General features: G+C 41.7%; 1 pseudogene; it reads left to right on the forward strand.

Moving 5' to 3' along the window:
• The first annotated feature begins 25,009 nt into the window (after window positions 1-25,009).
• On the forward strand, window positions 25,010-25,854 carry LOC737655 (small ribosomal subunit protein eS4, X isoform-like; annotated as a pseudogene).
• Window positions 25,855-72,089: the final 46,235 nt, after the last annotated feature.

A 72,089-nucleotide genomic window follows, 5' to 3' on the forward strand; every position in this document is an offset into this window, starting at 1 on the left:
TCTTCAACAGTCGAAGGAAAAATTAATTAAGTTAATGCTCAAGTCTGTTAAATGCATAATACAGTCCAATGATTTAAATAGACTGTTTAGGGAATGCCAAGTCTCTCGTGGAAAAAAATGCTCAATCTCTGAGAAGCCTCCTCTCTTCTGATTCTTTCTTTCTTTTTTATTTTTATTTTTATTTTTATTTTTTGAGACGGAGTCTCCCTCTGTCTCCCAGGCTGGAGTGCAGTGGCGCGATCTCAACTCATTGCAACCTCCACGTCCCAGGGTCAAGCAATTCTCCCTACCTCAGCCTCCCGAGTAGCTGAGATTACAGGCACCTACCACCATGCCTGGCTAATCTTTAGAATTTTTAGTAGAGACAGGGTTTCGCCATGTTGGCCAGGCTGGTCCCGAACCCGTGACCTCAGGTGATCCACCTGCCTCGGGCTACCAAAGTGTTGGGATTACAGGCGTGAACCACCGTGTCCGGGCCTGATTCTTTCTTGAGAGGCTGTCCAGGTGCACAGGAGGAAGGGTGTGTAATAGAGGTACCTGTGAGGTTTCAGGGAGACACAGGTTCTCAGACCCCAGAGCATGATTCTGGAGTTGCTTGTCATGTGAGCTGTTGGTGCAGCCTGTGAGCTGGGCCTCCCAGCTTGCTCAGGACTCCACCTCACTTTGGCTCTGCTGGCTGTTTTCCCCTGAGCTTGGTGTCCAGCCTCTGAGTAGCCTCTGCCCCAGGCTCACCTCCCCCTGCCTCAGGAGGCCCCGCAACGGACCTGGCTTGTGTTCCACATAGGAATTGAAGTTGAGCCTTAAAAAATATTCACACTGCCATATATTTCTGAGGCTGTGCCCTAGAAAACGTATGGGAATAGCTCCCCTCCTTCCTCTTGGTGTAACCCACTAATTTAATTAACATCCCTGTCCCCCGCCCCCACCCCACTCCACCACCAGAGACTTAAGGACTGGCAGCTTCCCTCTCCTCCCTCTTCTTTCATTTTGCACAAACACTCTTTCTCCCTTCTCCTCCCAAGAATCCTCAGGACCAGAAAACCAGTAGGTTTTCTCTTTTTTTTAAATTTCTTTTTATTTTTTTAGAGACGGTGTCTTACTCTGTCTCCCAAGCTGGACAACAGAGGTGCAATCATAGCTCACTGCAGCCTCGAACTCCTGGCCTCAAGTGATCCTTCTACCTCAGCCACCCAAGTACAGTGGGCTCTTTTTTTTTTTTTTTTTTTTTGAGCCTGAGTCTCGCTCTGTCGCCCAGGCTGGAGTACAGTGGCCCGATCTTGGCTGACTGCAACCTCTGCCTCCCAGATTCAAGCGATTCTTCTGCCTCAGCCTCCCTAGTAGCTGGGACTATAGGCACCCACCACCACGCCCAGCTAACTTCTGTATTTTCAGTAGAGACAGGGTTTCACCATGTTGGCCAGGCTGGTCTTGAACTCCTGACCTCGTGAGCTGCCTGCCTCAGCCTCCCAAAGTGCTGGGATTACAGGCGTGAGCCACCACGCCCGGCCCAGTGGGCTCTTTTACTTTCCCCACATCCTGTTCCCTTTTCTGACTCCATCTATAACTGGGGGCAGGAGTGTCTCCTCTACACTGTGGGAAAATTCTAGAAGCTCACCACTCCAAGCTAAGTTATTGGCAGGCTAAAAAAAAAAGAATTAAAGGAATTCGGAAAATATTTTCTCAAGATAGCCTGTTGAGCCTGATATAAATTAAAGCTGATGAAGTGAACTGAATCTATCAGCCTAAGGAATTTTAATTGATCTTAAAGGCACACGATAGCCACTGACTTTTCCTTTCAAAGATCATTTTGGCTGCAGTGTACAGAGTGGATTAGACACTAGTGCCTCCCAGATTTTGCACCCACAACATGCATGGAAAATGGTAATATTACATGGCACAATGGGGGAACAGGAAGAGGTGGCCCCAGACCCCACCCAGCCGCCATGAGGGTTGAGGGAATGAACACACCTGGAATCCATTCATGGTTACCCGTGGATAAAGTAGGAAGTGCAGTTCTGGAAGGCAGGAAGCTAGTTAAAAGGCAATGTTAGTAATTCATGCAAGGGATAATAATTGTCTAAACATTAGTTCTTCGTAGCAGTAGATATGGGGAGAAATGAATGGATTTGAAGGATACCAATTAGATAGAAAAAGCACGTTGTGTTTGATTAAATGGCTGGATAAAAGGTGGCGCTAATTCACAGACATGGAAGGAGTTTCCAAGGCAGAAAGGAAGAGAGTGCTGTTCTTGTGAGGTCCGAAGCGAGGAAGATATTACGCAGGGGCAAAGGAGTTGCTAATAACATTACCTGGAATTTTTTTCTAAGTTAGAAAATACCCTAGAGAGCATGTTACCCAACCTACCCATTTTACAGATAATAATAATTCTTACTGTTTACTGAGTACTTCCTATTTGTGAAGTGTTATGGGCTAAATATGCCCCTTCAAAATTGGTCTATTGGGCCGGGCGCAGCGGCTCACACCTGTAATCCCGGCACTTTGGGAGGCCAAGGCGAGTGGATCTTCTGAGGTCAGGAGTTTGAGACCAGCCCGGCCAGCATGGTGAAACCCTGTCTCTACTAAAAATACAATAATTAGCCGGGCGTGGTGGTGGGTGCCTATAATCCCAGCTACTCTCAAGGCTGAGGCAGGAGAATCGCTTAAACTGGGGAGGTGGAGGCTGCAGTGAGCTGAGATGGCACCACTGCACTCCAGCCTGGGCAACAGAGCGAGACTCCATCTAAAAGAAAAAAAGTGTATTGACACCCTTATCCCGAATGTGATGGTATTTGGAGGTGGGGCCTTTGGGAGGTAATTAAGTTTAGATTTCGTTATCACAGTGGAGCTCCTTGATGGGATTAGTGCCCTTCTACCAAGAGGAAGACAGAGATCACCTTTCCATGAGCACACACAGAGAAGAGTCCGTGTAAGGACACCGCAAGGAGGGTGGCTGTCTACCGGCCAGGAAGCCGGCCCTCACTAGAAACTGAATTTGCTAGCAGCTTGATCTTAGACTTATGAGCCTCTAGAATTGTGAGAAATAAGTATCTGTTGTTCAAGCCGCCCAGTCTATGATATTTTGTTATAGCAGCACAAGTGGACTAAAATGTTAGGCAGTGATCCAGTTGCACTACAAATATCATCTCATTAATTCAGAGCTAACTCTATGAGGTCGCTGGCATTATTTAAGAGTGAAGAAATGGAAGCCCTAAGAGGTAAGTAACTTGCCTGGGCAATTCAGAAATTCCATCACAGAGCCAAGATTCAGATCCTCATCTCTCCATTCCCAGGAGCAGTTGTTTTCCCATTATCTTAACGTCTCTGGAAAGAGAGTACTGTGCAACTTATTTTTTAAAGGTGCAAATCCGTATGTTTTGAAACTTCCCAAATGGTTCCATTTCATGCCCAATGCCATAGAGCCAGTTAACAGTGAGTCAGGATTAGCCCTGGGGTTCTGCCTCCCCTTCGAGTTTCTTCCCTGCGCCCCGACCTTACTTTACTGAGCAAAGTGCACATGGGAAACAGCAGTACTGCATTTTTGGTGATCCACGGAGGGTCAATGTTTTAACTTCACAGCCACAGGTCCACCTGCAGAGCCCTCCTCACTCCCATGCTATCTCTGCAGAGGCTTTGGGGAGCTAGGCTTCAGCCCCACCCTTTGTCCCACAAGCACCACATTCAGTGGTCTCTACAGTGTCATCCGGAGCTAAAGGTTGGGGGAAATGTGGACAAGCTCAGATCTTCACTGCACTGGTTCAGATAAAGGCTATTTTTTTTTAGTCCAATTCTGTGAGGCACAGTTTTCAGATTTTGAAGATGATTTGTATTTAATTCAATTTAACCCTGACTTCTTGTCTTTCTCATGGTGAAAGACACAGGATGACTTTTCCCATTATTAAAGATGCAGCGTACAGGATATACATGGCCAAATGCCCAGGCAAAGTCAAGATGATGTCATTCCTGTGTTCAACTTAACCATGCCCTAGCCTAAGGGGAGTGACTCCTTTTACTCATAAAACATCACAGCTTGGTGCCCGGGTTAAGGTATGCTACGTGATATGATTTCATATTTGAGCCATGGCATCTCTAATGCATTAGGCTTTTGCTAGCTTAAGCTTCTTAATGGTGTGTGTTGTTGGTATAAACAAATGCCAACCTCACCATGGCAGTGTCAAATTCCTCAGATGCCTCAGCACAATTAAGAAAACAAAGTTGCTGTAAAGTAATTACACAGTATGGATTAATGTGTAATCCTGAAGAGCAATAACACCCATAGCAAGCATGAGCTCTGTTTTATTACTGAGGGAGAGAGAAGGCTGGTGGGTGGGGTGGGGGTGGGGGGGAATTCCAAAGCACAAGCATTCATTCACCTTTCTGCACAGGCCTAGCTGACACAGGACTGTTTTGGTAACTGAGGGTTATTTAACATTCCTGAATTCTTCAGGCACAGCTGGGGCACCCTGGGAAACCCATCCCACCCCTAGGCCTGGCACTACCCAAAAAGTGTTCTCCTGGAACCTGAGAGGGGAGATGGGTGTCCTTATAAAATTTCTTCTAGGGTTTAAACTGGCAGTTCCTATAATTATCATTATTTTCTGGGAAAGAGACAAGATTTTGTTACTTGTCTTTCTTTCATACGAGCAGAAACTGCTCTATAAGTAGTTTGTTTTGTTTTGTTTTTATTGAGAGAGGGGTTTCACCATATTGCCCAGTCTGGCCTCAAACTCCTGAGCTCAAGCAGTCCACCCAATACCCACCTTGGTATTCCAAACGTGCTGGGATTACAGGCGTGCACAACTGTGCCCAGCCTATATAAATATTCTGACCACGTATATAGTCAGCAAATCAGAGTTTTAAAATTTATAATTAATCTTCAGATTTAAATGTTTTCTACTTTTTACTGCTATGTAAGGATTCTATGAGGGACATCAAATAAAAAACATTCTCCACGTTTAAAAGTGGGTTTACAAAGGCATATAAATCATTCTATTATAAAGATACATGCACACGTATGTTTATTGCACCACTATTCACAATAGCAAAGACATGGAATCAACCTAAATGACCATCAATCATAGACTGGAAAAGAAAATGTGGTCCATATACACCATGGAATACTATGCAGACATAAGAAGGAATGATATCCTGTACTTTGCAGGGATATGGATGAAGCTGGAAGCCATCATCCTCAGCAAACTAACACAGGAACAGAAAACCAAACACTGCGCGTTCTCTCTCATAAGTGGGAGCTGAGCAATGAGAACACGTGGACACAGGGAGGGGAACAACACACACCCAGATCTGTGGGGGAGTGGGGGGAGGGAGAGAATCAGAATAAATAGCTAATGCATGTGGAGCTTAATACCTAGTGATGGGTTGATAGGTGCAGCAAACCACCATGGCACATGTTTACCTATGTGACAAGCCTGCACATTCTGTGCATGTATCCAGAACTTAAAATAAAATTTAAAATAATAAAATTAAAAATTAAAAAAAAGGTGGGTTTAATGTGAGGGAGAAAAACAATTATCAACGTGTAAGATCAATGATCAGCCGTCCAAAGTAAATGCCTGAAAATGTGCATCTTTATACCCCATTAGAACTTCAGGCCAGGCGCGGTCACTCACGCCTGTAATCCCAGCACTTTGGGAGGCTGAGGCGGGCGGATCACGAGGTCAGGAGATCAAGACCATCCTGGCTAACATGGTGAAACCCCATCTCTACTAAAAATACAAAAAATCAGCCGGGCGCGGTGGCAGGTGCCTGTAGTCCCAGCTACTCAGGAGGCTGAGGCAGGAGAATGGCGTGAACCCAGGAGGCAGAGCTTGCAATGAACCGAGGTCGCGCCACTGCACTCCAGCCTGGGTGAAAGAGCGAGACTCTGTCTCAAAAAAAAAAAAAAAAAAAAAAAAAAAGAACTTTTAGGACCCCTGGAAGAAAATGTCCATAGGCCAGCATGCTGAATTTGTGGCTGAGATGGGTTTACTATTTCTCTAGTCATTGCAGTTTTCTTCAATGATAAATATTATTAATGAAAACAGGCATTTTAGAAGCTTAAAGGTGAATAAGAAAAGCAAGCTGCAGAAGTCTTCATACAATAAGAAACCTTTTTTGTTAAAGTTTCTAACAGGCAGGTTAGGTACAGTAGCTCACATATGTAATATCAGCACTCTGGGAAGCCAGGGCAGGAAGATCACTTGAGGCCAGGAGTTCAAGACCAGCCTGGACAGTATAGTAGGACCTCCATCTCTACAAAAAAAAAATTTTAAAATTAGCCAGGCATGGTGGCATGTGCCTGTAGTCCCAGCTACTCAAGATGCTGAGGCAGGAGGATCCCTTGGGCCCAGGAGTTAGAGGCTGCAATGAGCTATGATGGCACCACTGCACTCCAGCCTGGGTGACAGTAACATTGTCTCTCAAAAAAAAAAAAATAAAGAAAGAAAGAAAGAAAAGGGATCTGCCATTTGCAATAATCTGGTTGAACCTAGAGTAGAAAGATGGTTACCAGGTGTTAGGAAGGAGTAAGCAATGGGGAAATGTAGGTCAAAGAGTCAAATGGTAGGCCGAGTGCAGGGACTCATGCCTGTAATCTCAGCACTTTGGGAAGCCAAGGTGGGTGGATCACCTGAGGTCAGGAGTTCAAGACCAGCCTGGGCAACATGGTGAAACCCCAACTCTACTAAAAATACAAAAATTAGCCAGGCGTGGTGGTGCACACCTGTAATCCCAGCTACTCAGGAGTCTGAGGCAGGAGAATCACTTGAACCCGGGAGGTGAAGGTTGCAGTGAGCCAAGATCATGCCACTGCACTCCAGCCTGGGCAACAGATCGAGACTCTGTCTAAAAAAAAAAAAAGTACAAAGGGTCAAAGGGTGAATAAATCAGGAAAGCTAATGTACAACATGAGTACTATAGCTAATATACTGGAAACTTGCTAAGAGAATAGATTTTAGGCACTCTTATCACAAGAAAGAGAGAGAGAAAGGAAGGAGGAAGGAAAGGGAGGAAAGAAAGGCAGGTAGCTATGCAAGGTGAGGGATTTACTTGGCTGTAGTAATAACTTCACTATATTCATGAATATCAAAACATCAAGGCCGGGCGCAGTAGTTCACACCTGTAATCCCAGCACTCTGGGAGGCTGAGGCGGGCAGATCACCTGAGGTCAGGAGTTCGAGACCAGCCTGGTCAACATGATAAAACCCCGTCTTTACTAAAAATACAAAAATTAGCTGGGTGTGGTGATGCATGCGCCTGTAATCTCAGCTACTTGGGAGGCTGAGGCAGAAGAATCGCTTGAACCAAGAGGCAGAGGTTGCAGTGAGCCGAGATTGTGCCACTGCATTCCAGGCTAGGCGACAGAGCAAGACTCCATCTCAAAAACAACAACAAAATCATGTTGTACACATTACATATGTAAAATACAATACAATAAAAAGAGTTTTACCAAAAAAAAGAAAGAGAGAGAAAGGAGGTCTGGGTGTTGGGAGGGTGCTTACCAGCGCACAGGCCCATGGCGCCACTGGAGGAGCGTGTCCCAAGACTGACCGTGGTTCATAAGCTTTTCCTTGTCACCCTCTTGCTTCTCTCAGGACAGAACCCTGACTACACCTGGTGTGGCCAGTCGGGCTATCCTAAAAAGCTCCGTCATCCAGCATTCTCCAGTGGGCACCTGGGGAGGCCAAGAGTGTCTTTGAATTCACCCAAGTTCTGTCTGTTTTCCTAGCCTTGGGGTCTAGCTGCTACTGGGTAAGCAACTGCTGAGGAAGAAAAGGCATAAAGAAAAGGCATTTTGAAATATCAGGACATGAATAAAGCCAAAAGTCATGCTCAGTTCAATATTCACCACAGCCAAACTGCCGCCGAGTACTAGGGAAGCATTTAAGAAGAGCAGTTTTGTCCTTTTGTGATCTCCTTAAATGGTAGCTTTACTGCATTGACATTTGTATTTATTTTTTCCTTCATGACCTAACTCCCACTCACTGCCCTCCCCGGGCTTATCTCTTGCCACCAACTCCAGACACACTGAACTGCTGGAATTTTCCAAAGACGCCCTCTCCTCTCCCTGTCCTGACCCCATGGGCAACACCTACTTACTCAGTAAGACTCAGCTCCAAAGAAACATCCCTAGAAAGCTTTTCCTAACCATTAACCACCAAGCCACATTAGACACCCCTGCTATGTCCTCCTTCGGTGCGCTGTGCCCAACATCTCAGCCACATGAAATTGCCTGCTTTTCTGCCTTCACCAGGAGGCTTTTTGACAAGAAGCCCTTTAAAGGCAGAGACTGACCCTCATTCATTCACCAGCACAGTGTCTGCAATGCGCTAAGTGGTCAAGAGCAACTGCTTTCATGAATGATTAAATGAACTTCTTTCCTCTGAGCAGTGGTTTGCAGATGAGGAGTACAGCATGCACGTGTGTGTGCGTGTGTGGGTTTGGGTTTGGCTAGAACAGTGACAAGCACCTGCAGTCTGTGGATTACAGACCACCCATCGCACTCATGTTGAAAACAGTCTCAAAACGTTTTGGCCAAAAGAAAGATGTATTGGTTCCCATCACACCAGAGAAGAAAGTGCTGAAGGGTGAGTCTGGTCTCACAAATGATGAAAACAAGAGATTCCAACACAATGTATTTTCTCTCTCTCTCTCTCTCTTCCTCCCTCTCCATCTCTCTTTCCATCTCTTATTTCTGCTCTGGATGAGACAGATGGGCTTTCCCGAAATGTGGAGAGAAACAGCCAACAGAAACACCGAGCTCATGCCTTCCTGACTTCACATAAAAAGTCATCTTGTCTTGATCCTAATTTTGTCCTTTAGAAGGCTTGGGTCCTTCTGGCTTGGGTCACATGCCCCCTCACCCCCCGGCCCCCACTGCATTCATTGTGCTGAGCACTTAGTAGGCCACTCAGTAGGAAAATTCATATCCTTTAATTCAGCAAAAGTCATATCGTTTGTCTTGGGTTTTTGGGGGTTTTGTTTTGTTTTTGTTTTTGTTTTGAGAGGGAGTCTCCCTCTGTTGCCCAAGCTGGATTGCAATGGCATGATCTTGGCTCACTGCAGCCTCCACCTCCTGGGTTCCACCCATCCTCCGGCCTCAGCCCCCAAGTAGCTGGGACTACAGATGTGCGCCACTGCACCTGGCTAATTTTTGTATTTTTAGTAGAGATTGGGTTTCTCCATGTTGGCCAAGCTGGTCTCAAACTCCTGACTTCGGCCTCCCAAAGTGCTGGGATTACATATGTGAGTCACCCTGCCCAGCCTGTCTTGGTTTTTTGATCGTTAAATAATCTCCCTCTCCTCTTGCTTTCTCTGTTCTCTCACTCTGATATAATTACTGATGGATCTTCAAATCTGCTTATCTTGTTTGCTGCTACTCCTGTCTCAGTGTCCTCTTCTGCTTTGGGGAAGATTTTTTTCAACGTCACCCTTCATATTTAGTTTTACGGTTGTGCCATCTTTGTTCCAATATCCAGGAGGCTCTTTCTTGTTCTCTGAATATTAACTTTTTTATCACCCTCATTCTTACATGCATCTTGACTCTCACCTTTTCTGAGGATATTAACTAATAGCAAGTAGTTTGTTTTCGACATTTTCTTCTGTTTCCTTCAAGTTACTCTTATTTGGGCTCTGCGTTTCATTTTAGAGGCTTGGCCTCTGATGCTTAGTGATCCCTGGCTATTCATATTTAGACATAAAACACTAAATGTTTCTTGTAAGTTCTCAGTGCTGGTGGGCTTCAAAATAGGGTGACCGTGAGCGTTAATTTTATGTGTCAACATGACTGGACTACAGGATACACAGACATTTGATCAAACATTGTTCTTAGTGTTTTTGGATGAGTTTAATGTTTAAATCAATAAACTGAGTAAAGCAAATTGCCCCCTCTGGAATGTGATGGGCCTTATCCAATCTCAGGCCTGAATAGAAAAAAAGAACGACCCTCCTGCAAGTAAGAGAGAACACCTCCTGCCTGAGAAGGGGTTCAGAACAGGGACATTGTTTTAATTTTTTCCTGCCTTCAGACTCAAACTGAAATATTGGCTCTTCCTCGGTCCCCAGCCTGCCAGTTTTGGACTGGAACTATACCATTGGCTCTCCTGGTTCTGAAGCCTTCAGACTCAGACTGGAGTTAAATTGTCGGCTCTGCTGGATCTCCAGCTTGCTAAATGCAGATCTTAGGACTTGTCAGCCTCCATAACTTCATGAGCCAATTCCTTATAGCAAATATCTTTTTATAGATACATCCTTTTTTTTTTTTTTTTTGGTTTTGTTTCTCTGGAGAACCGAGGGTAATACAGATTTTGGTGCCAAGCGTGCTTCTAGAGGAACAATGTTTTAAGGTTGAGTTTTCTAAATGATTTCTGGGATATTTGCAATTTTCTCTAATTAGATGTAAAGATGCTCATGACTCTATTTCCAGCAGTAAAGAGTGCACTGATAGCCCACAGTATGCTCTGGCAATAGAGATATACAAAATATCACCATTGGCTACTTCTAATCAACCACTTACAAGAAGCAAGGCTGTATGTGACTGTATATGTGATACTTTAGAACATTTTTGTCAAAATAATGAATATTGTGAGATTGGCCGATGGCTCTTAATGTGGCTAGACAAACTGGTGGGGGTGGGTAGAATGAGTCCAGGGATTCAAGTTCGCAGCTCATACACCACATAAATGACCTAAGAGCTTCTCTGTATGCTGTGAAAGAGACCCTTATCTCCTATAGCAGAACTGAGATGGCTGAAAATCAAACCCAGAATCTCAACCTGCAACTCGCTGGATTATGACACAAATTGAACTCCCAGCATCACAAGGTGTCCACTGTTAAAGTGAGGGCACTGATGGAGAAGGCATGAATCCTGCAATTTGGAATGGGGACATGAGGGAAGACATTGAATGGGGACATTGAGCCCCTAAATTCTGATGAGTCTTCTCTGAAGTCTTCTTTGAGTGGAAACAGCCTCTCTACCCCCAGTGAAAGCAGCAGCTTCCATACCCCCGTCTGAGAGAATTAATCCTGTGTGGCCTGAGGAAACTGTAATGACGTCCCTGAGGGAGTTGTCATGAAGACAATGCTGATTCTTTTCAGGACCCGTCCCATCACCCCTCTTTGCTTCTAGACCTATAACTAGACTAAAGTGTCAACAGACCCCTAAAGATAAGGCACAAAATGTGATCCATGAGTTGGTATTCTATACTCCAAAAGAACTACTTTAGTTTTCTAATTTATACAGATAGAAATCTGGGAACATATGTTGGAATGATATTAAAGATGTGGGATAATGGTGGAAGGAGTGTAAAGTTGGATCAGGTCAAATTTATTGATATGGACTCACAAAGCAGAGTCTGAATTTAATGTTGTATCTTGGGAAATTAGAAAGGGCTCTAATAGTTTGTTTGGTTGAATGGCTGAAATGTGGACCAGAAGGTGACCCGTAGTGAGCAAGTGGGAAATGCCAGATCTGCCTTGGTTTCACGAAGAGGAAGGGATTGAAAGGTGTAGGGAGACTGGAATGGTATAGTGGATTTGTCATTTAAGACCTGCTCACTCACCAAAACATATACCTTTCACCAGTGTTGTGAGAAATAAATTTGTGAGGGGAGCCCAGCATCCTTGAAGAGCTCTGCGATTGCTCTTCTCTGTGGTCCAGACCTGATGATGGGAGCCACAGCGCTAACTGGAAAACCTAAATGGAATGGGAGTAGATTCCAGCGTGGCAGGAGCCAAGGGGCAGCACTCAACTACCAGAGGCAAGATGGGAATGGTTACCGTACAGGGTCCAGGCAGCAATCAGAATGGTTTGACTTGCACAGACCTATGGCATTGGCTCATTGAAGATGATGCTTCTGGAATTGAATAGATAATAGGCCTATTAAATTCTTACTTTATCCATATAAACATAAAAGTTCTAAGTCAAGTGAACAAAAGCCGAACCTGAATCATAACAAGAGCATGGCCCCTCAAGCAATTTCCAGCCTTGAGCCAGTTTACAGACCCCGAATCCTTGAATGAAGGGGAGGCCAGGTCCCCTTGAGGAAGAATCCAAGTATACTGGAAAAAAAAAAAAAAAAAAAAAAAGGTTTTTGTTTGTTTTTGAGACAGGGTCTCACTCTGTCACCCAGGCTGGAGTGCAGTGACATGATCACAGCTCACTGCAGCCTCGACCTCCTGGGCTCAAGCGATCCTCCCGCCTCAGCCTACTGAGTAGCTGGGACCACAGGCAGATGTCATCACACCTGGTTAATTTTTTTATTTCAGTTTTTGTAGAGACAAGTTCTCCCTATGTTGTCCAGGCTAGTCTTGAAATTCTGGACTCAAGTGATCCTCCTGCCTCAGCCTCCCAGAGTGCTGGGATTACAGGCATGGGCCATCACTCCTGGCCTGCAAAAATTTATAACATTAATCTTTTTTCCAGTCTTACCCAAAGGGACATACAGCTTTTTGCCAGGGCAATTGTGCACTGAGAAGAAGGAAATAATCAAACATTTTAGGGACTACTGAATGCTAATTCCACAATACCCAAAATGTCACTGTGGCCCACCAGTCAAAATAGATCAGATGAAAGTCAGATAATCAATGTAGTTTTAGCTCAAGTCCATTTAACAGGGAGCACATTAGGTCTCTGAATCTATCCTGTAATTATTTCCCCAGTTCCAGAATGCATAATTGAAATAGATATACACATCAGCTGGCAGAATCCCCACACTGGTTCTGTTTACCTGTGGAAAGAGCGCTATGATGGTGAGAAAGGCCAAGTTGAAGCCATTAGAACTGCCTCTACCTAGGAAAATAGTAACCAAAAGAAATACTGCATTCCTGGAGGGATTTCTGAGATTAGTGCCACTATCAAGGACTTGAAACGTTGCAGAAGTGGTATTCCCACCACATCCCCATTCAACTCACCTATCTGGGCTGGGCAAAAGAAAGATGAATCTCAGAGAGTGACAGTGAATTATCATACACTTAACCAAGCGGTGATTCCTATTGCAGCTGCTTTACCTGATGTGGTTTCATTGCTTGAACAAATTAACACGTATCTTGGAACCTGGTATGCAGCTATTGATCCAACAAATGCTTTTTTTCTCCATACCTGTCAATAAGGACCACCTGAAGCAGTTTGCTTTCAGTTTGCTGACAAGACCAGAAATATACCTTCACTGTTCTAGCTCAGGAGTATATCAAGACTCTCCAGCCCTATGTCATAATTTTGTCTGCAGGGATCGTGATCTTCTTTCCCTTCTGCAAGATAACACACTTGCCTTAGTCAGCTCAGGCTGCCATAACAAAATACCGTAGACTGGGTGACTGAAGTAGGGGAAATTTATTTCTCACTGTTCTGGAGTCTGGGTAGTACAAGATCAAGATGCCGGCTGATTTGACTCCCAGTAGGGTCTCACTATGGCCTCACATGGCCTTTCCTTGGTGCGTTCATGAAGAGAGAGAGAGTAGAACTCATCTTCCTCTTCCTATTAGGGTGTTAATCCCATCATGATGGCCCAACCCTCATGACCTCCTAACCCTAATTAACTTCCAAAGGCCCCATCTCCAAATATCATCACATTGGGGTGCTGATTAGGGTGCAATATATGAATTTGTGGGGTGCACAAACAGTCAACAACACTGTTTCAGGCACTGAAGACATAATGCTGATTGGACTACCAACCAAAAAGTTGCAACTACCCTAGACTTATTGGTAAGACATCTGTGTGTCAGAGATTGGGAAATAAATTTGACAAAAATTCAGGAGGCTTCTATGTCAGTGAAATTTCTAGGGGTCCAGTGGCATGGGGCATGTCTAGATATCCTTTCTAAGGTGAAGGTTAAGTTGTTGTACCTGGTAAGTTGTTGTAGGCCCAGCCTACAACCCAAAAAGAGGCATAGTGCCCCAATGGGCTTCTTTAAATTTTGAAGGCAACAGATTCCTCATTTGGTGTGTTGCTCCAGCCCATTTACCAAGTGACCCAAAAAGCAGCTGGTTCTGAGTGGGATCCAGAACAAGGGGAGGTTCTGCAATAGGCTGCAGTGCCAGCTGTTCTGCCACTTGATCGGGCCATGTGAGCCAGCAGATGTGATGGTGTCTGGAGTGTCTGCAGCAGATATGGGTGCTGTTTGGAGATTTTGGCAGGCCTCTGCCAGTGAATCGTAGTGCGGGCCCTTGGGATTTGAAGCAATCCCCTGCCATTCTCTGCTGATCATCACCCTTCTTTTGAAAAACAGCTCTTACCCTGCTCATGGGCCCTAGTAGAGACTGAATTATTAACCATGGGCCACCAAGTTATCATGTGACCTGAGCTACCATCATGAGCTGAGTGTTATCTAATACATCAAGTCATAAAGTTGGGTGTGCTACTGATGTGGTTTCATTGCTTGAACAAATTAACACATATCTTGGAATCTGCTATGCAGCTATTATTCCAACAAATGTTTTTTTCTCCATACCTATCAATAAGGACCACCTGAAGTCACGTATATATCGCCATCAAATGGGAGTGGTATATACGTAACTAAGTCCATGCAAGTCCTGAAGGCACAAGTAAGTTACATGAAGAAGGGGCCCAAATGCCTGTGGTCCCCCTTCCTACTATAAGATACTGTGTTTCTCTATCAGCGTGCACCTGTGGCCTCATAGAGAGTATCCAATGACTAGTTGACAGAGGAAGAGAAGAATTTGACCTGCTGTTTACAGGTGGTTCTCCTGATAGCCAGGCATTGCCTGAAAATGGATAGCTGCAACACTATAGCCCTTCCTTGAGACATCCCTGAAGGACAGTGGTGAAGGACAGCCCTCCCAGGAAGCATAACTTTGGGCAGTGTACTTGGATGTGCACTTTGCTTGGAAGGAGAAATAGCCAGACATGTGATTATATATCTATTCATAGGTTGTGGCCAATGGTTTGGCTGAATGGTCAGGAAATTGGTAGGAATATGATTGGAAAATTCGTGTCAAGGAAATTTGGGGAAGAGATACGTGGACAGATCTCTCCGAATGAGCAAAGAATGTAAAGATATTTATGTCCCATATGAATGTTCACCAAAGGGTGACCTCAGCAGAGGGTAATAATAAGATATATAGGATGACCCATTTTGTGGATACCAGTCAGCCACTTTCCCTAGCCCTATGGGCTCTTGAACAAAGTGTCCATGATGGTAAGGAGGAGGGGGTAACACATGGATCCGCAACATGAACTTTCACTTACCAAGGGCAGCCTGGCTACAGGCTACTGCTGAGTGCTCCATTTTCCAGCAGCAGAGACCAATACTGACATCAATCCCCCCAATACGACATCAATCCCCAGGTAATCACCCAGCAGGTTGGTGGCAGATTGGTTATATTGTACCCCTTCCATCATGGAAGGGGGAGAGTTTCATCCTTTTTTTAAAAAAATAGAGACAGGGTCTTCCTCTGTTGCCCAGGCTGATCTTGAACTCCGAGGCTCAAGGGATCCTTCCACCTCAGCCTCCAAAAGTGCTGGGATTACAGGCACGAGCCACCATACCTGGTTGAGAGTTTTATTCTTACTAGACAGAAGCTTACTCTGGATACAGATTTGCCTTCCTGCATGCAATGCTTCTGCCACAACTGCACTCCATGAACTTATGGAATGACTTATCCACCATCATAGTGTTCCACACAGCATTACTTCTCATCGAGGAACTCAATGCACTTCACAGCAAATGAAGCATAGCAGTGGACCCAAGCTCATGGAATTCACCATCCTGAAGCAGCTCCCTTGCCAGAACAGTAGAATGGCCTTTTGAAGACTCAGTTCCTGTGCCAGTTAGGTGGCAATACTCTGCAGGCCTGGGGCAAGGTTCTCCAGAAGGTTATATATGTTCTGAGTCAGCATCCAATATATGTTGCTATTTCTTCCATAGCCAGGTTTCACGGGTCCAGGAATCAAGGGATGGAAATGGGAGTGGCAGCACTCACTATTACCCCTAGTAACCTACCAGCAAAGTTTTTGTTTCCTATTCCAGAGACCATATGATCTAAAGGTCTAGAGGTCTTGATTCCAAAGGAGGGAATGCTTCCAGCAGAAGACACAACAATTCCACTGAACTAGAAGTTAAGATGCCCACCCAGCCACTTTGGGCTCCTCATGCCTCTGAATCAACAAACAAACAAGGGAGTTACTGTTTTGGTTACAGTGAATAATCCTGACTACCACAAGGAAGTTGGACTGCTACTCCACAATGGATGGAAGGAAGAGTATGTCTGGAATACGGCAGGTTCCTTAGGGCATCTCTTAGTGTTTAAGGTGATGCCTCTCAATCACATATCCTGTGATTAAGGTCAACAGGAAGATACAACAACCCAATCCAGGCAGTTTTACTAATGGTCCAAATCCTTCAGGAATAAAGATCCCGGCCACCCACCAGGTAACATATCATGACCAGCTAAGGTGCTTGCTGAAGGTAAAAGGAAATAGAAAATGTGAGTACTAAAAGAGGGTAGTTATAAATACCAGCTATGATCACATGACCAGCTACAAAAACAAGGACTGTAATTGCCATGAGTATTTCCTCCTTATTTTGTTATGAATGTATGAGTATAAAGTAAAGCAAATACCTTTGTTTTCTTCCCTCTCATTTCCTTATCATGTAACATAAGACATATTGACTTTCTGTTATAGTGTTTATGTATTGTTAATTTTACATCATCGTGTTTAAGTTATATGAAGGAGAAGAGTAAACATCACTCAAGGACTTTACCTCCTCTCTGGGAAGGGATTGGTGCATATTGAGTTGTACACATCATAGTTATGTTATGTTAAACAGAATTATGACCTTGTTATTGTCTTCGTTTGGAGGTTAAATATGGCTTAATGAGATGCATATGGGAATCAAGTTAATAAAGGATGGACTCGTGATGGTAACTTTATTTGTTGACTTGCCTGGGCCACAGGTGCACGGATATTTGATGAAACGTTATCCTGAGTATTTCTATAAGATAAACATATGTATTAATCTGCTGGGGCCAGGCGCAGTGGCTCACGCCTATAATCCCAGCACTTTGGGAGATCGAGGTGTGTGGATCACCTGAGGTCAGGAGTTTGAGACAAGCCTGGCCAACATGGTAAAACCCCATCTCTACTAAAAATATAAAAATTAGCCGGGCGTGGTGGTGCACACCTGTAATTGCAGCTACTCAGGAGGCTGAGGCAGGAAAATCATTTGAACCCAGGAGGCTGAGGTTGCAGTGAGTGGAGATTGTGCCACTGCACTTCAGCCTGGACACCAGAGCGAGACTCCGTCTCAAAAAAAAAAAAAAAAAAAAAAGACTATCTCATGGACGACTTATGGGTGTGAGGTCTCTTTTGGGGGTGATGAAATATTCTAAAATTGATTGTGGTTATGGATGTGCATACCAAAAACCATTGAATTGTGCACCTTAAATAAGAATTGTGTGATATATAAATTACGTATCGATAAACCTGTTATTTTTTTAAAAAGACTTCATGCAGCTGTAGTCTTTGACAATACCAAAGATCGAAGCTCTATATACTAAGTTCAAACATGGATCATGAATGGGGAGGTAGATTAATGAATCTGTGAGAAAATAAATATTCAAAATATGTTTTAAAATTCATCATAACTCCCAAGAAAAGAACAATTAAGCATTTCTACAGGTTTTTGTGCTGTAATTCAAGACAAATATTTAGGTTTGAAAGTGTGAACTCACAAAAGATAAATCAACTCAGGTGAGGCAATTTCATACAATCCATCGATTTAAAAATATAAAATTTAGGGGCTTAAGTAGTTCACTTTAGATGCTTGTGACTTGAACAGCTGTCAAAATAGCATTTTGTGGTGGATATTTTTTCATAAACTTTATTGAAGGATGTTTTCAGATATTTCTGTGGATGCCAGCTGTTAGGTTTAGGGGAAAAGCATCTTGTTATTTGGGGACACGTCAAAGCCAGAAGCCGCATTCAGTTTATATTTCTGCATCAATTAAATTGCAGTCAGGAAGTAGAAAAGTGTCCAGGAAAATTTCAATCAGGTACCAGAAATCCACAAGGATAGTGTTGTTCAGCAACCACTTTGTGGATACAATGAGGGGAAATGACCCACTAGATGAGCAACATCTGGAGCTATCCAAATGCATTACTCCAGATCTGGTCAGTTTTAATGTCATGAGAGTGATGATACCATCATTTTAAAATACATTTCAGTTTAAGTGCCAAACGGAGTTGCAAACAGTATAATTCCGTGTGGCATGGAACATTTGTTCTCCTAACATCCTGGAAAGTAATACTTGTTTTTCAGTTTGTGTTTTTATGGCTGGCTGATACTGTGCTCTTACTTTTTAAGCCAAAACCTCATCCCTCAAGAAACAAAAACAAAATCCCCCAAACCCAGCAATTAACAGACCAGCTGGCCCTGTGTCTAAGAGAAAGTGGACTGAGATAGACTCACATGACCTGACTTCCAGTGGGTGGCATATTTGCTATGTACGTGAGCTTAATCTCATCACAAGATCTCTGACCTTCAGTTTCCTTATTTATTAAATGGGTACAAAGGTGCCAGTCTATCCTGACTCACAGGGTCAGGGCAAAGAGCAATAAGATAATGAGTGTGGATGTGATTTATCAACTACAAATTATTAGAAGTGTAAATTAGCATTCCAAATGGCAGGGATACATAGGAGAAAAAGAAAAAAAAAAGAGGAGAAATAATAAGTGGGACCTTCCCAAGGAAAGCAATTCTTACCTCTAATTCTAACAATTTTAAGATAAAAGGGATGCTTAAGTAGTACATACTAGGAAAACTTTTGATGCATGGTTTCTGTATTAAATACCTACTGACATTGCCTCACCTATCCTGTTTCTTTCTCTCTCTCTTTCACACACACACACACACACACACACAGTTCCCACAATCCATTGCTTCATAATCCCCCCCTCAAATGCTACTCTGTGGAGATAATTCAATCACAGCCACAGTAACTAAGGCAATTTATAGAAAATACAGTAGAAAATTATTCTACTTATCCAGTTCTGAACCGCCTTGCACTGTTCTGTGTGGTACCTTTCCAAGGACCTGCTAAAAAACTGAGGTGATTCCTGTTTGCCAAGAGTTGGGCATCTCAACAGCATGAGAAAACATTATTTTGGTCAATAATTGGCACAGTGATCAGGATATCAAGTGAGGAGTTTCCTAGGCCTTGGAGACATGGCTACCCAGTTTCAAATTAGGTGGTAGAGAACTTATCTCAAATTTTGCAGAGACACAGAAAAAAATGGAGTTATCAATTACTATCATTATCAAGCAAGAATTATATTTAATTCTCATTTGTCTCTAGGTAATGAAACTTTGATGCCTTCAACAATGGTGGAATTATTTAATTCGCCAAACTGGCCCCTGGATAACATCCTTCAGGAAACAGAAGAAAATAATGGCATGGTGATAGTCTGTGTCTGCTGCTGGAGCCAAGGGTGAGTTAGTCACACTACAGATGGGAGGGCTGGACCCAGGGTACAGCCAGCCAGGGAGAATGCCAGTGGCCTTTGGATGTAAAGGACCCATGCTCTCCTGAGAAAACCCAGTAGCCAAAGATATAGCTCAGCTGTATGGGATGGGAGAAGGAGATCAGAAGATGACAAAATTGGCCAGGCGCAGTGGCTCACGCCTGTAATCCTAGCACTGTGGGAGGCCAAGCCAGGCAGATCACTTGAGGTCAAGAGTTCAAGACCAGCCTGGCCAAATGGTGAAACCCCATCTCTACTAAGAATACAAAAATTAGCCAGGTATGGTGGTGTGCACCTGTAATCCCAGCTACTCAGGAGGCTGAGGCAGGAGAATTGCTTGAACCTGGGAGGTTGAGGTTGCAGTGAGCTGAGATGGCACCACTGCATGCCTGCCAGAGTGAAAGAACGAGACTCCATCTCAAAAAAAAAAAAAAAAAAAAGACAAAATTAATGGAATAAAATATTAATATTAGGTTGGTGCAGAAGTAATTGCAGTTTTTGCCATTACTTTTAATGGCAAAATATCCTTATTTCAATAATATACTTATTCAAATATAAGATACCTAAGACATTTTCAATATCTTATTCAAACACGATGTTTTGCCATTACTTCTAATGACAAAAATCGCAATTACTTTTACACCAACCTAATAGCAGCTAGAGGTGTCTGAATTCTAACTCTTCCAATCTCACTGACAACTCAAACTCCGTTGCCTTCTCCCTGCTACTTTCCCCCACTATTGCTACCTTTGATTTGAACAAGATTTCAGCAGGACAAAATGTCACAAACAGGGACAAGGGATCTCCCACATGATGTTATTTCGGGGGGGCTCCTTAAAGCTTTTATGGAGACTTTGAGTGGTAGTTGAGAAAAGAACTGCACGCTTTCAAATCTGACCTTCCTCATTTCCACTTACTACCTGGATGACCTTGAGCAAGTCATTTAACCTCCCTAGCTTTACCTTCCTTAGCAACAAATAGGAGTCTACAAAGAACAGTATTCATCTTAGAAATTGTATGTGAACTTTAAATGAAATAATGAGTAATGCATAAGGCAAGTACCTCAAACATGTTAAGGATATTTTATTTATTTTATTTTATTTTATTTTATTTTGAGACGGAGTTTCACTCTGTTGCCCAGGCTGGAGTGCAGTGGCACAATTTCAGCTCACTGCAACATCTGCCTCCCGGGTTCAAGCAATTCTCCTGCCTCAGCATCTTCAGTAGCTGGGCTTACAGGCATGCACCACCACACCTGGCTAGTTTTGTATTTTTAGTAGAGACAGTGTTTCATCATGCTGGCCAGGCTGGTCTGGAACTCCTGACTTCAAATAATCCACCCGCCTCAGCCTTCCAAAGTGCTGGGATTACAGGTGTGAGCCACTGCACCCTGCCAAGAATTATTATTGTATTGCTCTTGCATTTACTAACAGGCTTTGTACTGGGGATTTTTTTTTCCAGGAAAAAAAATTTAAATAGGGTGTTGTGAAAGAGTCATGGTTTTCAAAGTTTCAAGAGAAGTGTTTTATTAAAAGAGGGGAAGAAATCAATGTTACCTTTGTCAAGAGAGTTCTGTATCTTAAACAATCAGCTTCTTGTTCATCATCAGGTTCAATGAAAAGTGCACAAGGTCCTAGAGACCTGATAATAATTAAGAATATTCACAGCTTTCTTCCGAAGGCTCCTTTTAATCATTGATTTTTATATCTGGGTGGTCTTACAATGAGCTGCTTTTGTTGTTTTATATATCTCTTGCATTCTCAATCTGGGATAAATGAGGAAAACTTCTAAATTAAAACATTTGCTCCAACAGTTGTCCTTCTTTCACATTCTGGTTTTAATAATGAGGTACTAATATTCTGGAGAAATCTTTCATAAACTGAGTATTGTTTTTAAATCTGCTTATTTATGTTTCTTGTGGAACTTTCTGTGATATGCTGTGTTCAGGAGGAAACATCTGTCTTTGGGGTTTTCATCACCGTGAGGCAGTTTACTACAGGGCATGGCATGTCTGGGCGCCCAGAGATAACTCTCCAACATGGGCAGGCCCGGGAACACATGTTCACGGTGACAGCCACGGCCGTATCCCCAAGTACATACTCATGTGCTCATTTGCAAGAAACACATAGAGGTGTGGTCCATGTGAACATGTGTCCAGAGGTTCCAAAGAATGTGTCTGTTAGTGACAAGAGGGACAGCTGTTGCTAGGACAGAGCCTTCAGTACTTAAGTGACATTGTAGCGCTGGGTGCTCTTACGAAAAGCGAGCTCATGTCCTTTGAGGAATATGTACTATGGAAAGTTCCAATGAACTGGAATATTAACTTTCCATTAACGTGTCTCATTTTCCTGGAATTCCTATGTGAGAATTCTCCGTTTTGTTTACACGACCCCAGGCTTCACATATCGAATTAGTAAATGAACTATCTACTTTTAAAGATCTAGGGTATCTCACAGAGGCTATGGATTTTAGGCAAAAGAAAATCTATAAAGACGGCTGTCCCTAAAACCAGGCAAACTTTGGGAAACTCATGCTCACTCACCAAATTTTGCCCAAACTCATACTCATTAGCTATTTCTTTTTTTTTTTTTTTTTGAGATGGGGTCTTGCTCTGTCACCCAGGCTAGGGTGCTGTGGCACGATCTTGGCTCTCTACAACCTCCGCCTCCTGGGTTCAAGTGATTCTCCTGCCTCAGCCTCCCGAGTAGCTGGGATTACAGGTGTGTGCCACCATGCCCAGCTAATTTTTTGTATTTTTAGTAGAGACAGTGTTTCACTATGTTGGCCAGGCTGGTCTTGAACTCCTGAGCTTGTGATCCACTTGCCTCGGCCTCCCGAGTAGCTGGGATTACAGGCATGTGCCATCGTGCCCGGCCTCATTAGCTATTTCTACACTTATGCATGTTGTTGGCCATTCATTGAATTAGTTGATCAAAACTTTACAGTATTATTTTCCAACTCCCTAATAAACTGGGGCAGTACTTGATAAAGAAGTAAATGATGCTTTCTACTTTTAAAATGCTGGAGCTGGCCCCTACAGACAGGTTCATGAGAACCAATTGTGTGTATCGCTTCCCAACTCCACGTTTAGTGTTGTCATGTTGGTAGCTTAAAATTAGCTACAGTGGAAGTTTACACTGTGGGAATAGGCATTTGCTACAAATCAGGGATTAATTTTCCCAGGCAGCTGGATGTGGAGCATTCACAGGCACCCCGTTTGGAAAGCTGAAGTCATTTGGTGCATGTTTGCCACAGTGAGGCTTTCTGGACAGCCTGGACTCAGGCTGGACTTTCCTGCTGCAACAAGTTCTGTGTAAAGATTCAAGAGCCACTTGGGATGTAGAAACTGCCAAGTCTTAAGAGTTAAAATGTCAAGGCTGCCTAATGAAGAAAAACTACCAGGGTGAGGTCTGGGTTCTTTCTTTCCTCTATGTATGTGGGTCTTTGTTGTTTTTTTTTTAACCTAAGACTTGGCTTTTATACTTTTTCCTGTTAGATTTTATTTCTTGAATTCGACTCATTTTTCCAGATATTTTCAATATCTTATTTGAATCGTGATTCTGTACTTGGTAAACCATAAACCCCATTAGCAACATAAACTATTTGCCAGGTACAGCGGCTCATGCCTGTAATCCCAGCACTTTGGGAACTCAAGGCAGAAGGATTGTTTGAGGCCAGGAGTTCAAGACTAGCCTGGTCAATATAGTGAGACTTTGTCATCTCTACAAAAGTAAAAGAAAAAAAAAATTTAAAAAACATAAACTCGCTGGCCATGGTGGCTCACGCCTGTAAATCCCAGCACTTTGGGAGGCTGAGGTAAGTGGATCACTGGAGGCCAGGAGATTGAGACTATCCTGGCCAACCTGGTGAAACCCCATCTCTACTACAAATACAAAAAAAAAAAATTAGCTGGGGAAGGTGACACATGCCTGTAATCCCAGCTACTTGGGAGGCTGAGGCATGAGAATTTCTAGAACCCGGGTGGCAGAGGTTGCAGTGAGCCGAGATCATGCCACTGCACTCCAGCCCGGGTGACAGAGCAAGACTCTGTCTCAAAAAAAAAAAAAGAAAAGAAAAGAAAAGAAAAAAGAAAAAAACATAAACTATTGCTAATATTTTTAAACAAATTAGACAAATATGCCGTGATTATTCACAACAGTGTTATTGATCATAGTGTTGGAAGGGACAGTCTCTTAGATTGGGTTTTTTCCATGCAGACTTGGAGGCAGATCGTTAATTTAAAAAATGATCCAAGGAAACCAGAGCAACAGCACAGGTGGAGTGGTTGGTGGGGGAAGAAGGGAAAGGTCATGAAGGGTACCTAGTAGAGCTTATTGTCCTTATTCCTGCGGGTCAATCCTGATGGGGACTCTGAGCACCTCTGTAGATGGTGCACACCTGCCTCTGTGAAATGGAGATCCTGCACCATTTATCCACTGACTCCTTTTCCCTACTGGTGAGTGTTGCCCCCGAGGACAGTAACTCCCTTGCATTTCCAGGCAGCGAGGCAACTTCCCAGGCATCATCTGAGAAAGCTGGTGGAGAAAAGCCAGGGACTCTGCCTGCACTTGAGGTGAACCAACATTGCATGCACTGAAATCGTCCACCACAGCCACAGCTGAAGCAGAGGTGGGCTGAGAGGGGGTGGCTCAGGGCACCGTAACATCTGCTATGGACAGAACTGAGGGATGAATTTTAGGAGGTGTTCATTAACTCAATTAAGTATTTATGTATTAACCAATTAGATGAAACATCTACTAAACGTGTTATTTCCAGACACTATTGTAGGTACTAAGGACCCAGCAGTAAAGTCTCTGCCTTCAATGAACTCATATTCTAGAAGACAGATTCTTAAAATTAATAATAATATAATGTTGGTAGGTGATTAGTGGTAGAAAAAATATTTAAATAAGAAAGGCAAAGGATTAGGAGACGATGAATGTGGAGTAGGGACAGAGAGTGTTATTTTAGAAGAGTAGTCTGTGAGGGCTGCTTGGATGAGGGGCCATTTGAGCACAATCTTGAATGAAGTGAGCCAGAGGAGCATGTAGGCGGACAGTGGCGGAGTCAGCAGTACGGCTTTCCAGACCCAGGGAAAATTCCGTGCAAAGATCTGGAGTCAGGAACAACCCTGCTGTGTTAAAGGATCAGGGCCAGACACAGTTAAGCACAGAGATCCAGTGGCAAGTGAAAGAGACATGCTCCCTGCCCTGTAGAGCGTAGAGTCTACTGGGGCGACTGCCATTAACTTCATAAACAATCACACAGATCAAAGCAAATTTATAGAGTGTGGTAAAGGCATAATCGAATTTGTGTTTCTTAATGATTACATGTCTACTATGAGCAGAGGGACTGAAGAGGGTCGATGCTTGGTGTCTGTCTATCACTCAACACTGTTCATTGCTTTCTCCTTTACTTCTCACTATCAATAACTGGACATAGCCCTGGATGCTCAGTATACTTCATGACAATCTGCTTCCTGGCATGTTTTCAAGAAACATATTGATTTGTAAAAACTGGCACTACTGAATTTCTATGCACACCAGAAGACAGAGGTCCTCTTTCCTTGCCTAACGCAGCCATGGCTCGTGGTCCCAAGAAGCATCTGAAGCTGGTAGCAGCTCCAAAGCACTGGATGCTGGATAAATTGACTGGTGTGTTTGCTCCTCATCCATTCACTGGTCCCCACAAGTTGAGAGAGTCTCTCCCCATCATCATTTTCCTAAGGATCAGACTTAAATATGCCACAGGAGATGAAGTAAAGAAGATTTGCATGCAGCAGTTCATTAAGATCGATGGCAAGGTTTGAACTGATACAACCTACCCTGCTGGATTCATGGATGTCATCAGCATTGACAAGAGAGAATTTCCGTCTGATCTATGACACCAAGGATCGCTTTGCTGTACATCGTATTACACCTGAGGAGGCCAAGTACAAGTTGTGCAAAGTGAGAAAAATCTTTGTGGGCACAAAAGGAATCCCTCATCTGGTGACTCATGATGCTTGCACCGTCGGCTACCCTGACCCCTCATCGAGGTGAATGATACCATTCAGATTGATTTGGAGACTGGCAAGAGTATTGATTTCATCGAGTTCGACACTGGTTACCTGTGTATGGTGACTAGAGGTGCTAACCTGGGAAGAATTGGTGTGATCATCAACTGAGAGAAGCACCCTGGATCTTTTGACGTAGTTTATGTGAAAGATGCCAATGGCAACAGCTTTGCCACTCGACTTTTCAACATTTTTGTTATTGGCAAGAGCAATAAACCATGGATTTCTCTTTCCCAAGGACAGGATATCCGCCTCACCATTGCTGAAGAGAGAGACAAAGACTGGCGGCCAAACCAAGCAGTGGGTGAAATGGTCCCTGGGTGACATGTTAGATCTTTGTATGTAATTAAAAACAATGTGGCATGATTTAAAAAAAAAAAAAAAAAAGGCTGAGCGCTGTGGCTCACACCTGTAATCCCAGCACTTCGGGAGGCCAAGGCGAGCGAATCACCTGAGGTTGGGATTTCGAGTCCTGCCTGACCAACATGGAGAAACCCCATTTCTTCTAAAAATACAAAATTAGCTGGGCGTGGTTGCATATACCTGTAATCCCAGCTACTTGGGAGTCTGAGGCAGGAGAATCGCTTGAACCCAGGGGGCAGAGGTTGCAGTGAGCTGAGATCGCACCATTGCACTCCAGCCTGGACAACAAGAGTGAAACTCCGTCCAAAAAAAAAAAAAAAACTGGAACTATTTATACCCTATCCTCTATGCCTGCACAGAAAAACTGAAGGGAACTTAACCTGAAATTCATATATTAATAGTACTGATTTCCACTGCCATGCCAAAGAGTAAGTAAAGAGTCAAGAGCCAGTATGGTATAGAGGAAAGAGCATAGACTTGGACTTAAATCCACCTAGGCTCCAATTCCAGCTCTGATAATGATTAACTACATAGCTTTAAACAAATGATTTTACCCCTCTAAGCCTCATCTTTAAAAGGGGGATAATAATGCCTGCTCTGGAGCATTACAAAGATGAAATCAGATCATGTATATAAAGCATCTGATTCACAACAGAGGCCGAAAATGGATTATTATATTAATCACATCATAGAGAATCCTAACTAATCTAAAACACTGTGATATATGTGGGTTTTGTCTGAACCACAAAAAAATATTAAAATGGCCCATGCAAAATTGAAACAAGCAAACAAATAAACTGAAAGGAGCTTGTAAATAATCGGACAAACCTGTTTAGTCCAATTATCCCAAGACACATATTTGGTATCCATGAGAAACTGCTGGGGGTGGAATGAAAGGGGTATGGCGGAAGGTCAAAGTCAACTGCCTGTGGATGATTTCCTGGAAAAGTGTTTCTTTCCAGATCTCTTGTTTAGAGAGAGGTCAGACTGACCATGAAACACAGATGCTGAAGCCTCAAACATAGGATGTTCTACGAGGTCCAACCCAAAAAGGGAAATGCATTTTGATGATCCAGCAAGAAATTCTTATTAGTGCAGGAACTCTTGCCCACCATCTGCCAAGGGAGGCTATAATGGCATTGTTGACTCCCACACAGCAAGCAGAGCCTTAATCATGTTTTACTAGGCCTCACAGATCACAGGAGCAGGCATGCCCTCTTAGCCCCAGGCCTGGCACCACCCATGCAAGGTAAGTAGTTTACAGGTGTGTCTGGGTCTACTTCAGGTCGGTCAGTTTAAGACAGCTCCACAGGACCTTAACCCAGAGAAGGAGGTCAGCCCCAGGCAGAAGCTCCCACACCAAGGAAGAAAAAGCTGGGCACCAGCTTTTTCACTATCTCCTGGGCACCAAACTAAATGATGTTTAGACTAGACTGGAAGCAATGACAACAAATCCAAAAGAAAAGTAAAAATTGGAAATAGTATTAAGAACAAAAACTTGTTGTTGTCTAATCAGGATAAGCAGCAAAACGTACATTGCATTCAGATGTGCAGGCCAGTGATCTATAGCCTTTGCAGGCTTTGGGTCCTTTCAACAGGCCACTTCTCCTCCTCGTCATCACTTACCACAGCAGCAGTGTAGGTTATTATGGTGCTGTGTGGCTTGCAAAGCATTCTGGAACACACACGGTTTTGTTACAATCCTCAACGCAATCTGATGAACAAGGTTATTATTGTCCTCATTTTAAGGGTGAGGCCATTGAGACTCAGAAGAAAAAAATTAATTGATTTACACCAGGATCCACATGAAATAGATTTGGGAGCAGAGATTTGGACCCTGGGCTCCTGACACCAAGTTTTATTTTTGTGGCTACACATTTCATATTGTTGCGGATCTTTAATTGACAAACGTGGTCCCACATTGGCATTGCAGCTGCCTGGTGGGAGTGGGACAAAGTGCATTCTACCTGTGGCTCTGGGCTAAAGCCACGTCACCACATAGGAGAGTAGGTAGCTCAGAGAATCAGTCCAAATAGGCTAAGTGGTCATCAGTCCAGAACCCAAGTTGCCAAATCTAAGGAAATGAGGTCTGAAAGTGGGATCTGAGCCAAACCAATAAAGTCTCAAAAGCCAAGGTGATCCTGGGTAACTGTGCTCTCTTACTAGGCAAAAGTAAGAGAGAGGCTTTTTTCCTCAGTTTCAGTAAAGTACAAAGTGTGGTTTGAACAGGATTAGTTGGAAATGTCTTTGAACCTATTAATAGAGTTGAAATAAATCATCTGCAACTTTATTTATGCATTTCCTCAAAGTCCTTAAGTATGGAACCCTGACCGAAAGATTTTGATAGAGGCTTTTGCTTTTGTGTTATACTCTCTAAAATTGTCATAACTTGTTTTACTAGTTAATGGAAAGGTGTGATGTCACAACTCTCACAATGTGAGGGACATGTGGGCATTTCCTTTGATTGCCAGTTTTTCTCCACAAACCATAGTAAACGTAGGCTCCATGAGGATAGGGATTCTTGTCTGAGTCACTCGTGAATCCTCAATACTTGGCACATAATAGAACTCAATAAATATTTTTTATCTGTTGTATGAATAGTGGTGACATTTTACATTGTCTTTTGGCAGAAAGAGGTACTTCTTTTAAATCTTAACTAAAAATAGATTCACTTACTATAAAATAAGTTAATTATCTTGGCAAAACATCATGTATCTCCCCCCTTTCCCTGATGATGAAAGTTGTAATGAAGACATAACTTATTTATTGCTTTTCCAAGAGCATGTGGGCCTCAGGATTACTCCATGGTTATGCATCCAACAGACAAAATATGTTACGTGTGAAAGGTACTAATTATGTAGGTGGTGGTTTTCAATAAGGGTCAAGGATCCCATATCACAGTCTTACCCAAGGAGTTATGGTTCCATATCTTACGTGACTTTTCTGTAAGGAAAAACCTGTTTATATTATCTGAGCCCAGAACTTAACTCCATTTTACATATGAACACAAAGCATTTTTGCTCTGTGTTAATATATAAGGAATTTCCAGGAATGCAAATATCATGTAAACTGAGGAAAGATTGAGACTTGTTTTGTTTGAAAATTTACCAAAAGTAATTGACTATTGAAGAAAATCACCATCAGCAAATGCTTATGGTATTGGAGGCACCAATAAAAGAGCAGCTGTCTCAGTTTTTGTAACTATTGCATTTACGATGATAACATATTAACTTTCAAATTTACTTATTTAGACTTTCACTTCCATGTATGAAAAATTAACAGCTATAGGAATTATCCTTCTTCCATGCACAAATTGAAAATTAGGCAAAATATATGAAACAACAGTTTTCAGACATTAAACAACTGGTAATGCTGTGGGACTGTGAACCCTGAAAGAAGAGAATCAATTGAGCTGAATGATGTGATTGCCCCAGCTTCCTGCCTGGAGGCAGTTTTCAAGCCACAGCATGCAGCCAACAGTCTCACTGAGTTAAGGAAACAGAGATCAAAGTTAAGGAAGGCAAGGTGGCTAGATTTGTGGGACAAAGTACTGGAAAGGAGAAAGCTGCACAGAGAGAAAGAGAGAGAAAGAGCAAACTCTCAAGATTTGCAAAGGGTTCTCTCAAATCTTTGACTAAATACTAATAATAAATATGATATCTCATAGAGAAGAAAAAAACACTAGATAGGTTTGATAGCAATTTACACACTGTAGAAGAGAAGATCAGTATTCTTGATGACATACCAATAATAAAGCACAAAGAGAAAAAGACTAGAAAAAATTAACAGAGCATCAGTGTTGTATGGAGGAATATCAGAAGGTAAGTGGTCTAAACCATGTATAACTGGAGTAGCAAATAGAGTGGGTGAGAAGGACAGAAAAAAACCTTTAAAGAAATCATTGCTGAAATTGTCAAAATTTGATGAAAGCTCTGAACTCTCAGATTTGGGATGCTCAAGGAACTTCAAGAAAAAAAAAAAAATTCAAACCAAGAAAGACCATAAAATCAGTCATAAAGAAAAAAATCTTAAAATTTCCAGGAGAGGGATGATGGGACACATTACATATAGAGGAACAAAGATAAAAATGACAGGAGACTTCTCATCAGAAATTTTGCAAGCCAGAAGGCAATGAAGCAACATCTTTAAACTACTAAAAAAAAAAAAAAGCTTTGATCTAGAATTCTATACCCAGATAAAATAGCTTAAGAAAGTAAAAATAAAAAAGTCTTATTTAGATATACAAAAGCTGAAAGAATTCATCACCAGAAGAATGCACTACAAGCTACGTGAAAAAAAGTCTTTCAGACAGAAGGAAAATAATACTAAAAGGAAATTTGCTTCTACAGAAGTTGAGTGAAGAGTGTGGAAATGATGAGTGTGTAGGAACATATAAAATACTTTTTCTTCCAATTTTAATCTCTTTAAAAGATACAGATTATTTAAAGCAACAATAATAGCAAGTATTGTGGAGGCATGTATGACAAAACAGCATAATGTACGACAATAACATGTAAGAAACCATAGCACAAGGACAGAAGGAAGAAAATGAAGACATATTATTGTAAGGTGCTTATACTATGTGTATATAATTTGAAGGTAGACTATGAGTTAGATGTGTTTTATAAACCTTAGAGCAACAACTAAAAAATAAAACAAAGACACTCCAATTAAAGGATGGAGATTGTCAGATAAAAAAGCAAGGCCTAACTACTGTGCTGTCTGTGAGGAAAACATTTTAAATATAAAGTAACAGAAAGATTAAAAGTAAAATGATGGAAAAAGACGTACAATGAATACACAAAACAAAGTTGAAGGAGCTACGTTAATATCATATAAAGTAAATTTCAGAACAAGAAATATTCCTAGAAGTAAAAATCAGGCATTTCTTTTTTTGTTTGTTTGTTTTCTTGAGACAGAGTCTCACTCTGTCAGCCAGGCTGGAGTGCAGTGGCATGATCTTGGCTCACTGCAAGCTCTGCCTCCCGGGTTCAAGCCATTCTCCTGCCTCAGCCTCCCTAGCAGCTGGGATTACAGGCACATGCCACCACGCCCAGCTAATTTTTGTATTTTTTTAGTAGAGATGGGGTTTCTCCTTGTTGGTCAGGCTTGTCTTGAACTCCCGACCTCAGGTGATCCACCTGCCTCAGCCTCCCAAAGTGCTGGGATTACAGGTGTGAGCCACCACGCCCAGCCAAAATCAGGCATTTCTTAATGGTAAAGATGTCAATTCATCAAGAAGACATAAAAATCTTAGATGTCTATGCACCTACTAAAAGACATAATAATCTTAAGTGTTTATGTACCAGGGACATAAAAACTTGACAGAACCGAAAGAAGAAGTAAAATACTTTGCAATTTCAACACTCCTCTATCAATAATTGATACAAGCAGAAAGTCAGTAAGAAAATAGATTTGAACAACACTATAAGCAAAGTTGACCACCATTTATGGAACACTCCACCCAACTATAGAACATTCATGAAGATAAATTATATTCTGGGTCATAACAGAAATATACTTATTTAACCCTTATTTTTAAATTTCAAATATAAGGACAGAGTGTGGAAAACATTTAGTAGAATATTGTTCTTACTTATTGTAAATCTGAAATTATTCATTGTAACAAGGAGCAAGCTTCTAACTATTAATACTTAATAATTAATACTTAATTTTCTTATATAGCAACTGAGAATCTCTACACTGAAATACCTTTTATTTTTCTTTCATATTATATATGACATCATTTTTAATTGTATAACATTTTGTGTTTAAGTTACCCTATCAATAAATTTTTTTTCATGACAGAGAAAAGATTATTACAAGCTAGTTATCAAAAGGGGCTTTAGATCCGATGGAGTATGAAATCACTTGTCTGAAACACAAAGGAATGTTTTGATGTTCCTGTTATCTTTACCAATACTCTGATGGAAAACCTACGAGTGAAGTAGGATTTTTCACATATCTATGTACTACAAATTCCTCCACTTGTCAAAATGATACACTAAGGTAGGCCTCTGTAAATTTGAACTTTGTATGCAGAGATCTCACAGTTGCAAAGGAATTATTAGTATTACAAATAAAATTGAGTACAGTAGTGTCACGACCATCCTAGATATAGAAAGTATATTCTTATTAATACAGCTGACAGTTGTAGTTAATTTTTCTAGGAGCCTCATCATATGGTTCATATCACATTTATGGTTCATACATTTGCTATATGTAAAACAAGTGAATAGACAAGATTCTTTTAACCCAAATGAAAACTATGCATTTATCTATTCCTGTTAGGTTTTATCGTGGTGATTTGTGAATTGTAGTTCTTCCACTGAGATGATTTTGAATATCGATTCTGATGAACTTTATATAGTGGCCTCCTATCCTCTGGTTTGGGGTCAGGGATAAATTTGATTAGCGTGCCTTTAGCAGGATGTGAAATATCTTTGATATTTCCAAAAAAAAGTCTTTGATACATTTATGCCTTTTAGTCAATCATTATTGTTTTGTGAAAAAAAAAACCTCTAATATATTTAGCACTATAGATTCCAAAACTGGGAGTTTCCAGGAGCAGCACACTAAAAGTCCCTTAGTGACCTTTGTCTCTCAGCTCCACACCCAGCCCTCTGTGCCACTTAAACTGGAATTCTGCAAACTACATTCTCCAAACTCTCTTGTCATTGTGGTCAGTTAGGATATTTTATATAACTATCTTCTTAAATCTATTGAGACTTAATTTGTGGCCTAACATATGGTCTATCCTGGAAAATGCCGTATGTGCACTTGAGAAGAATGCGTATACTATTGTTGGGTACAATGTTCTGTATGTCTGTTAGATCTGGTTGATTTATTGTGTTGTTTAAACGCTTGGTTTCCATATTTATCTTCTGTCTTGTTGGCCTGTCCATTTTTGAGAGTGGGGTATTAAAGTCTCCAACTAGTATCATAGAACTATTTCTCTCTTTGTTTCTGTGAAGTTTTGCTTCATGTATGATGGTCGCTTATTAGGTGTGTAAATATTAATATTTATAATTATTATTTCTTGCTGGAGTGAAACTTTTATTAATATATAATGTCCTTGTTTCTTGCAAACATTTTTGATTTAAAGTTTATTTTGTCTGATATTAGTACAGCTACTCCTGCTCCTTTTTGGACACTATTTGCATGGAATATCTCTTTCATCCTTTCACTTTCAATCTATTTGTGTCTTTAAATGTAAAGTAAGTCTCTTATAGACAGTACACAGTTGAATTCTGTTTTTTAATACATTCTGCTGATCTCTGACTTTTGATTGGAGAATTGAACTCGTTTACATTTAAAGTAATGACTGATAAGAAGTGACATTTCTGTCATTTTGCTATTTGTTTACTGTATGTCTTATACCTTTTTGTGGTCCCTCACTTCCTGCATTGCTGTCTTCTTTTGTGTTTAGTTGATTTTTTATAGTGAATTATTTAAATTCCCTTCTCATTATATGTATTCTATAGCTATTTTCTTTGTGGTTAACATGGGGATTATATTTAACATCTTAAAGTTGTAACACTCTAACTTGAATTTATACCAGCTTAAGTTCAATAACATACAAAAACTTTCCTTCTTTAACAGCTCCATTCCCACTCCTGTTGGGTTTTGGTGTCACAAAATTACATCTTTACATATTGTGTGTCCAAAACATAAACTAATAATTCTTCAGAATGCATTAACCTCTTAAATCATATGAAAAACAAAATGTGAATTTACAAATCAGCTTACAATACTAATAGCTTTTAGACTAGCAATTGTTTCTTTTAATGTTTTAGTCTCTTAAATCATGTAGAAAACAGAAAGTGCAGTTACAAATCATTATTACAATAATGCTAGCTTTCATAATTGCCAATATATTTACCTGTATTTATAGCTTTATTTCTTCATGCAGCTTCAAGTGATTATCTGGTGTCTTTCCATTTCAACCTCCAGGACTCCCTTGATCTTGTAGGGCAAGTCTAGAGATAACAAATTTCCTCCGCATTTATCTGGGAATGTCTTAATTTCTTCCTCACGTTTGAAAGGCAGCTTTGCCAGATATAGGATTCTTGCCTGACAATTTGTTTGGGTTTTTTTCTAGCACCTTGAATATATTGGCCCACTGCCATCTGCCTCTAAAGTTCCCAGTGATTATCTGTGGATAATCTTATCACGGATCCCTTATATATGATGAGTTGCTTCTCTCATACTGCTTTCTCTCTTTGTGTTTGGCTTTCGAAAGTTTGATTATAATGTCTCTCACTGTGGGTCTCTGAGTTTATCTTACTTAGAGTTCTTTGAGCTTCTTGAAAGTTTACATTTATGTCTTTCATCAAATTTGGGATGTTTTTAGCCATTATTTCTACAGACATTCTCTCTGCCCCCTTTCTGTCTCTCTTTTCTTCTGAGACTTCCACAATGTGTATATTGGTCTGTTTGATGGTCCCACAGATCCTTTAAGCTCTGTGCAATTTTCTTCACTCTTTTTTTTGGTTTTTTTTTTTCTGTTCCTCAGACTTGATTTCTATTATCCTATCTTCGAGTTTGCTGGTTCTTTCTTCTGCCTGCTCAAATCTACATTTGAATTCCTCTACGGAGTTTTTCATTTTTGGTCATCATATTTTCAGCTCCAGAACTTCTTTTTTGTTTCTTTTTATGTTTTCTATTTGTTGGTATTGCCATTTTGTACATACATCTTATTCTTGACAGTCTCCACATCTTTTAGTTTGTTGAATATCTTTAAGATGGTTATTTTAAAGTCTTTGTCAAGTAGCTATGCCATCAGGTCTTTCTCAGAGACAGTTTCTGTTTATTCTTTTTTCCTTTGAATAAGCCATATTTTCCTGCTTCTTTGTATGCTTTGCAATTTTTTGTTGAAAACCAGGCATTTGAATCTAATAATCTGCTAACTCTGGAACTCAGGTTCTCCTCCTTTCCCAGGATTTTCTGGTTTTTGTGTTTATGTTTTATTGTTTGTGTTTCTGATGTTGTAGACTGTCTCTGTGCCAAAGATCAGTGTCAGTTGTAAACTTAGGTCTTTGCAGGTCTTTTCCGAACGCGGGTCTTTTCCTGGGTATGTGCAGTCACTTTCTAATGCTCCCCATATATGCAGTGGTTTTCAAATGTTATAGTCTTCAATGTCTGGCACCCAAAAGGGAGAAAAAAGAAAAATGAAGGGAGACAGAAAAGGGCACCAGCCTTTTAAATCTCCTGGAAATCACTTCTGCTAGAGGGGAAGTGCTTGCAAAAATGGGGGGGAGGCGCAAACACAATGGCCATTAGCCTCTTTGTCTGTATCTCTGTGATCAGAAGAAGCAATCAGTGATCCAAATACAGATTCCTGATGTTTGGAGGACAGGATCCTTTTTACCCACCCCAGCTCCTACAAGCTGCCTATAAGTCACTCCAGGAACTCCAGGAACTCCAGGAACTCATGCACAGGTGCCTGTCGTGTAGCTGGGGTGGAGGATGAGTACTACTGCTACCTGCTAAGAGCTGAAATTGACCAACGTTAAATGCAATTTACTGCCTAAGCTTTCTCCTGGAATTTGCAACCTTCTATAGATTCCTGAGTTCCAAAATAGTTACATCAGACAGATTGTGCCATTACAATCCTTGTCTGGATGGGGAGAGAAATGCCTGGTGCCTTCTACTCTGCCATCTTCCTAGAATCCCTAGACATTCTCTTTTGCTACTTACAAAATTAAAATATTAAGAAAATTTAAATTATAATGGCAATAGGATAAAAGAAGTAGTATTTTAACTATAGTATTTTCTAGGATGAGGAAGGTTTTCCATTTGACTATAAATCCCTTAAGGGCAGGAACTCCATTCATCCAATAGGTATTTTTTTAGCATTATTTCATGCTAGACTCATTCAGGTGTTTTATATTACTTCAATGCAAAGTTGAATAATTTAATTCTAGGACAAAGCAGGAGTCTTAACTTTTATCTAGACTAGTGGTTTACAAACCTCTTTTTGGCCTTCTAGCTCTTTCATCAAATGAAAGTTCATATAGAAGTCCAATAAATCCAGTAGGCATGAGTAAAGCTACTCCATTTGAGCAGGTACCTCAGAAAGTCCAGAGCCCAAGCAGCTAGTGCCCACTGCCCCCACCCAACCCAGTGGTCCTCAGGGAGTATTCACAGACACACCAAGGCCTTATGGACCATTATTTGAGAACACCTGGTCTACATAACCCATCATTTTATATCATAGATAAGAAACTGAGAAATAGATAGAGAGCTGCCCAAGGCCACACAGCTGATGAGTAGTGAGTTCACCTACAACAGAGACTGTGATGATCAAGGTTCATGGGGTCACAGATTTTTGTGGGTCCCAAGTCTGAAGGGATTCAAATTCAAACCTGGCCAGAAGGAACCCAAGTTATATAAAAGGGGATACAGGCCGGGCACGGTGGCTCACGCCTGTAATCCCAGCACTTTGGGAGGCCGAGGTGGGCGGATCACGAGGTCAGGAGATCGAGACCATCCTAGCTAACATGGTGAAACCCCATCTCTACTAAAAATACAAAAAGTTAGCCGGGCATGGTGGTGGGCGCCTGTAGTCCCAGCTACTTGGGAGGCTGAGGCAGGAGAATGGCGTGAACCCAGGAGGTGGAGCTTGCAGTGAGCCGAGATCGTGCCAGGGAACGAGGTCCAGCCTGGGCAACAGAGCGAGACTCTGTCTCAAAAAAAAAAAAAAAAAAAGCCGGGGGGGGAATACAAATTTTTTAAATTGAAAACACAAGATAATGAGGTTATATGTCATGTCTGGATACTTGTATTCATGTGTATATTTTGTCATATTCACACATGTGAGAAGAGCTAATAATTTTTTGTGCAGAGATGATTTTAGGAACGAACTCAGAAAAACCAATATAGCTTTCATCCTGATGCATGACTTACGTACGATTAAAAATACCATTTCTGGTTGGTTTTAGGAAAAACTTATCAGATTTGTAGATTATAAAATTGGTTGAACGTGTTTACTGTTTGGAAGTGGATGGAGTGGTGTCAAACTGCAAGAGCATTTTTAAATTTTTCATTATATAATATTATTAGATATTTACTTTAAAATTATTTCCATGTGCTGAAACTTGTTCCATTGTAGTAAAGCTTTAGTAAAATTACATAAGCACATGAACTAGAAATGCGATTATGTGTAATTAACGTTACCAATGTAATTGAAGAACATGGCCTTACTATATAATTTATAAATCTGTACACAATTAATTTTGTGTGATCTTTTTGATCTCTTTTTACAATGCATTACTTCTCTAAGTTCTGTAGAATCCTGCATTACTAAGAGCATTTTTAGATTAGCACACATCTATGACACCATTAACAAAATATCCATCCCCTTGTCATTCTGGCTTTTGATTTGACAGATTAAGCAATAGCTCTAGTTTAGAGAGCCAAATTGGTTCTCCACTTAAAAGACAGAAATTATGCTCTTCTTCATAATTATCTACACTCTCATTGTAACCCTCATCTACCACCACTGTTACCATGCAAAGCATTGATTAAATATTTCTTTGTACATTTCACAAAGAAAGATTTTACAAGTGCATATTTACTGCCTTCCAGAAAATAATAATTTTAAAGGAATATATGTTAATTATCTGTTTGAAACTGTCAATGTGAGCTAAATCTTTAGTACCTCTAATTTATACCCAGGTACTTGAAATTTTAAATAGCAGTTCCAAAAAATCAAAAGCTTTTTGACCAAATGTGTTATTATGGGGAAGGGAATTCCTACAGAAACAAATAATTGCTAGAACTTTTATTTCATTATCTTAGGAACCTCCTCTCCAATGATTGTTGATCTCAATATGGTTATTGTCTCATGAGGCCCTCATGAATTGGCTGGGGAGAGTCTCTGGCATTTGTTTGAAGCTTTTAAGGAGTTAGCGCTTCCAGCCTGTCTCTTTTCTCCATTTATCCTTCTATTAAGAGACTCTACTTAGCAACTGCTCTCTCTTCAGTGGCTGTAGGGTTTTATGCAGCTAATTTTTATCCGTTGAGTACAGTCATTAGACCCTTGATTACCAAGGGCAGAGATTTACTCAGGCCACCTTAATAAAAATGGGGATGTATTATAAATATAGGTGGGTACCAGAGCTTAAAAGCTATGAGAATACTAAGGAGTACTTGAGGCAACTCTCCTCTCCACTTCTCTTACAGCCTATGTGGTCTCTCTTTCAAAGCGCCACTGCTTTGCTCTCTATGCCTGCCCCATCTTTCTGTGAATCTACTCTGTATTCCCCAGGAATTTGGGGACTTACACCCCAAGAAACAGTTTTGGGGCCGGGTGTGGTGGCTCATGCCTGTAATCCCAGCACTTTGGGAAGCCGAGGCGGGCGGATCAAGAGGTCAGGAGTTCAAGACCAGCCTGGCCAAGATGGTGAAACCCCGTCTCTACTAAAAATACAAAAAATAGCTGGGCATAGTGGCAGGCACCTGTAATCACAGCTACTCGGGAGGCTGAGGCAGGAGAATTGCTTGAACTCAGGTGGCAGAGGTTGCAATGAGCCGAGGTCATGCCACTGCACTCCAGCCTGGACGATAGAGTGAGACTCTATCTCAAAAAAAAAAAAAGAAGAAGAAGAAGAAGAAGGAGAAACCGTTTTGAAGGAAATTTATCAGGTTGGCTTAGCTAATTACTAACCTGCTATAGGGCAAAACCTTCACATCTGACCTTGGGTTTGATGCTCAATGTTGGCCCCATCAGAAGCCATGCCTGCACAGCTAAGTCAGATACTGCCTCACTAAGCAGGGGGCTATGGCCAGTGTGTTTTCTACTGTTTAAAAAAAAAATGACAGGAGGCACTGTAATTAACATGTCCAATATATGTATAATCAGAAGTCAGAGGTGCCTCAGCCTTGGATAGCTACGAAAGGATTTTATCCAGTGATACCCCCTTATTGTACACAGAATTGGTAATTCCCAAGTCTTGGACTTCTACAGAAGGAAACTTTGACAAAACTCAACCCTATTATATTTTGAATGATATAATCACAACCATCTTCCTTTGGGTATTCATTTGTGTTTTGAATAACTAAGCAGGAAATCTAGCCTGAATATTCTAGCCATCTCAAATTCCATTGGTTTATCTGTACAGCTAAAAATAATTACACTCATGTGCGCTTAATGAATAGATCAGACTGCTTCACATTCTTGCCTGCATTCAGAAATTCAAAAGGTAGGTTACCCTGATTTTTGCTAAATTTCTAGTGATATTAATTTGGGGAACAGATTCTATAAACTTTAAGTCCTAATGTCCAGCTTTTGGAATTATGATTTTTTTAAGTTTACCATTTGAACATATAATAATCATCAATATTTCAGAAGATTGAAAAATAAAATATATTTGAACTTTGCTAACCACTTTCTCCCTCAGTATTTACAGACCTCCACTAATTGAGATGACGCACTTCTTCAAAAATAAAGATGCTGTTCAAATACTTTCCGTGTTTGCTTAATTAAAAAGGACATTGGAAAAAATGACCTTGTATGCCCACTAATAGCAGTTTGGAAGCGACACTTCCTATTCATTATGTTATCACCATTTTCCTTTAAAATAATCATTCAAATACATGGATTTCTCATTTCCAAGAAAACTAAAGCTGACATGTAATAAACTGAGAGTTAAATACAGATCCATTATTGTGGGGCCAACAAAACCTGTGTTACTCAGATCTGATAACACAGTTGCACGTAAATTCCATGCATCTGCTTATATCTAATATGTGCACATATTTACTCTGAGGAAATGGGAAAGCAAAGCTGGGCTCAAGAGTAGTAATGTAAACAGCATCGCACCTACGCTCAGCAGGAATCGTTTGCACACCTGTCTTTCTTGGAAATGTGTCAACCAGTTGTTTTCTCAGGTTCATGTGCAATTTTATCGGGCCCTGGAAACACCTACTCCACATTCACTGTGCCAACCATTAAAGTCCAGTTTGTTTCTGAGTGAGGAGGTGGGAAAGGGCTGGTTTGGAAACCAAGTCTGTGACTGTTTCAAATGCACCAGTGGTCTCCCAAAGGTTGACTTTTATCACCTTTGAGACAGTACTCTCTGAAGGCCCCTCCCTCATTCTTACAGATTGGAATTTTGATTTTAAAAAATGAAAATGAAAAAAAGGAAATAGAGAAATGGGACCACATATAGAAAAACTGGGATAAAGCTTCATTTATTCAACACCCACTGTATGTCAGGCCTGTGTTAGTCTTTAGAGATACAGCAGTAAACAACTTTCTACTTTGACTTCTAAGCAATAAATTTGCTTAAGTTTACTGCAGACTTGGAGCAAAGTCTCTAAAGAGTGTGGTAATAAAATGGAGAATCTGGAACATTAGAGAAGGAATGCTTTTGTTTAGTGGGTGACTCCTTAAATAACATAATTTTCTAAATTTTTTAATGTCATACAGTTATTATTTTGTAATCTAACGTAAAAATGAAGTTTAGGCCAGGCATGGTTGCTCACACCTGTAATCTCAACACTTTGGGAGGTCGAGGCAGGAAGATCACTTGAGCTTAGGAGTTCGAGACCAGCCCAGCCAACATGGTGAAACCCCGTCTCTACAAATAATACAAAAATTAGCCAGGCGTGGTGGCTCATGCCTGCAGTCCCAACTACTTGGGAGGCTGAGGTGGGAGGATTGCTTGAGCCAGGGAGACAGAAGTTGTAGTGAGCCGTGGTAGGGATACATTTTTTTAAATGTTTAAAAAAAATAAACATAAAGTTTAGATGAAATTCATACATTAAGAAAATTAATTTGCTAGGCCAGGCACTGTAGCTCACGCCTGTAATCCCAGCACTTTGGGAGGTTGAGGCAGGGAGCTCACTTGAGCTTACCAGTTCAAGATCAGCCTGGACAACATGGCAAAACCCTATCTCTACTAAAAATACAAAAAACTGGCCAGGAGTGGTGGCACGTGCCTGTAGTCCCAGCTACTTGGGAGGCTGAGGTGGGAGGATGGCTTGAGACTGGGAGGTGGAGCTTGCAGTGAGCTGAGATCACACCACTGCACTCCACCCAGGGTGATAGAGCCAGACCCTGTCTCAAAAAAAAAATTAATTTGCTTTTAGTCCAATGGTGACAAACATTGATTCATCCACTCATGAATGTATATGGTAGTTATAAAATAATATAGCGCAAAGTTCTAGCTACATAGATATTAAGGAGGCAAAGAGAAGGAATCCTAACTCAGCCTGGGGAGGAGTAAGAGAGGGAGTTTGGGAGGGCTTCCTGGAAGCAGTGACCACTGAGAGTTAAAACCAGAGAAGGAGTGAGGTCAAAGGAAGAACATTCTCTACAGAGAAGATAGCAATTAAAAGGAACTGGAGATCTGAAATAACTCTTCTTAATGTCTTTACTGACTTCTATGTGGGGCGTTGGGGGAAGAGCACTAGAAGAGGTTGAATATATCTAGAACATACACTATGACTGAAGCGAGTTTGAGAGACAGGGCTAGAGAGATAAGCAGGAATAAAATCAGGGAGAGCCTTGAGCACCACCGCATTAGGAAAAGGCTGCCGTATTAGGAAAGGCTGTTCAATATGACGTAATAAAACCTAATTATTGTAGGTTCATGAGAGCTTATCCAAGAAAGGTCCTGTCACTGTCGTACGCAGGCAGGATATTAAAGATATTTCCGTATTGAAAACCTTTCCCTAATTCACATCTCTGTGACACTGTCATCTACTCTCTTTTCCCATTCTAGCTCTTAGGCCTGGTGGCAATTCTGTAAGAGTGCTAAAAAGGAAGTACAAGCTATAAAAAATAATTATACCATTTTTAAAACGAAACAAAACAAGTCACCAAAAGAAGTCTGCTTAAATTTTGCTTTCTGGGCTGCAAAGATCATGACCACTAGGAAGCTGAATTGAAGAAAAGCCCTACTTGTTTTGGCCAATGTTTTCCTCAAATAGAAGAGTCTGAATGTGTTGCCGTGTCCAGAGATTTGCTGGTATGTGGTTCAGATGCTTCTCCAGTCGAAGCTTTATGTGAAATTTTAAAAGGTGTAGGGCTCACCAAAGCCCCATAGGGAGCTATCAATCTGTGTCATGGGGCGGACTCTGAATCCTTGTGAGTAATCCCCGCCTGCCTTCCCTCCCCCAGCTCTCTCCCCAGCACCATGTAAGGTAAGTTCAGCCAGCAAACCCAGATCTGGCTCTCTTTACCCTTGAGAACCTTGCTTATGCCTCTAACACACACGCAGACGGTGAACTGGGCACATTGCTTTCTACTTTTATGAAGGTCACAGACTCTTACTGCTAGAGTAACCAGATCTCCTGCCTCACCAGGCGCAGTCCCAGGCGGTGTCTGTGTCAATATAAATCCCAATTTCTAACCACCTTCAGCAGGAGTTCTACCTCTGCTTGCAAGCCTTTCTCCCATTTATTCCACAGAGCAGCTTATACGATGGAACTCCCGTGAATTCCAGTAAAACATAAGAATTTGAGAAACACCCTAGAGATTATGGTTGAGAGTTTAGCCTACAATTTATGTGTTCGAGGAACCTTCAGATAAATTATATAATTACATTTAATAAATCCTTGTTGCACTCGTATGAAAAATAAATAGATAATTTTTTAAAGCATAAGGAAGGCCCATCTCCCACCCCAAGCAAAGGTAATCAAGGAACTTGGAAAACCTAGGGCAAAGAGTTGAGTGAAAGCAGATCTGGGAAGAAGCCATGTGAAGCACCACTCATGAGAAAATGGTGTTTGGGGCCTGGTGCGGGGGCTCACGCCTATAATCCCGACACTTTGGGAGGCTGAGGCAGGGGTAGGGGATCACCTGAGGTCAGGAGTTCGAGACCAGCCTCGACAACATGGTGAAACCCTGTCTGCACTAAAAATACAAAAATTAGCCGGGTGTGATGGCATGTTCCTGTAATCCCAGCTACTCAGGAGGCTGAGGCAAGAGAATCGCTGGAACCTGGGAGGCAGAGGCTGAGTGATAGATCAGATTTGCATTTGAAACCAGTTCCGGCCGTTTGCAGTGGCTCCTGTAATCCCAGCACTTTGGGAGGCTGAGGCAGGCGGATGGATCACCTGATGTCAGGAGTTCAAGAGCAGCCAGGCCAACAGGGTGAAACCAGCTCAATAAATGAGCTGGGCGTGGTGGTATGCACCTGTAGTCCCAGCTACTTGGGAGGCTGAGGCAGGAGAATCGCTTGAACCTGGGAGGTGGAGGTTGAAGTGAGTCCAGATAGAGCCACTGAAATCCATCTTGGCAACAGAGCAAGACTCTGTCTCAAAAAAAAAAAAAAAATTAGCTGGGCATGATGCTGCACGTCTGTAGTCCCAGCTACTTGGGAAGTTGAGGCAGGAGAATTGCTTGAACCCAGGAGGCGGAGGTTGCAGTGAGCAGAGATCGTGCCACTGCACTCCAGTCTGAGTGACAGACCGAGACTTCGTCAAAAAAGAAAAAAAAAATGGCGTTTGGCCATGGTATCAGTCATCAGACCTGGCTCCTACCTATAAGCTGAGTGGACGGCATGTTACTAATAATGATTTTCCCATCCTCTCTGGCCATTCGGAAAAGCATGTTCAGCAGTTTCTGGTCCTTTGGCCCTTTCTCCTTCCCCGAGTCTTTCACAGAAGACTGTGAACTGATGTTTCACTGGTTTTATTTTTTATGTATGTATGTACGTATTGGAGATGGGGGTCTCACTCGGTCGCCCAGGCTGGAATGCAGTGGCATGATCATAGCTCACTATAGCCTTCAACTCCTGGGCTCAAGCAATCCTCCTCAGCCTCTGGAGTAACTGGGACTGCAGGCATGCACCACCACACCTGGATAATTTTTTTTTTTTGAGAGATGGGATCTTGCTATGTTGTCCAGACTGGTCTCCAACACCTGTCCTCAAGCAGTCCTCCCACCTTGGCCTCCCAAAGTGCTAGGATTACAGGCATGAGCCACTGCACCCAGCCTGGTTTTATTTTTTAAGAACAACCTTACTGAGGTATAACGGACATAGAACAAATGGCACATATTTTTTAAATTACAGTTTAATTGGTTTTGAGGCATGTTTATTTCTGTGAAGTCTCAACACAATCAAGATAATGAACATATCCATCACCCCAAAGTCTTCTCCTGCCCCCTGGTAATTCCTCCCTTTCCCCATTCATGCTCCCCAGATCCCATCCCCAGCCATCTTTCTTTTGGCTTGAAACAAAACAAAACAAACAAGAAACTTTTTAAAAAGTTCTTTTCAAATTCTTTTTTAATTGCCTAATTGAAACCTTCTGAAGCTCTAAGGTTTCTTGCTAATCCATATGAAACATACCCAGCAATCTGCTTAGTTGTCTGGCACACTTTTCACATTAAAAAAAAAAGAATAAATAAAATACAAAATTCCAAGGGAGCAAAGAGTGTATTTGGCTTATTTAACAAGCATAAGGAAAAGAAGTATTTGCTTTAGCTTAAAGCCATTGACAGCATTCTTTCCTATGGAAAAGGGAATGCCAGGAACAGCTAGACATTGAAATGGTCCAAGTTTTTATTAAAAAGTGAGAGATGGCATTGCTAAAGGAAATGCCTTCTTAGATAATAGAAATAAATCCTATTTCACCTGAGCAGAATGCCTTCTGTTTCCACAAAGCTATCAATTATAGAGGAGCTTCTCCAGCAGTACTTTAACTAACTGGAAACTTCAGCTTTGAAAACAATGCTCAAAGTTTCTTCTTGGTTTGGATTGCATCTGCTCTAGGGCGGGGAGTGGGGAGGGAATCCATTTTTGTAAATGATGGGAAGCTTTTGGAAAAGCACGTTTCTGAGTGTCCAGAGATTCTTCCATGAACTAACCGCGTGGGCCCACATACAAGTCATTTCATTTCAGCTTCTTCTTGGTATAATGAGAAGATTGAACTAGAAGAATCCTCACAGTCCTTCAAGCTCTGCATTTTATAGTGTGGGACCTTGTCAGGGATATCTTTGTCCAACAAAGAGGCTCAGCTGGTTAAGATTTACCCAGGAGTGCAAAGAAGAAAAGCATTCACCCTAAGAACAGCTTCCCCTCCCATAGCCTTTCCCTGTTGAAGGCTATGTATTACAATAGCTATTGTTGTATAGCTATTATACAATTCCAGATGATGTAAACAGAAAACGAATCTATTGAAATTTTAAAATGTTGCCAGAAAGTGTGGAGAACCATGCCACAGAACTGCTTTTGTGAGAAAACACTGCTGGTCCTAGATGCCACAATTTAGCCTGGAGTAGCTTGTGATGCATCATTCGCAGCAACCACTAGCATGCCGGAGACAGAATTTTCCCAGGCCTCTATTTTTATGTGCCAGCAGCTCCGAGTTCAGGGCCCTAGTCAAACACTTACCAGCCTTTTTGATGCCATGGCACTATAGAGAATTATATTTTGACATGTCCAGGAGCACTGGCCACCTCAAGCCCTAACCAGGCCTCTTCAAGGGCTGCAGAATTTCATATCTCAATATTCCCCTCACCCATTCATGGCCACAGCACACTGGTTAAGAAGCTCTGCCCTGAACAGTTGCGTTACTTCGTGCCCTGTTTGCAACGGGAGCAGGGAAAACACATAACAATTTTTACTTTCTACTTCTGTAATAAAGGGGGGGGTGCAGATTTCTATAAATTGGGGAATTTCCCAAACAGATGCAGGGCAGTGGTGGTGGGGAGGGAAGAGTCTCTAAGAGCATATTCCTGTATGCATAGCTGTTACTGTGGACCTTGCCAAAACCACTTCTGCCATGTGACAGCAGGAACTCTATTTTGGATCAGACATGATTTCAAGAGGGCCTGATACCTCATGAGCATAAGATCTGCCTACCTCCCTGCAGCCACTCAAAGCAGCAATGCTAGATTCAGTGATCCCTTTCTTTCAAGGTTATAATTTCATGTATTTCCACAGAACCAGCCTCTGAGGCCCTTGCTTTAGAGGGTCCTATTTGGGCCTGCTACAGTTTTCAAGTTTGTCTCCTCCAAATCTCATGGTGAAATTTGACCGCCAGTGTTGGAGATGGTACCTAATGGGAGGTGTTTGGGTCATGGGAGCAAAGCCCTTATGAATGCCTTGGTGCCGGCCTTGCGGTCATGAGTGAGCTCTCGCTCAGTTAGTTCCCCTGAGAGCTGGTTGTTAAAAAGAGCCTGGCCTCCCTTATCCCCACCATGTGATCTCAGCATGCACTGGCTCCCCTCCACCTTCCATGAAGCCCCTAAGCCTTTCATCAGATGCCCAATCTTCCAGGCAGCAGAATTATGAGTCGAATCAACCTTTTCTCTTTATACATTACCCAGTCTCAGGTACTTCTGTATATCAACACAAACGGACTAAGACAGGGCCCTTCTCTGACCACACCCATCCTCACCAGGTGAGGACACCAGGGAACAAACGGGATGGCCCCACTCTAAGCCCACACCATACACTCTTTCTAGCCTATGCACCTGGCATTCAGGACCCAGAATTGCCTGCCCAAATGATCCTGAGCCTTCTTCCAGGGTCAATACAGGCCTTTTCCTAAGGGAGCAAAAATGTTATTATTGGGGGGCACACTCTGAACACTGAGCAATGGTCAGTGGGGGACTGTTTTTCAGGGAGAGCATGTGGCTGGAGGGCCTACAATCCCGTGTGTAGGACAGAGCAGGGGGAAGATAAGGGAGGGGTTGCGGTGGAGGGGCACTACCTGTGTTCTTGGCCCTGACCTTGTGTCTGTAGCACCCACCCAAAAGTCTGGACTTCCAGGCTGTCACCTGCCCTCAAAGCCAGATTATCTATGTCATGTGGCCTTCCACAGTTCCCTCGATACAAAACTGGAAATCATTTGGCTGCTAAATTGTAGAGAATCAAAACCCTCTGAGTCACAGCTGTACAGAACACATTTCACACCAAACTTAAAAATCCCATCAGACACATAGTTTATAAAATTCACCTTTTAAATACAAGCTGTCACAATGGAGTTCACAGAAGCAACAAGCCAGGGAAAATGTCATTATCTTCAGTTTAAGTCTTAATCTGACTAGGCGGTGAGTGAAATTATCCACAAAGTAATTCTCCAGAGAAGGCCTCTCTCTACTGACCTGAGTAAGGCGACCAAAGAGATTTTTTTTTCTTGGTAGAGAAGCTAAACATAAAAAGTCCAATCCCTAACGATGGCCATACCTCTCCTTCACGGTGAAAAAGTGATTAAAGCTTTGCGTAGTTAAACAAACTACCTCCCAGCACCATTATATTTCTTCCTGCTTTTCAACATAGGTCTTCAGAAAGTGCCAGTCATTCTTATCTGGGAACTCAAATTTTACTGTAACACAATGACCACCTGAAAGCAATACAGGCTGTTGCCCGATCAATAGAACTGGAGCTCTTTGATGTTTTCCAGCCACAGGTACCTCCTGACCCCTCCATCTTTGTTCATACCATCCAGTCTGCCCAGTGGCTTCGCCCCTCCTCTCTTCCTATTGAAATCCCAGCTCTTCCTCAAGGCCCGGCTCAAATTCCACCCCATCTGGTGGGGATCTTTCTCACAGCTCTGAATTCTGAGAGCGCTTGCTGTTCATGTCATTCATTTGGTATCTATCATGTGTTGCTTTTGGTTGCTGATTTTCTTGTGAAATCAACTTTCTTACTCTTTTTAACCTACTTGGAACTCTGATGTCATTTACAGCCACCCCCTTAGTTCGTTGACAAGTGGCATTTAATAAATTCATTTTGATTAATTAAATTAGAGTATTAATAAATATTTTGATGGAGTATAGGCTGGCTTCTACATATAATAAACATTTTATATAGATTTACTCTAATATACAAGAACAAGTGTTTAAACTGATGAAGCCCAAAGACAATATGAGAGCCTTGATTATTAAAGATGCAATTCAGTATATTGTATATCCATATTCATAAGTCTAAAATGGAAACATATGTTTTGGAGAGATTTTGAGAAACAAAATTTGACATCAATCGGGTTTGTTCAAATCCTACTCGTGGATTTGGGGTGGCCTCAGAGAATGGCTGTGGGCTGGACCATCACCAATCCTGGGCCTGGCTGAACTGGGGCAGGAGTTAAACTAAAGCAATCTAAATGCAGATGGAGGGAAAACTTCTGTGGTCCAGAAGAAACCAGGATCTGAACATCAAGTTTAAGATTGAAAGCTAGTCTAGAAACTGAAAAACCAAAAAGGGGAAAGAATGCAATGTGTAGAACAAGTCAAGGCAAGTGTTTCAAAATTAAAGTTGTGAACAGTTGGAAAATCCAGGAGAAACTTTTACCTGATGCCTGGGGACCTAGGGGTAAAAGCAGAGGCTTAAAGTAACCACACAAGACAATATAGTGATTGTTTGTTAAGTATTAACACTCAAGATACCAGAATATTCTCTTCTAAAGATACCCACCTTCCCTCCACCTGTCAATATGTTCCATCCTTCACTTACTCCCTGCACATGTCTTTAATTATTGTATTAACTATTTTTAAATAATTTTTATTTGTTTTTATTTTTTGAGATGGAGTCTCATTCTGTCACCCAGGCTGGAATGCAATGGTCCCATCTCAGCTCACTACAACCTCTGCCTCCTGGGTTCAAGCGATTCTCCTGCCTCAGCCTCCTGAGTAGCTGGGATTAAAGGCATGTGCCACCACACCCAGCTAATTGTTGTATTTTTAGTAGAAACAGGGTTTCACCATGTTGGCCAGGCTGGTCTCGAACTCCTGATCTCAAGTGATCCGCCCGCCTCGGCCTCCCAAAGTGCTGGGATTACAGGCATGAGCCACCATTCCCAGCCCTAAAAATAATTTTCTATTCCTATTTTTGTCTCGTCTCACTAGACTGTAAACTTCTGGAGAACAGGAACTCTCTCTCTCTCTCTGTTTTTTGTTTTTTGGTATATCTGCAGAGTGCAGTATGCTGCCTGGAACCTAGTAGGTGCTCAGTAATAATATATTTAACTCTAACCTCTAAACTTAGCTGCCTGGTTCACACATATATGCTCAGCACCCAAAACAGTGCCTGACATATTATAGACTCAAGAAATATTTGCTTAAAGAACAGGAATGAATGCATGAATGCCAATGCAAGGCCAATGTGCCACAATGTGCCAGACCCACCCTTGGTATTGGGGAACATGAGTTTTCCCTCTAGTAGGTTAATGGGATTAAATTATTGTATATTTTATTCATTGTCAGGCTCCACAGGCACTGAGTGTGGAAGGGATAGCCATAGGGCCATCCGAGACCAAATGCCCCCAGATGATCTAGCTCTAGTGCTATAAACCATTAAATAAAAGATTATACAGTCAAAAACCCATAGCAGACATTAACAGTCTAAGGCATTCTTAGTATATAGAGCATTCAAATTTTAGTCATAGACAGCCTGGGTTTATTGTCATAGCTCAGGTGTCATTGTCATTGTCATTGTCACTCCCCAATATTTGTGAGAACAAAACACATCTCTTAATAGCAAACAGATACCATAAAAATCTCATCGTCACCACCTTTAGATGTCCCCTGCCCAACCATAAAAACATATACACCTTTCTTTACATCTGTGTCACAAGTGGAAGTTAATTCTCCAACCCAGTTTATACCTTGACATAGACAAGTCTTGGACCTCATCTTCTAAAGGCTGAGTCTTCAGCACACACATGTATGTGCATATGCATTCACATACACATATACATACATGTGTGCACATGCATGCACAAGCATGCACACACACACACACACACACCAATGTGGCTCCCTGAAGGCAATAGTTCAACAAACAGTCCCTTGAAAAAACACACCTTGAAGACTACTGAATTAGGCCGCGTTCAGTGGCTCATGCCTGTAATCCCAGCACTTTGGGAGGCCGAGGTTGGTGGATCACTTGAGGTCAGGAGTTCAAGACCAGCCGGGCCAACATGGTGAAACCCTGTCTCTACTAAAAATACAAAAATTAGCCAGGCATGGTGGCATGCGCCTGTAGTCCCAGCTACCTAGGAGGCTGAGGCATAAGAATCGCTTGAACCCAGGAGGCAGAGGTTGCAGTGCTCAAAATGGTGCCACTGCACTCCAGCCTGGGTGACAGAGCAAGACTCCGTCTCAAAAAAAAAAAAAAAAAACTACTGAATTAGGGTATCTCAGTTAATTACTCATTTATTTTATTCATTTATTGACTTATTTATTCTTTATTAATTAAACATTTATTGAGTCCCTACTCCTGCCAAGTGGTTGTTTAGGTAGTGCAGGCGATTCAAAGATTAAAAATAGGCCAGGCATGGTGGCTCACGCCTGTAATCCCAGCACTTTGGGAGGCCAAGGCAGGAGGATTGCTTGAAGCCAAGAGTTTAAGACCAGCCTGGGGAACATGGTGGGACCCCGTCTCTACAAAAATAATTAAAAAATTTAAAAAATTAGCCAGGCTTGGTGACACAGGACTGTGGTCCCAGCTACTTGGGGGGCTGAGGCGGGAGGATCACTTGAGCCCAAGAGGTCAAGGCTGCTGTGAACAGAGATTGTACCACTGCAGCCTAGGCAACAGAGGGAGACCCTGCCTCAAGTAAGTAAATTAATAAATAAAAACATATTTGTTACCTTTATGGAGCCTACAATCCGTTGATGAAAAGAAACAATCAGAAATCACTGTGGAGTGGGATCCATGTAAAATAGAGATGCTGAGAAAGTTCTGGTCACCCTGAGGGCAGGAACTCACTTTTATCCGATGACTGCTTTGTGTGGGATGCTTCTTAGTGGGTATCTCACTCATTCTTATAACAGCTCTGGGAAATAGGTATTATTATTATAGCCATTTTCTAGATTTAAAAAAGGAAACCTGAGGAGTTTAAGTTTTGTTCCAAGTCATACAGCTAGCAAGGAGCAGAATCAGGATTGAAATCTAGTTGTCTTTGTCTGGCAAGTCTGCTAGCTGGAGCATTAGGGGCGTGGCTTCATTAAGGAGATAAAACTGTAAGTATTGAAAGATTGAAAGTCCTTTACCAAACAGAATGAGTGTTTGGGGGAGAGGGTGCTCTGGGCAATTGCACCAGAGTATCTGGTGGCTCCATAGAGGAGGTACAGTTGCAAGCAGGCCTGTGTAGCTGAACAAAGGAAAATGGTGAGAGAAGAACACACTTCACCGGGAGAGCTTCCCTAGGTTTCCTGATTTCCTTTGGAAGTTATTATTCTGGGCCAAATCTGCCATCTTCTTCTCCATGACCAATCTGAGTTTGCAAACGTGTCTGTTGCCAGCCAGAGGGATTCTGTCACCCTCTCTTTACAGTCAGCTTAGATATGTTTATTTGTCATCACTGTCATCACTCATTAATTAACCTCACTGCGAAGAACTCGGGCCCATCAAAGCAGCATTCCCAACATTTACGTCAGTTTTCAAACTCGATTTCTTGGTGTGGAGGAGAAGCAATGTTGTCAATGTTGTGGAATGTTTTTACTTCATGAGCCACGGAATTTCTATAATTGCTTTTTATTTTCCTGTGGTTGAATATACCTCCCTATTTTTCCGTCAAACAGTAAACACTGCCTTTGACTCCCTGGACTTCCTGAATAGGAAGATAAATAAGAATGACTCTTACAAATTTTATTATAAGGAACTGTGTTTTTAAGTTCATTGTAAGCACTGTGTAACACATCCCAAACAGAATAAGATGTGATTAGGAGAATAATCATTTGCCTGACACTCCGATTCCAACCCCATCCCCATCCCAGAGGTTGGTCTGACTCTGGCTACTTTCCAGGAGTACAGATTGGGTGGGGATGAGGCCTACAGTAGCCTGACTCATCTCTGCATCTTTTCTTGGCTCTCTCTCCTCATGGACTCTAAGCTCCTTGTATCATTAGCGTCTACCATAGTGTCTAGTACATAGTGAGACCATGGTTTATTTTTAAGTTAATAATTCAATAAATGATCTCCAAATGAGGATATCATCTACTGTGTTTGTCAATGAAAGAACCTAATAAGACAGTTAATTTAGGGCATCCTCTTACAGGAGTAAGGTAAGTTTTGATCAAGGGAAGATGAAAGAGAATTGCGTTTAGACAAATGACTACTCCTGATTCTCACCCCCATCTTCAATGTTTCGATTCTATTCCCATATATGAATGTCTTTGCGCAGCCCAAAGTAGGGCCAGCAGTTACACCCCCACCAAAGTGCCTGGCCTTCGTGACTTAGCTTCTTCTCTTTATTTTCCCCATCGATAATCTGCTTCCACACACGGCCCTAATCTCAGCTGGATGGCAATGAGGATGAGATGCTGACAGAGTCATGACTTTCTAGAAGAGGACAAGGCCCCCACGGGCTGGATTCAGGAGTGTGAGAGGACTCCATGGGGCTGGTAGTGTGGATGCTTCCATCCAAGCAGTAGGAAGGTGAGGGAGTAAGAGTCTCCCATGATCACCATGTAACTGAAGATGGGGTGAGAAGTGAGATTGAAACGAATCCCCCGCATGACCCCATGGCTCACTCACTTTCTTCCAGGCAGATAGAGGAAGAGATGGTATCATGACAATGAGACAGTAAGCCCCACGGCCCCGTGAAAGGCAGTGTGGCTGGGACAGCTGCGTCAAGGAGTCCTCAATGTGAAAAAAAAAAAAGGCAATGAGGACCTTGCCACTCATTATAGAGCTCTGGGTAAATAAAAAACGGTGGAAGTTTGTTTTCTGAGCCACAGGCAAGCAGCTGATCAAGAAGAAAAGTGGATGCGTGGCCTTGCCAGATAGAGCAAAGCTAGCCATGCTCATGTGCCTGGCCCCTGCCACAGCCCAACTTGGCCAGGGACAGGGTTGGGGTATGGGGTATAGTGGAGGCCAAAGGTACTAAGGACTGTGGCAACATGCAGGAGCACAGAAAAACTGGGACCTGTGACCCCAAGCACCCATCAAATGCCCAGCGGCGCTTGGGGGAGGAAGCAGAGCCAGTCCTCAGGCACTAACCTTGGAGCAAAGAGTCATGGGAGAAAAAAGACACCCCGTTAGGGAGGCCACCCAGCCTCCCCTCCACCCTGCACTCCTTATACTCCCAGATAGGATAGCACTGGTCTCCCAGCAACTGTGGCTGTAGCCACTAACTCACATGCTCCTTTGTCCATACTCCTGCAGGGGGAAACGGTGCCAGTTTCAACTCAGAGTTTGGAGAGGGCTTGCAGCGGGGAAGTGAAATTAAAGTGACTGTGCGTGAGGTCCCTTGGGTCAATTCAATTTATTGTTGTGGCTTCCACATCTGAAGGTATAGGGAATGGATGTGTTACCTGCTTGCAGTTCTCAGTCCCTCCAGTGTCAGAGGGGTTCTCCCTTTCGGAGTCGGCAGCGTATAGAAAGGTGCCAATGGGACATCACTCCACCACCACCTGGACGCCTGCCTCCCTGTCCCCTCCCAGATGGTCAGTAGACGGGAAAAGGGAAGTCACTAAGAACATGGCTTTTTAAAAACAAAAAAGTAGCTATTAACCTCCTACTGAGCACTTGTTGAAGCTGGAGATCTTGCGATAATTCCCATTTGGCACCGGGTCACCTCAGACTTAGTAACTAACAAGATGGGAAGGGCCCAACAAGCCTCACTTCCTAAGTGAAAAGGATCTAGTCAAGAACACAGAAAGGTCCTAAATTGTCTTTACCCAGATCTTTCCTGTTTTGTTTTGTTTTGTTTTGTTTTGTTTGAGACGGAGTCTCGCTTGCTCTATCGCCCTGGCTGCAGTGTAGTAGCATGATCTCAGCTCACTGCAACCTCCAACTTCCCAGTTCATGCAATTCTCCTGCCTCAGCCTCCTGAGTAGCTAGAATTACAGGGGTGTGCCAGCAAGCCCAGCTAATTTTTGTATTTTTAGTAGAGACGGGGTTTTACCATGTTGGTAAAACAGGCTGGTCTCGAACTCCCGACCTCAGGCGATCTGCCTGCCTCAGCCTCCCAAAGTGCTGGGATTACAGGCATGAGCCACCACACCTACCCTGCCCAAATCCTTTCTGAGGGGTGTATTTCCATGAGCAACTTTGAGGAGTGAAGTAAAGTCTCAATCTAAGTGAAAGCATTTTTCTTACTTACTGCTTGCTACAAAATCATGGGGTCCTCCCTATTGCTCAGTTGAACACAAACCCATTATCTGTGTAGCATCTATCTGGACCCTACACATTACCCTGGGACTTGGGGACAAAGGAACTCACACAAGCATAATGATGCTTACACTATTTATTGTGCGATGAGTAATACAGTCTTTTGTCCTCACCCTGAAATTTCATGTTTTCTGCCATTAGCCACACAACTATAACAGTCTAACCCATTAACTTGTAGGAAAGGCAAAACCTCAGAACAATCACAGTTCTTGATACTGGGTCCAGGAAGCGGTGGGGGGAAAGAGCTGACATTCAGCAAAGTGAGTGATCACGTTGACGCGTCATTCACTTAGGATCATTTCTTTTTCTTTTCTTTTCTTTCTTTCTTTCTTTTTTTTTTTTTTTTTTGAAGTTGTATAACTTATTTGAAAATCAGCACTTAGTTCTTATTCACATTGACTGTAGATTTCTGAAAGTGGCAACAGGTGCATAGGTAACCAATGTACAGACCTTGTTTGGCTCATTTCTGAACCACACATGGCATGGGACATTCCTCATTCCTTTGGCCCGGAAAGCTTTGCTGAGCTTAGTATGAATGTGTGTGATGGGAGTTCCCCTCTCTTTCAGGACAAATTTCTGGCCCTCTTTGAGTGCCCGAAGGGGTCTGTTTCTTGAAGCCCACTCTGCGAATGAGCTTGTGAATGTCGATGGTTTAGTCTCTGGTCACCACCTCATTGAGGGCAGGTGGCCCTTCTTGCCACCCTACTATTCAGAAACCATTTTTGCCAGGTCCAGATAGAAAGGAAGATTGCAGGGGACTGGGTGAGAGGGAAAGCAGAGATTGCAAGTATAACTTCTGCATCGGCTGGAGGCAGGAAAAGTTGGAGGCGGGGGCGGCCTTTGCACGTTAAAAACAGGGCTAGTTAAAGAGAGATTATTTCTACCACCCCTTAAAAACGAATGCCACATAATGGAATTTCCAACTGTACATCAGGTGGATAGATGGGAGAAATGCACCACCCCTTCCCTCATGCGTGAGACGGCTGACACATCCCTCAAACAACTTGGAGGCGGTCATCATACAAGGCAGTGGAGAGCAGTAGAAAAGGCTTGGGCTGTGGATTTGGACTGATCTTGTTTTAATTCCTGGTTTTGCCATTAACTCTGGGAACTAAATTATCTAGGGCCCCAGAACCTCATGTTTCTTCATCAGTCCAATGGAAATGTTATCTCATGAGAATTACTTGTATTTGTTGTTATCTCATGAGAATTACACACGTATTCGTTGTCATGGGAATCACCCAGCCCTGAGTGGATGCCTTAGTGTTGGAGTCCTCCCCCTTTCCCTCACCTCCTACTCCACCTAGAAAGGACGTGCGCCCTGCCTCACAGCCCCCAGCGGTGACATCCTCTTTTCTCTCTGTCATTCACACCCGCCCACCTCCCACGCAGACTCGTGGGGGAATTTGGTCCACATCAGCACAGAAGGTCTTTTCTTCTCATGCCCACATGTTGGGGAACCACCCATTTGCTGGCTGTGTCTGGAGAGGCTAGTGATCATGACAAAGCCTGACGTGCAGGGACTTTCCCTCGTCTGATGGCGGCAGCCCCTTGTCTTCAGCCTTCCTCCTGCAACTTCAGTTCTGAGCCAAAAACAAGGCTGAGAAAAGCCTGACCTCCAGTTTCTACCCTGGTGTAGGGGGTTGGAGTCACTTTTCTGGGCCCCCACAATCGTTGCTAGATGGAAAATATGCACCCTTCAGTGCTCCTCCCAGCTCCATCTCCTTCCTTGCCTTCTCCCCCGTCCTTCCTCGGCTTCCAACCCCCTTCCAGACAGAGCAGAGAGGCTGGGCCTTCAGGAGAGGGAGCAGAAGGGCTTTCTGAGCTCCCTGAGTGCTTGTCCTCCTGCCACAGACCTCTTCTAGGCTGCTTTGAGTTATTGTTTATTTTTTACCAAGGTGTAAGTTCCTTGAGACTCTATTTTACTTACCTCTCCTCCATAATGCATAGTAAAGCACTCTGCATGTCACAGGCACTTTGCGACAATTTGACACTGGCTGCATCACCTCAGCCCCAACTTTTGCTACTTTGGACCTGTTCCCCAGGAAACACAGGCATGGAAGGGACCTCAAGAGGTCATCTGTGTCGTTCTTTTCAGAACAGGCAGGAAAAATGTTACCGCAGAGGCAACCGCAGCCAAGGGAAGGTAACTGACCTGCCCAAGGTGGGACAGCTGGCAATGGAAAGGGGGCGTAGAGGCAGGGATTGTCATGGCGCTCTGTTCTTTGATTTATATTGAACTATAATTTGCCTTGACAACTATTGAGTTGACTAGAGTAAATCTTCCCAGAAACCACTGGCAAGAACATCCACTAAATGCTATTTGCAAGAAATGCATTAAAAGACATTCATCAGTGAAAAGAGAGACTCCAGCTGCCCAGAAAAGCCTGATGAAGTTTGCAAAGGGCAAGAGTAGAAAAAAAGTTACTTTGCCTTTTCCATAAAGTAAAGCCAAGTGCCAACTGGCACTCAACACTGAGACCTCCTCCTTGGGGCCTCCTTTCTTTAGGCCAAAGAGGAGCTTCAGAAGAAGCAAGAAATGAATGTTTATATGTTTTTCTCTCGAGTCTAAACAATGCTTTTCATCCCCCAGGTTTCCTCTGCTTTTTTCACTTTTTTTGTATTTCTTTTTCCCAACAGAGATGGCAGTGAGGAAGAGCCCACATGTCATGGCCATACCACCTCCATTTGGTGTTAGAACAGATTTCAAATTCCTTTGTTTTGTTTTTATTCCATGGTGCTTTTTCCATAAGTAGTGGTTTCTATTAAATCCATAAAACAGTCATTTGCAGATGGTCTGGCATTTTTTTCTTTGTCATAAAATATTATATGCTACTAACAAGGTTAACTTCATCCACTTGATATTTTCATTGGGTATATATATTTTAACTCTGAGTCATAAGAAAATAATATGGCAGACAAAATATACATTTCCTGAGGCAATGAGAAGGAAGATTTAAAACACAGATTTCACTGAGTTGGGCCTGCCCACTACAGATATTAATAATTTCCTTTTGTAGACTATTTGAAGCCTATTCTATGAATATATTATATAACCCTACAATTTCAATGCTGGAAAAAATGTCAGAATTCATTCCTTTCCATCATCTAATTTTCCAGAAGAGGAAACTGAGGCTTGGGTGTGAAATTAATTGTCTGAAGCCTCCTAGTAGTGTCAGAGGTGGGACGAGAAATCCAAGTTCTTCATTTTTAAGTGAATTGTCTCTGAAAACAATAAAACAAAATAGTGCTCAGTAACAATGTACTACTAATGCCTTCTTATAGTAAGCCCTCAGTGAATATGTCTTTTGAGTACTTGATTCATGGAAACAGTAAAAAGTCACCAGTGATAAATAAACAAATGAAGGAGAAGAGACAAATCTCCTATGCAAATGAATTCAAAGTGATTTATGTAGATACTATCGAGGAGGTGAAGCAAATTCTTTACCTAAATGTGGGCTGCCCATAGTGACTTCTTTCCAAAGAGCAGAGTATGGAAAGCGGTGTGGGGTAACTCCACAGTGGAGAAACCCGACCAACGGCCCCTCTGCCAGGTGATCAAGGTCAACATCGACAGTGTTAAGTCATTTGGTAGTCTGTACGCTGGATATGATTTGATGAGAATGGTACTCCACGCCTGTGGCCTTCCTCCCAAAAAACCCATAACCCCAGTCCAATCATAAGAAAAACATGAGGAAAATCTCAACTGAAGGACATTCTACAATGTACTTCAACAGTACTACTCAAAACTCCCCCAAATAAGGAAAGCCTGAGAAACTGTCACAGCCAAAAGGAGCTTAAGAGGCACGATTAAGTGTAATGTGGGAACCTGGGACAGAAAAAGGACATCAGGGGAAAACTTATGAAATCTAAATAAAGTATGGACTTTAGCTAATATAATGGATATTGGTTTATTAACTGTGACAAATAAGCATACTCATGTAAGATGTTAATAACAGGGAAAACCAGTTGAGGGTAAATGGGAATTCTCTGTACTTTCTTCTCAATTTTCCTGTGAATCTCAAATTGTTCTAAAAAATATAGACTTTTTTTAGGTAGGGCGGGAGATATGTACTCTCTTCTGTCACCCAGGGTGGAGTGCAATGGCATGATCTCAACTCACTGCAACCTCTGCCTCCTGGGTTCAAGCAATCCTTTCATCTCAGCCTCCCAAGTAGCTGGGACTACAGGCGTGTGCCACCACACTCGGCTAAATTTTTTTTTTCTAGTAGAGATGGGGTTTCACCATGTTGGCCAGGCTGGTCTCGGACTCCTGACCTCAAGTGATCTGCCCACCTCAACCTCCCAAAGTACTGGGATTACAGGTGTGAGCTACTGGGCCCGGCCTAAAGACTTTCTTTTTTTAAATCACTGGTAAAGGGGTCAAGAGAAAAAGCAAGGGTTTTCTGTTGTAACCCATTGTAACCCGTTGCCACAATATGTCCTTTTCCCCACCTATCCACCTGCAAATGCACCTCTCAAGGTTTTCTTAATAAGAAAGGGAAGAGAAGTCACTATGCTTTAACTTCACTAGCATCTTTCCCATCCTAATATCTGGGCAGTTTGTTCACACAAACCCTCAAGAAGGGACTATAGAGTAAGAAAACTAGAATGTGTGATGCATGGGGGCAGGGATCTTTGTCTGTTTTGTTCACTGGTGTTTCCCAGGTTCACAGAAAAACTGTCTGACACATAGTAGATGATCAATAAATATTTGTAAAATAAGTGAAAGCCTTAAGTAAGAAATTAGCTTTTAAAAAGATATCTGTTGTATGAAGTGTGGTCTAAAATGCTGTAACTGCGCAATTATTAATGGTCTATTAAAAATACAGAAAATAAAAAATAAACAAACTGATTTTCAAAATAAATATATCAGAGCTCGTATACTCAAATCAGTGTAAGCCCTCCAAATTAGTAGTCCTGGCAGGCACACACTTCATTCTACCCTGATGTTACTCCAGATAATTTTAGAATTGTTCACTTAAAATTTTTTAGCACTTACAGGATCAGATCCAGACATGTAAAATGAGACCTTCGTGATCAAGGACTCCAACTGTTTCCTCTAAACCACTTTCCTTGAGACAAATGTCTTCTTGCTGGAAACCTTCCCCCTTCTACTCCCACTCCTCATCCATCTAAGAAATTCCAATTCCTCCATAAAATCCTATCTTCAGAGACACATTCCCTGAAAACCCTTTTCTTACTGTCATATCACCACCTCCCTGAGAGAGAATTCATCATTTTTTGGTCCTGCATTTGTTCCCTATTTTTACCCTTATCATGATGAGCTGTGTCTACGTGTTTATCTCGTTGTTCTCTAGATTAGCCTGTGAGCTTCTCAAAGGCAGGAGTCTTGTATCGTTCGTCTCCATATCCGCAGCTGCCTACAGAGCTGCTAGCTCAGTAAGTGCCTGTTGAATTGAATGGGATAGAACAGAACTGTAATTAAGTCCAAAGTCATAAGACATATTCCTTTTCATAATCTCAGTGCTGGCAAATCTCAATGCTTTGAGGCTGGATATGTGACTGAAAAAGATCAAAGTCATTTAGTACCTACTTTGATGAACAAAGTGGGTAAAAATGCACTGAGCAATGCTATTTTATACAAGTCCAGAAATGTCTACCGCTAAGGAGATGAATGGTCTTATATGTCTCACCAGGAAAACAGGTTCAAAAATCAGTCTTAATATTGTATAACTAAATTCATACCTATTACAAAATGCTTACATATGTAGACAATAGAATCTGGTTATTGCCATAATTTGTTCAACCATGTATTCAATAAAGTTGTTTTTATTAAATGTAATAAGCCTAGCACTGTCTAGGTCTGAGGTATTGCAAGAATAAAAAGACAAGGTCCTGTCCCTAAGGAACTCACATTCAAGGGGTGGAGGAAGAGCTACACAGTTATCACACTAGTCAAACTATAGTAAGTGACAAATAAAGGTGTAAACACTATACTTTGGGACTATAGATTCTGGAATTTTTCATCTTAACTGGGAAGGTATAAGAAAGGATACTCATTGAATTGCTATCTTTGGCCAACCTCAGCTGCATATGTCTAGGGGATAGTGTAGATGATGTGTAGTGAAAGTTGAAACTGGAAAAAAAGAAGGTTTAGGCCAGACTGTGACAGCATCTCAGTGCTGGTCTAAGGCATCATTCTGTGGGGGGGGAAAAAAAAACAAAAACAAACAAACAAACAAACAAAAAACATGAAGCTGTTGGAAGTTTCTAAACTCATAGCAACTACCAGACCTGAGATTCAGGAAGATGACTCTGTTGTCAGTGTGGATGACACGTAGAGGATGATCAGAATAAAGGTGAGATCAGAGAAGCATGAGAAGAAGGAAGCCCAGTTATGGAAGGTATTCACGTAGGCCCACGATCCTAACAGTTTCTCTCACGAGCCCTTTACACTCTTAAAAACTACTGGGAACCCGGAGAGTTTTCACTGATGTGGGTTATATCTATTTTTAATACATTATAAGTAAAACTTGAGATAAATTTAAAACACAAGAATGCCTAAGGACACTTTCCATTAGCCATCAGAGATAGGACATCCCATGTCCTGTAGCTTCTAAAACACTCCACTTTCTACTTCTTAAAGAATGAAGGTAAACAAGGAAAATAACATTTTACTATTACTCTGAAAATATTTTCACATCACAGACCCCCTGAAAAGGTTTCAAGGATGCCAGGGATCTTGGGAACACTTTGAGAACCATTGATCTGGATATATGACTGCAAAAGACCAAAAGCCATTTGGTACATACTTTGATGAACAAAGTGGGTAAAATTGTGCTGAGCCATGCTATTTTACGCAAACCCAGAAATGTCTACAAATAAGGAGATTAATGGCTTTATATGTCTCATCAGGTAACCAAATTCCCGTTAGACAATAGGCCCAAAGCAGAGATAGAAGAGAAGAAAAAATAACCAATCAATTACACTTCAGAGGTAGCCTTGGTAGGAACTGGTGACGGATTGAATTAGTGTGGGGTTGGATGGGGTGGTTTGGGAGCAGATGAAGGAAGAAAGAAGAGCTAAAAAATAGCTCTCAGAGTTTTATTTCAGGGAACTGTGTGATTTTTTTGCCCCAGCTTCTCCAATATTTACATATGTAAATGTTTAATAAAATTAAAATTTGCGTATGCTTACATAATACTTTTAAACTGCGGCTTGGTTGTTTGGTCTTCTTATTGAGATTCTTAAGCAACCCCATGGCATTCTACCCAGAAATTTTCTTCCTCCTACCAGCAAAGTACCAAGGATAGTAAGGACTTGGTATAAATGGTTGATGAATGAATGAGCACGAACCTAGATACATATAATACATAATTTTCCGAGCCCTCAGATGAAAAATATAAATGTGCAAACTTCTACTCTTAAACAATGAATCACCTTTTAAGTATGTATTGAAATTATTTTCATAAGGGGGCACCCCTCACCCTCCAGTCCAAGAACAATAGTACTAAACCCACTTTAAGAAACACCCATCACTTAACTGTGCCTTTTTTGAAGTAGGGTGTGTCCATTTAATTAGTTTTAATTTAAAGACCGATTAACAAGGTTTCAACATAGAACAACATAATAAAAATCGATTTTTTTATTTCCTGAACTACTGAATCATCTCTGATGATTCTGACTGGATCTGAATTTATTTGTACAATACAATTTTATTCCAAAGTGTTTAGGAAAACCACATTTTAGTTCTTTCCCTACTTGGTTCCACACCCTTCTGTGTTTTAGCCCATTAACCTCAATAAACCTGCTCAGTTTGCCATTTGATTTCAGTCAGATGCCTTATTCCATTTTTTCTGTCCTGCAACCATAATGTGACGACAATCTGGGTACAATCGCAGAATCCCATGCTACGCCACAGGACATGGTGTGGCCATTCACGTGCCTTAACAGTTCAGAAACATTTGCTCAGAACATGAAGAGCCAGGATGAGACCTTAGCCCATGTTCAACGACGTGCCTTCTCCAACCCTCCATGTGGCGGATCCTGCAGTGTCAGAGAGGGCTTGTCATTTCCTGATCACCTTGTGCACGTCATGCTTTCGTGCTTTTCCTCATGCTCTTCCCTTCATCTGGTTTGTTTTTCCCTCCTTCCTCTTTCCTTCTTTCAAGGTACAGTTCAAATGACGCTTGCTATGGGAAGTCTTCTCCGGTGCCTCTGGCCTGGTTTAGCCACTCACTTCCCATAGCTCCTGCTCACAGCTCGTAGGAGTTTCACAGTCCTTTAGCTCATGACTCATTAGGCTGTGGGCTGCTTTTGGCCATAACGTCATATGTGTAATCAGCCCTTCATAATTATTGCTTCAGTGGAATTGACACCCAACCAGATAGTAGGAGAGATAAGCTCAAACCTCCTGACTCAGCACATGTGCACAAGTTTCCCAAATCCCTAGTCCACATTAGACCTTTTTCCTTGTCAATAAGAAAAAGCTTCTCTCAAGAATTATTAAACTTCCAATTCACCTTCTCAGAGTGGATAATAAGAAAGCTTTTATGGTGGGGTGGCGGGGTGGGGAATAGATATGAGATCCACAACAATGAGTGGGGTAAGTAGGTGTCTCCAAATACTTCCTACTTGGCATAGGTCTAGCCCTTTGTCCAAGCACACTAACTTACTTTGTGAACAAATGCTATGAGATCTATCACAGTCCCAGGAATACAGTGCGTCTGAACTCATCTCTGGGCCTTTGCTTACTTTACTCCCTCAATCCGGACTGTCCTTCAGCCATTCCTTCACTTCTCCCTTTAAGACCAAGTTCATATGGCTTTCCTTCCAGCTTCCTCAACCAGAATCAGAAATGTTAGCACTGGAACTTCTACTCTATTGCTCACACCCTTAATTACCAAATGAGGGACTGAGGCCAGTGAAGTTAGGTGACTTGTCTAGGACCACATAGCTGCCCTGGAATTCAAATCGAGTGGCTTGCAATCTTACCTTCTTTTAATCATATCCACTTCAATCTTGACTCACTTTGTTTCTCTCAACTCAATATCTGGATAGAGTTGTTTCATGTGGATAGATGTGTCATTTCCACCATTTGGTAAAACATCCGGGCACAGGATTATGGGTGGATATGATGCAGTGAAAGACACATGGCATCTGGAGTTAAACAAACCCAGACTCAAGAGCATCCCACGGTCTAACTGTGTGACCTCGGGAGAGTTATGCAAACTTCTGAGCCTCTATTTCCTCATCAGTAAAATAGTAAAACACAAGTGGGGCCAGTGAAGTGCCAGGAGGTTGGACAAGCCATCAGAACCTCAAAACGACGTGCTGCGTGGACAAGGGCATGTGTCTCACACTCACTGGCCTAGAGTGGGGTGGCCATATCTGCATGGTCCCCTTTCAGTTCTAAACAGTTCCTTGACTCAGGGATTCAGGGTAGTGTCTACTAAAGTAAAACACCAGCTTGTTTTCAAGAAGGGAAATGTTGATGCTGCCTCTGCATAGAGTCATAGGGAAGAACAACAGATAGCCTGCCAAAGATATGGTCCAAAACATAAAAATAAAACATGTCAGCTCGCTGCCAAAGTGACTTCAAAATAGGATCTTAAGTAGTTCAAAACCCTAAAGACGGATCTTGTGGTCAAGGGCATCAACCTCACAGTGCCGCTGTTTCAGTCCTCTTCCCCTGACCGAGGGCCACGTTTCCTCTTGACCAGATGTGATATCCTATGACCCTTACCTCTGTGTCCCTACGCATGGAATTTTATTTTTAATCATTTGAAAGCAGAGTAAGCACAAAGCCTGCTCACTGAACCCTGGGTCAGACCATGTCATATATCTACTTTAAAAAAAAAAAAAGTACTCTCTTTTATTAAAAAATAGAAAAGGAAGCCCTAAGAATGTTGTATGTTTTCTGTGTTTATATTCACATTGTGAAATGGGTAAAATAATACTAAACCCTTAATGGTGGTAACCTCAGGAGGGTGTGTAGAGATGAAATGATTGTCTTTCTTTACCTCTTAGAACTCTGAATGATACCAATGAGCATGCAGTTGTTCTGGTATTTTATCAAATAAATCAAATCACTACTTTTTAAAAAGAAAAAAAGCTTTCCTTTCAGTTGCTAATAAAACAGATATTGGTTGCTGGGAATTTTTTTTTTATCTTCAACTAGACTCCACTTCCCCCAGAAAGCTACCAAAAGCAGCTTAGGAGAAGACGGACAACTTGATCTCAGGTTTACTAAATTAGCAATAAACTTCAACTTCTCAAAAGTCTATGGTAGGAGTATTCAAGTCCCCTTTGCTTCTTGATTTTTAAACGCAGTTATGTGCAGATTCACTTTTCCCAATCAATAAACAATGTCTCTTTATTCCCTAAACTGGATAATTCCAGAAGTCAACAGGCAGCCAAATGGCAGTTTCTCATTTCTTTGAGATCACTGCTGATTGCTCCCTCTCCGGCTTCCTTGGAGCCTGATGTGGACACTGTTGGCGCCTTGCCCAGTTCCTTCACCAGGCAGTGCCTCCACCCCACTGCTGTGGTGAGTGGTGGCTGCTGGTGGCTCACAGCTGCCTCCTTCTCGGAAGAACCGTGCTCAGCTCCTGGGAGGTTGCTGCCTCCAGGAGGTGATGTGCCTCCGGCAAGGCCCTGGCGGAGCTGCAGAGCACAACCCCCCTGCTGGATGGGGGCCACGTATGGGGCGCCCCGCACGTTGCAGAGCCACCCTTGGGCTTCCGCAAAAGCCGCGTCTTTGCTTCTTCTCTTGCTGTTTCCTCACTTCGGTAGAGGCTTCTCTCTCAATAAATCACTTACACGAGATAAGTAAATCACTCTCTTCAGGCCTAAAACAGCTGGGCCTTTGGTTACCCTAATGAGGAGCATTTTCATATAAAGTTATAGTTGATTAAAACTTAAATTCTTTAAAACTTAAAAATTAATATGGAAAAAAAAAAACAGCTCACTATCCATCCCACCTTAGCCTCCAGTTCAGGTGTGAGGAAATCTAAAATGTTGTTCAGATTCATAGCAATATCCAAGCTCCAAAGGCAGAGAAATAAGGATAAAATGCAATTATTATGCCTGGCCTACATGGTGGGTATTTAATAAACATTTCACAACTAAAAAAATTTTTGCCGAAATTTACTTGATTGGAAATAATGCCCAATTCAAGAATCAAAATGGCCGATTGTTGAATGTTTAAAAATGTTTTTGTGACTTTTACATAATTTTTTTGGAACCCAGAATACCCACTTAACATGTAGGAGTAACATATAGGTTTACGGAATAGGAAGAAAGGAGCTTGGGCCACAGTCCAGTCTTCAACTAGCCACCGTCAATTCCAACACAACTCCATCTCCATAATCCTGTACTGTGGCCCACAGGAAAGAGTGGAGCCTCACTGGGTACCAAAAGAATACTTTGCCTCTCTGAATGCACCTGGAAGGCAAGATTAACATTTGTATAAAATAATAATGGCAGACGGGTGTGGTGGCTCATGCCTGTAATCCCAGCATTTTGGGAGGCCGAAGCGAGCGGATCACCTGAGGTCAGGAGTTCAAGACCAGCCTGGCCAACATGGCAAAACCCCATCTCTACTAAAATTACAAAATTTTAGAATACAAAAAATTACAAAATTTTAAAATACAAAAATTAGCCGGGCGTGGTGGTACACGTCTGTATTCTCAGCTACTCAGGAAGCTGAGGCAGGAGAATCACTTGAACCCAAGAGGCAGAGGTTGCAGTGAGCTGAGATCATGCCACTGCACTCCAGCTTGGGGGACAGAGTGAGACTTTGTCTCAAGAAAAAAAAAAAAAAAGAAAGAAAGAAATAATAATGACAATACTACACAAAAATACATTGACATTTTAATTGACCTTTTGGAAGTCTAGTTGATAGATCAATAGATTAATAAAGTAAAATGAGAAATAAAGGGAAAATATTGGCTTGTTGTTCGATTATTCAAATAGAATCTATTTTTTATTCATGGGATAAGTTGGAATTTTCCTTTTGTCAGGAGAATCTATTCTATAGCACAATCTTGATCTAGAATAATGACATACAAATAGACTTTTAGGATAGAAAACCAAATGATATCCTTACCAACTGTGGATTCAAAACCAAAAGGAAAATATATTGCATCACTTTTCTTGAAGAATGCAAGCAAAGGATAGGCATGTAGTTTAATCACCTCTGCAATGTATTAAGAGGTTAATCCTGTTTTAAGTAATCTATGAACTCTAACCATAAAACACACCATATTTAAAAATAAATATCCATGACTAGAGCATCTAAAGAGCAGGTCTCCATTTAAAGAGGTCAGTCCCAGAGAACATCCGCTTTTTCCAGTGAGCTTTCCATTGTTTAAAAATGTAGGAGAGCTTCTTTTAGAATTACCTTCACAGACCACAGCATGTTCTTTTGAAATTTTTCAGTGGTGAAAAATCCTTACTCTTTGAGGTTGGCCTCGACCTTCAAAAACAGCCAACACCTATTTTCAGACAAGTCTGAGGAAAACGGAATGATAGGGTTGGATAGTTAAGGCAATGACACATGTGAGGTGATTTACAAAAATACTCAAGCATAGAGAAGTTAAAACAAAGATGGCCGCTATATCCTGCCTTCCACATCCTGGCCCAGTTGTCTATCTCTGAGCATCTCTATATTGGTTTTTTTTCAGCTGGACAGTAAACTCTATTGAGTTTTCATTGTATCCCTGAAGTTCAGAGCTCAGAACTAAATCACATAACATGATAATAATACAACTGTAGTCTCTCTTGGCGGTATTAGCTTGAGGTTTGTCTCCTTGTAGCCTATGTGCTTATCAATTACATTGTCATAAATGCATGATAAGAGGATGGGCCCTTGAGCCAGGCTGCTTGGCCTGAAACCCCTGCTCCAATACTTATTATTAAACATGATTACTTAATCTCTCTAGGTTTCCATTTCAGCATCTGTTAAACAGAGATAATAATTGAAACTTCCTCATGTTGTTGTGCAGAGTCAGTAACAATATATTTCAAATATTTAGAACACTGCCTGCTATATAGTCCACACTAAGTAAGTATTAACCATAATTATTTTGTGTGGGTTTTGTGTGTAACAGGCAAAGAATGAGGAACTAGTCTTCAAAAACAAACAACAAAATAAAAACCAGCTTTCATTGATTCAAATGATACACCACCATCCTAACCCAAGTTGCAGGAATATTTTCTTTTTTTTTGAGATGGAGTCTCTCTCTGTCACCCAGGCTAGAGTGCAGTGAGGCGATCTCGGCTCACTGCAACCTCTGCCTCCCAGGTTCAAGCGATTCTCCTGCCTCAGCCTCCCGAGTAGCTGAAATTACAGGCGCACACCACCACGCCCAGCTAAATTTTTGTATTTTTAGTAGAGATGGGGTTTCACCATGTTGGTCAGGCTGGTCTCGAACTCCTGACCTTGTGATCTGCTCGCCTCAGCCTCCCAAAGTACTGGGATTACAGGAGTGAGCCACCGCACCCAGCCAAGTCATAGGATCTTAAGAGGATTGAAAGCCATATAGTGATTCACAGGGCTCTAAGTATATAGGACAAAGACAGCTACTGAGAGGCGTTTTAGAGTTCCACAGCTGTGGATCTCAATGTGATTTTGGAAACCTCCAAAGAGATGAAATTATCGCTGTTAACAGAAATTGTTGGCTGTTATACTGTATTTTATAGAACGTAAGATGCCACCAATTGAAACACACATCCCAGCTTTGGAAATAATGATTTGAAAAAGTGTGTGCCTCCAAATCAATGAAATATGGTCACAGAAGTTTAGAAGGCGACATCCAGCTTCTAGCTTTGGTGAATTCTTTCGCCTTCTAGGTGGAGCCTCACTCATGAAAAGGGAAACTTTCCCAGGATTCCATTATAAAGGTAACAACTGAGCTTTGAATTCAGCACAGCGAGCAGGGGAAAGCCCCAGTGGGAGACCATATTTTATATAGGAGGTGAAGAAATGCAGAAGAATGTGGAAATTCTTGAGTATGCATAAACGTTTCCTAATGCAGGTGTTAAAAAACTCCCCAAGTGAATTCTGAAATTCAGAATCTTTTTCCATCTATGGAAAGAACACATTGTTCCAGTCAAAAGCGAAACAACCAGGCAAAAAAGAACTCCCAGACCTCTCTTTTCCATGCTGCCCTTTGATTTTCCGGGAGTTCCAGTCTTGGACTACAACCACAGTTACTGAAACCTGGACAGGCTGCTCCTCACCTAACGATAGCAGAGCCAAGACTCGCTGCAAACAGCATTAACAAATGCAAACGAATCAGCCCTAAAGGCTCAGATCCCATTTTTAACAATTTGTTTTTATATTTCAACTCAACAAATATTAGTCAAAGACTCTGGACTATGTGTAGGTTATTGTTTAAAAGAAAAATGAACCCAGGTGCAGAGAGTTTTGTGCCAACGGCTAAAAAAGAGACTCTGAATTAGGATCACCTGGCACTCCATCCTGTGTAGGGGGATGAAGGGAATATGACAGAGGAAGGCAGGGCAGGGAGCCGGGGAGAGAGAAAGAGAGAGGCAGAGGGAGGTTGACATCTGTAAACATAATTCAATTTTCTTAGTGTCTTGGACTGCTCTAAAAAGAATTTTACACAGAAGTGTAGGAAAGGCTGTCTTCTGATAATCCACTGGAATCTATTCACCACAAATTTGAAAGAAACTTTGAAGATTGGCCAAAGGTTCTTTGCACCTCACATGTACTCAACCATCACCACCTGCAGCCTATAGCCAATTGGTAAATTCATAACACACCCCTTCTGTTAAAATGTGACTCTTGGATCCATCTCCTCGGCTAGATTTGGGGGCATTTTGGCATAAAGTTTAATTTTTTGAGCAAGTTCCTGAGTGAAACTACCACTTTTTTGCAGATGAAGAATATAATTCAAGACGTTCATTTTTTTAGTATAAAACCTGGAAGATAGGCCAGGCGCAATGGCTCACGCCTCTAATACCAGCACTTTGGGAGGCTGAGGCAGGTGGATCACCTGAGGTCAGGAGTTCAAGACCAGCCTGACCAACATGGTAAAACCCCATCTCTATTAAAAATACAAAAATTTAGCTGGGCGTGGTGGTGTGCGCCCATAGTCTCAGCTCCTCAGGAGGCTGAGACAGGAGAATAATTGCTTGAACCCAGGAGGCGGATCTTGCAGTGAGCCAAGATCATGCCACTGCACTCCACCCTGGGCAACAGAGCGAGACTCCATCTCAAAAAAATTTTAAAAAAAAGATAAAAATAAAAAATAAAAAAACCTGGAAGATGAGTAGCCATATAATTCATCAGTATTTTTAAATTAGATTATAAAATGTATCTTATTTTATCCACTAAAAATAATTTTTTTAGAAAAAAATAATAGTTATATCTCAGTACTTTCATAATTATTCAATAATACTGTTCATACCCTACTTCAAGTAATTCTAAATGGTTTAATGTCTTTCACTTATAATTTGGATCAAATACTACTGGAGTTAGATCATTGAACATCTAAGACTTAGAAATCTTGTGTTTATACAATAATTAAGGAAATAATCTTGGCATTTAATACAAGAGCAATTGGCAGGAATTTGTCAAGAAACTGTATCAGAACTTCATTTACCTAACTTAAATTTTCCTTGTTTTTTCATCTATGTATTTTTCAAAAGTAATTGTCCAAACTATAAAAATGAAAATGAATACATTTTGTTTAATTATCTATAGCCTCTTTTATAACTAACCCAACAATGTCATTGTTAAAGTTTTTGTATTGTATTCTTCTCGTTGGCAAAATGAGATTTGGTAATATATTCAAAGCCTATCAGCGCTAACTTAGTATATTTGAAGCTCGATGACACCCTGGTAATGAATTTGAAATTGTCTGCCTTCCCTTCCACCACATACACACACACTTTCTGGTATTTTTCTGAAATGCCAGAGCTCCAGATTTTATGCCATTATGTCTGAGTATCTAAAAGACGGCGATGATAAAGCACATGACATCGTATACACTCTCTTCTTTTGACTTTTAAATTCTCCTTAAATATAAACCCTAGCTAAGGCTGCCAAGAAGTCTGGCAAAGGTCAGCCTGGTTTGATTCTTTCTAAGTGGGCGAAACCAGAATTACTGGCCTTACAAATTATTTTGGTCTCCATGAACAGTTCCTCCTCTCTAACATTAAGTTTATCTTCTGGCCAGGCACAGTGGCTCACACCTGTAATTCCAGCACTTTGGGAGGCCGAGGCAGGTGGATCACTTGAGGTCAAGAGTTCAAGACAAGCCTGGCCAACATGGTGGAACCCTGTCTCTACTAAAAATACAAAAATTAGCTGGGCGTGGTGGCACTTGCCTGTAATCCCAGCTACCGGGGAGGCTAAGGAAGAAGAATCGCTTAAACCCAGGAGGCAGAGGTCGCAGTGAGCCAAGATCGCACCACTGTACTCCAGCCTGGGCAACAGAGCAAGAATTTGTCTCAAAAAAAAAAAAAAAAAAAAGTTCGTCTTTAGTGTTTATTCAAATGTGTCTGAATTGTCTGGCCCACTAATACTTCCCCTTTAATGAGAATGCAGTTCCTTGCCAGAAGTCCCATTTGGATAATTTACTTTTTCTTTGTTGATCATATCAAGCAAATCACTCCAAATAATAATACTTTAATAACATAGTTCTTTCCAGGAAATGTCATCTTGCTGATGGCATCTAAAGCTGGATATTATTAAAATCTGAATTTTTTCCATCCTGGCTGCGCTGCGGTTTAACACCCCTTGAAGAGAGACAACATGGAGAGATGATCTGTCTTGTGATCAGTATTTCAGGTTGGTGGTCAGATAAAAGCTCTGAGAGAACTCTTTCCAAGGATTTTCTGTGCATGCTCAAATTTCTTCTTCTGTGTTGATTCAAGCCGTTATTTCAAGCTAAAGTACCTCTGTAAAAACAGGCCGTTGAGGCAGTTCAGAATTAAATAGAAAAATTTTTTTTCATTTATTTTCACTTTCTGACAATGTATAATTTAAATCACTTTATTAGCCCTTAATGAATGGGATAATTAACTAGTGCAAAACCTAATGCAAAAACATTATAAAAGGTTCTATTCCAAAATAAAAGCATTTGCCTCCATCTTGTTTTTCATCTACGTTTATTCCACGTGTTGTGATGTTTGCCCATCACACAGAAAAGAGATTCTCCTGAAATAAAGGAGATGGAGTTCATTTTGATGAATGACACAAAATCTTTGCAAGTTAATATTTGTTTCCAAGATAACGTTGTAGAGCACACTCAGTGAATATATCCCTTCTCAAAAAAAAAAAAATGGAAAGAAGTACTTCTTTGACAGTAAATGGATAACAAGAAAGAAAGGTTAGAGTCTAGGGAAACAATGTTTCACCTTAATGTCGGGATGTGTTGGCTACAATTACAGAATACCCAATCAAAAATAACAAGTAATATAGGAATTCCTATCTCACCTAACCAGAAGTCTGTTACAAGGTAGGATGGTATAAGGCTGATACAATAGCTCAGCAGTCTCAACTCTGAGTCAGGTAATATCCAGTGAATACTTTATTCATTCTTCATCCAACATGTCTTTAGATATGCCCTTGGGCTTCCTCTGTGCCAGCCCAGGTGCTAGGAGACCATGGCACAGTGCTGGCTTGGGGCCTAGTACAGTCCAAGGTTCTATGGCTGATACAAACAAAAGGTAAGATAGAGTCTTTGTTGTTGAGAAGCTAACTCGCTTTTTATCAGGAAAAGGCTGATATATACATGAAATAAAACAGTCTGACACAATAGGCATTTATTTGATTGTCACACATTGTACACATCTGGATGGATAGTGGCAAGCATAAAGCAGAAAGAGAATGTTCTGGAAAGTTACTGAGTAGCTCACAAAACTAACTGGAAGGCTGAAGGGCTACATTTGGAAAACAACACAAAACCCAAGGTTTTCACAACCAGGATCACATACAAGGAACTGCTTGGGTGCAAAGTCACCACCAGATATCAGGTACAAGATATTGCCAAGATCTGGATGAATTTTGAAGTGTCCTTCTTTTGTGGCGTTGCCTGCCTCAGCACTAAGAGTTCACACCTACTGTGAGCATACTGCCTATGAAGCCCAGTTCTAAGCAAGCTACCTTTATCTCAGTTC

Source organism: Pan troglodytes, chromosome 5 (genome assembly GCF_028858775.2).
Source record: "Pan troglodytes isolate AG18354 chromosome 5, NHGRI_mPanTro3-v2.0_pri, whole genome shotgun sequence".
NCBI lineage: Eukaryota > Metazoa > Chordata > Mammalia > Primates > Hominidae > Pan > Pan troglodytes.